Source organism: Pinus tabuliformis, chromosome X (assembly GCF_031772625.1).
Source record: "Pinus tabuliformis cultivar Carrire ecotype Pingquan chromosome X, CPIR1, whole genome shotgun sequence".
NCBI lineage: Eukaryota > Viridiplantae > Streptophyta > Pinopsida > Pinales > Pinaceae > Pinus > Pinus tabuliformis.
Genome location: NC_142308.1, coordinates 587,453,793 through 587,525,881, shown reverse-complemented (window position 1 = coordinate 587,525,881; position 72,089 = coordinate 587,453,793). Strand labels below are relative to the sequence as shown.

Below are 72,089 nucleotides of genomic sequence, written 5' to 3'. Positions count from 1 at the left end.
CACTTTTCAACACTTAGGATCCTGATTTCCTCATGCAGTCCTTCGTCGGCTAACCTCCGAATAGTTGTACCTCTACCCCTTCTTCCTACCTCCATAATTTTTTTCTTCCCTAAGGAAAGAACTTCCCCGGTACCAAAATTTGATGACTCACCCCAAAAGCTGAGGTGGGTGCTTTCATGGCAACTGGCCCACGTGATCCCTTCCCACGCTCGTATGCAACTGGGGTTTTTGGTGAGGTTTTAATGGAGCATTAACTCCGCCACCTTTTCGAGGTTTTCTTGGTCACCGTGTTATGGTTCTATGGTGCGGGTTTTGGTTGTAGCTTGGGTTATTGTTGCTGCTGGTTTCACTCTGCTCCTCTGTGCCCTTACCTAGTTCCTTCCGCCCGATGGTAATGGCTCTCTGCCTCCCACTGTCTGCTGGTTCTGGCCTCGGCTCTGGTTCTATGTTACTGGGTAATGTTAAGATGTTGTATCGACAAGTTTGGTGGCTACTTCTTGCGTGGTTTTTCGAAACAATGCTGGGCTTTGTGGCTGTCCTGGGTATGCAATGATTTCTTTGTAATTTTAGTTGGTTTGTTGCACTTCTGGTTTGTCTCTGATGCATTTGACTGTGTTTATGGTGCGCATTATTGTTAGGTCCTCAACCTAACTTCCTTGGCGACAGTTCGGCTTTAACACAAGGTAACCTCTCTACTCTGATTTCAGGCTCCCTCTTTGCTTTTCTTCTGCTAACAATTCCGCTCCTTGTGAGCAACTGGGGTTTCGTGGCTCTGTGGCTGTGGCTCGAACATTGTTGGTCTTGGTGGTGGTTGGCTCTCTGGCCGTGGGTTATGTTCTCTTGTGACCAACCCTCGTTGCTGGTCCTCTGGTCGTGGGTTGCAGTTTCTGGTGGTTCAGCTCACCTTAAGGGCCATCACTATTTGGTGTGTTGTTGGTCCTGGGTTTGACTATGGAACTTGCTCTCAACTTCAGGTAACTTTCAGGGTACTCATCTTTACCCTTCTCTCGGTTTATTCTCCATATAACTAGTTATGCTACCTCTCTAAGCATTGTCTCTTGACTGTGCAGGTAATTTGCTCCTCTATGGTGGTGGCAAGGGTTTGGTCCTTGACGGTTACTGTTTCTTCGCTCTTCCGTTCTGGTCTCCACTTGAACCAGGTAGGGTCCTTCCTATTTATCTTATATAGTCCTGTAGGTTTTTTTTGTAGAGACGAAGTCTCGTTTTTGTTGGTCCTCAGTTCTGTCTGTCCATCGAAAGTTCTGGGTCATTAGTTGGTCATTGGTGACCGTGGCTCTGCTGAGATTTTGGTTGTGAATTTGAACGCAATTTTTGTACAGTTCGTCTCTGGTTGTTGAGCATGGTCCCATCTCTGTTTGTTTAGTTGGTCCTAGGTCATAGGAACCCTTCTTGGTCTGTAATGAAAATATCTAAGGATTGTTTGGCAATTGTATAATTTTTTTTGGAAGGCACTATGCCTTATGCTCTGAACTTGTGTTGGGTAACAAGATGTTGTCTCTGAACTATAACAAATATTTATGCAATGTATGCATATATATTTATAGAAATGATAAATCTTCTACTTGTAAGAATTTCAATGATTTTCTTTCATGAAGTATCTAAATGAATTCTCTTGCAGTGTTTAGTTGCTTCAATGTGATGCATAGTCTCGTTAACAATCCCTCAATCATGTAGTTAATTTCGTGCACAGTACCAGATTATAGTCATTCACAATAACAAATGTTTAATACCTGAAATTCTTCTCTTTACTGTTTTAAAATATTTTGTCATAGTTTACATTCTCTGGTTTCTATTCTCCTTTGTTGGCAACAACCCTTTGTTCATCTTTTTGATTGTGTATTTAAGATGTTGGAAGCCTCATTCAATCGAGGAAATACCTACAGTTGCAATTTGTAGTTACATTCCCTTTTGTTGTTATTCAAGTATTAATTTATTTAAGACTATTCCCTAATCTATTTACTTTCAAAAAATAAAAAGTAACGACATTGGTTGTGATAGCCTTCTTGAAAAGAAATAACAATAAAAGTAAACTGAAAAGTAAATTTAAAAAAAAAATCTTAAAGCAACATGTCCAGTTGTCACCTCCCTAATTGGATGCTCCTGCATCATGTATCCTCATATTATGATGAAATTCTAGGAATTACTTAATGGGAGCAATGTGGATTACATGCAATTGTAAATCAATTAGTTAACAAAGCCTTTTCATTCAAAGATAAAGGTCCTAATATAGGCTCTAGAATTAGTCAAGTTGGACATGGAAAATGAGTAAATAATAATCTCCTTGTACACGGTATGTAATGATAATGTTAATTCAAATTAGAATAACTTGCATAAATATGCAGTTCAAAAAATCATAACATCATAAAATTGTGATAAAAAACAAGGAGACCGATCGAAAAATTGGAATATCCAAACACAAACAAAATAAGATGTAAAGGAGGAAATAATAACATTAGGTTAATTTTTATGAAACCAACTCACAAAAAGAAAGAAAAGAAATATCAACGCCTTAGAAATCAGCCTCTTCCAGGGGGGAACCTCCTTTACATTACACAAATGAACAATTCTTGGATGATACAAATGACTAAACCTCCTCTTTATATATAGGAACCTAATGAGTCACAATATAATCAAAGCTGACATACCAATGATAATATAAGGGCACAACAATAACAATAGTGGGCTTCTATGGGGCACATTAATAACAATATGGGGACAATAGTGTTATCGGGAAATCTAGTGTCTATGTAGAGCTACTAGTCCCACTAAGGCTAGTAGCTACCTTAGAAACAAACAAACTAAAACCACTTTCGTTTTCCTTTATGAGAAATAGATAAGAGGGTAATAAAGGAGACCAACCTTTGTCTTGCGCTTGGTTCCTTGTTTGATTCCTCTCCCTTCTGATAGATCTCTGCCACTCGGTTCCTTGTCTACCTAGCTTCAAAGAGCACCTATAGAATCAAAGCAGCATAACACTATCCAAGAACATAGATCTATTATCATAAGAAATATAGGACCAGATATATATTGACCACAAAAATGCATATATCATAAATCATACAAGAATGTGGAGGAAAACTTGAATAGCTTTATTAATAATCAAGAATAGCAAAGAGGATTACAACCAATTGTTCTGACCCAGCATCATCCTCTCAGCAAGAAAGCCCTTCTTCACCTCATGAAAAGCTTAGATCACCCAACACTATGATGTTACACCAAGAAACCAGCAGCAATTCCTTCCAAGATACAAAATTCCAGCCCCTGGATCTCTGGGATGAGGGATCCATATATAGATGTTTGCAAGGGGGGTGAGTCAGCTTTTGAGATTTGATTAGTGTCCTCTCTCTGATAGTTCTTGATTCCACTTGGAGATTGATGATCTCTTACTCATCCCTGGGCGAATGCAGAGAGGCAAGTGTCACAGGAGAAGTTTCTGGAAGATTCCATGATCCTCCACCTTGCAGATTGACCCTGCCATTTGTCCACTCTCGCCCATCGCACCCCATAGAAGGGCTTTTCAAGATGCATCGCACCTCCCGTGTGTATTTAGGTGGGATGCAGCGCACTTTGACCATGGAGCAGGTGAGATGGTCCAGTTTTGACCAGTTCTGAGTAGTTTTTCATGGAGAACTTCTGGGAGAAGATGTAATCAATTGAACTTGTTCTTTTAGGGGTTGGAACAACACTTTTAGGGACTTAAGAGCCCTTGGTTTATGGACATTTATGATTGGGGTTGCAATGCCCAAAAATGTCTATAACAGTTGCCCCCTAAAGCATGAGGTCGTTAATCTGTTGATGTCGGGTGAAATGCTTTATCATGAGGATCTGAAGTTTTTTCAAGCTGGAAGGTGACCTGTAATAAGATACAATACAATACATTATCTTCATAATATTTTCATGATCTAGTTGAGGCGGGCATTCCCATGCTCAGCTTTATAAATTCGTTTTCATGTACTTAAGACAGACAATCGTCTGAGTGTAGACTGATGATTCTGGTAGAGCCATCATCCCTTAGGTTGGATGATTATCTGTGCAGTAATGATGTACATTTGATGTCTTTATTTTCCTGAATATATATCGTAGCCCGGATGGATGAAACTAGATCCGGGGTCTTCAATCTCGTTCGATCTTCACTCAAAGTACAAGTCGATCCATGTGAGAGATGTTCTGGAGTCGAACATGGAAAGACATCGTCTGATTACCAGCCAATGATGTAAGCTGTTAACAGGTGCGAGAGGAATCACCGATAATGATGGTGACCCTCAAGGTACTACAATACAATTCACGTGGTGTGAATAAGGGACTTGGCATCGAACACCACGCAAAAACTTTTGGTCGAAGGCCATTGATGTAAACCTGTCGCCAGAAGTGAGAAACTTGCCATTGAGGCATGCAAGTTTCAAAGTATTGAAAGGGTTGTTCCTAGATCGACTTCTTGGATAATGAGCTGATGTCGACAAGAAGTGGTCCGTCATAGGAGGGCCTTAGTGAATCCCACATCAATGACACGGAATGGAGCAAATGATTTTAATGGAGGTGAAAACGATATGGTGATATAAGGTTCAGGGTGGCGGTCATGAACGAATGGAGCGTAAATGTATTGCAGTGGGTGAGACACAGGTGAATTCTCTGAGCGACTTCTCTTGAACATATCGGCGACACTGACATGATGGATTGGTAGCGTTAACCCAAAATATGGATGGTGTGATGGATCCATGGTGATATGACCAGTGAACGGAACAACCCAACTCGACTTGGATGCGGAGTGAAAGTGTCATGTTCAAGAGCGACTTGCTACCAATAAAGTTTCTTCAAGTTTTCTTCCCAATTTTTCCCCAGTCATTGCTGACCAGTACCTCTTTATTTTTGTCAAGCTTGAGGAGGATAACATATGCTTGTTCTATAATTTTCCCTTCGGGCAAACCCATCGCTATGTTTTAACGAGCCTAGCGATAGTGAAACTCGTTCTTGTCTGTATGGACAAGTTTGTCGCTATTCGGTTTTAACGAGTTTAACGACAAGGATAACTCGGTCCTTTTTAATTTTAGAGAGTCTGAAAAAGGGATGTAAAGAAAACTCCAATAATCCTTTTTCGTCATATAATCCCTTGAGTCCGAAAAAGTATAAAACAATACAAAAGGGATGAATTTTCGGTACTTTTAATGAGCCGAACAAAACAAGCGCTCGATCTTTTTGTGTAATGATCCCTCAAGTCCAAAAAGATTAAAATCTAGAGGGATAACACTTCCTGTCACTTTAACGAGCTGGAGAGGCCAATTGCTCGGTAATCTTTTCATATTTTACGAGTCAGTTGAAAAGAGCTTAAAGGAGACTCATTTTTTGAGGAACGAGTGATAAATTCAGGTAGTAGTTGATTCCAAGTAAGGTTTGGAATTTTCCAATCACGACAGTGTCACAAGGATGGCTAACAGGATCACTCTTCGCAGCTGTTCCTCAAAAGGGTAAACAATCACATGGAGGTGAATGATCGGCCAATACAAAGTGGAGGTGATGATGAGAACACGACCAAGGCTTCAAAGGCTGACGATAATACATTTACAATGGTTATTTACCGGAAATTGGTTCATTTTTTAATGAGCTTAAACTCTAGGGGAACATTTTCTCATTGCTTATGTTTATTTTTTAACGAGCTTGAATTCCGCGTTAAAATTGCTCGATATAATGGTCATTGATTATCTTGATTTTACCATTGACAACTTTGTTCTTTCAAAGGTTGTACTGCCTGCTCAATTGCTTCATCAAACTAGTTAGAAACGAACAATATATGTTTGAAAAATGAGTTAAAACACTAATATTTTACTTGAATTACGTGAAAAGTAATTTAAAAGTGCTTTTTACCTCTCATTTTACCATTTCATTTGAACTTTGGTTTGTTGGAGCTTTGGAGGTGCTTTCCCCCTTGATTTTCACTAGCTGATTCCGGGAGATTCTGTGGACGATTCTCGGCGCCGTCTGGACCAGGTAGGAGCTAAACCTGAGCTCTTTAGTTTCATCCTTTCCTTTTTGAATTTTGAGCATGTTTTGCAGTTTTTCTGAGCCTCTGGGGTTTGAAAAACTCGCCCTGGCTCCATCGCACCTCTTCTACATCGAAAGGTGCGATGCATGCTGGCTTGGCCATTGGCCAGTCAGCATGCATCCCACCTAGAACACTGCTGGGGGTGCAATGGGCGCAAAGAGGGCAATTTATGCACAATTTTTCATGGAAATTTTTGCCTGTTTTCACCAAATCAGGATCTTGACTCTTCTCTTATTTGTTTCGGAGATTTATTGGAGCAAAATGCCTATTACATGGCGAGAAAGTGAGCATGAAGAAGAGGACATGCTTGCTTTACATGATCCGGTTACGGTAAATGCACTGCGGAACTGTGGCCTGTTCAAGTTTTTCTGCATCTCTTACATGAGGCAACAAATCAACCTGTTGCAATATTTTCTCGATGCATGGGATCCTACCACCAAGGTGACTGTCGTGGACATCTATTTTTTGACCGGCTTATCGAGGCGGGGTGCCCCTATCTCATTATCAGGTTCGGCCTGTGGGGGTGAATCTGTGAGAGATTACATTTGCAGGTATTGCAGAGAGGGATTTCAGCCGAGTAAGGACTGCAAGATCATTATCCGAGATGTCACTGACAGGTCCCTGAGGACCATTCTATTCACTTTTGCTAGACTGGCTGGTAGTGCGGCACTTCACATGGCCAACAGGTCTTATATGCAGTACGCCTTGGAATGCCTTGAACTAAAGGTGTTCAACTGGTGTGATGCAGTACTCTCTGTGATGAAAGAACAATTGACCGAGGTGAAAAATGGAAGGTTGAAGAACTTTGGATATGGTTCTATCTTGACAGCTTTCACCTTGGAAAAGATCCCGCTGATGCAGCCACAGTATGTTTCACTTGGTTTACCTCTGCCGACTGAGCCACAGATGCAGAGATGGGTCGACCTTATGGCCAGACATGTTGGTCAGTCCCAGGTTTCCTTTTCTGATATCTTTTTCGAGTGGTTCAGATGGTTTTTTCTGAGTATCCATATGCCGATATGGACTTCCGGGGTGATCCGGATTTGGTTTTGCTGGCTGGCGAGCAATGGGGTGTCATCGGTAAATTCTCTGACCATATCTCTGTTTATTGTTTCTCTTTAAAATGTTCTTGTGCTTTCTTCTATCAGGACTAATCAAAACTCATGTGCTCATGCAGATGTTGGACCAGTTTGACCAGTAGTACGCCTGAGAGTGCCGGCTGCCGCTCCAGCAGGAGAGGGTGTGGGAAGGGCTATCCTTCGCGACCTTGATGTGGCCGAGACTCTTTCAGCATTGCAGGATCAGGTCGAAGGCCTCAGTCCTGGTATTTCAGATGTGAGGACTGACGAGCTGCCTCTAAGGTTGCAGCAACATACTACCGACATGCCGAGTCGATGGACTAGGCTTTTACGCATGATTGCATAGGCGATGACTTGTTATCACCAGCATCATTAGACTAGGGTGCCCCCTAGCATTTTGAGTTTTGGGTCATTTGACCAATTTTGTCTTGGTTACAGAACATTATGTGTAAACCATAAACGGCTATATATATATTTTTGATTTTCGGAGCTTTATTTTGGTGACATGATCTTGATGCAAATACTGATGAAATGCTTCTTTTTATAAATGTTGCAAATGTCTATCTAACACATAGTTTGCTAATGAATCTGTTAATGTGTTTAAGTTTCTAGAAATATGCAGATATTGAATAAAATCAAATTGCCTTTCCAAAATCTTGACCCTTAAGAACATGCGATAGATAGCTGGATTTCGGACGGAGTAGATACCATTGAGTTGTAGTATGACGAGCTGTGAGTCTAGCTTGACGACAAGTCGGCTTATGCCATGTGTGATGGCATTAGAGAGAAGTTCTATCAACGTGCTATATTCAACGATGTTATTTGTTGATCGACCAATACATACCCCTCTGAAACTTACTAACTCGCCGCTTGGATCAAAAATGGCCCAAGCTGCAGAAGATAGATTTCGCGAACTACGACTCGCTCTGTCGGCATATCCAACAAAAGATTCCAATAGGTTCGACATCTGCGACGAATGTAAAAAGTGGATTACTTGACCAAAACAATTACTCTTAGCGAAAACAAAAATGTAACAAAAGCATATGGGTTACCACACTGAATTATGCGTAGTAACATTAAGGAACAACTCGTTACGGGGTTGTGCCAGTGGAATCCCGTCATAATCCATTAACTCGTAGGATCCTTTTGCTAATACCCGTTTAACAATATAGGGGCCCATCCACAAAGACTTGAATTTACCTGCTCCCAATTTATCGGACTCCTGGTCGTAAAGTAAGACCAAGTCACCTTCTGAGAAGACACGGGGTTTGACATTTTTTTTGAACTGCGCCTTGACTTGTTTCTTATGGGCTTCGTTAGCCAAAGCGGCATCACGACGGGTTTCATCCAATTGGATTAGTTCCAAGAAATGAGCCTCCTCTTCTGAAGTCCCGGGGAGAAGGTCGACTGCGAGTTTGAGGGACGAGATTTCACACTGAACTGGTAAGATTGCTTCTAGGCCATACACCAGTTGAAAAGGTGTGAACCCGGTTGCATTCCTTACCGATGTTTGGTATGCCCACAAGGCTGAGTACAGGATCAGGTGCCAACTCCTTTTGTGGACTCCAATCATCCTTTGCAGCATCCGCTTCAGGACATTGTTGATTGCTTCAACTTTTCCATTGGTCTGCAGGTAATATGGAGTAGAGCTATCGTGGTACAACCCCAATTTGGCAGCCAATTCAACCATCATGTGATTGCGAAAATGCGATCCATGATCTGTGACTATACACTGTGGAATGCCGAATCTGGTGACTACATGATTGAAAAAGAAAAAGGCAGTTGTTTCACCAGTTTTATCTAATGTAGGCATCGCCTCGGCCCATTTAGTAAAATAGTCTACTGCGACTATGATATACCCATGCCCCCCGGTTGAGGTGGGGTTACATGTCATGAAATCAATGCCCCATTTGGCGAATGGCCCGACAGCAACTATCGGTTGCAGAGGTGCGGGTGGTTTTCTGGTTTTACTATCGAAAATTTGACATGCATGGCAACTCCTGATGGCGGTTATGCAATCTTTGAACATTGTTGGCTAGAAGTATCCTGCTCGTAAAAAATTTTGCGCCGTAGCGTACCCAGATTGATGCCCCCCACAGCGCCTGAATGGCAATCATTCAGGACTTTTTCGGCCTCCTCATGGGAGAGGCACCTCCTTAGAACTGTATGGACACCACGACAATAAAGTGTATCACCGACGATCATGTAGTCTTTTGATTGGTATCGAATACATTTTCGTTTCGAGTGAGAGGTATTAGGCCTATATTTTTGGGTTTGGAGATAGATGATTATATCTCCATACCACGGATTTCTTGAAGATATCAGAAACAAAGATTCATCCACGATGGTTTCTTCGGATGTTTCATCGTTGGATGACGATGGGAGATCGTATAGTAATTCCACGAAAACCAGGGACTTCTTTGATTCAGATTTTACGAATTCCAGATCAAACTCTTGAAGAATTGCTATCCATTTTGAATATTTTCCCCCCAACAACTGTTGCGACAATACATAAGTCATGGGGTTGCAATCTGACAAAATGGTAGTTTTTCGAAAGAGGACATAGTGTCGAAATCTCTGTATTGCTTGAACGGCTACGAGAGCCAGCTTTTGAACATAGGAATACTTGCTTTCTGTATCATTTAAGTTCCTACTCAAATAATATATAGGATTTTCAATTCCGTTGTCTTCTTGAACTAAAACCATTGCGATGGTTGTATCCGCTGCAGCTAGATATAGGTTAAAGTCTTTTTGATTAGGAGCATACATTAATGATGATTTCATTAGGGATTCTTTTAAAGCATCAAAGGAAGCTTGCGCGACCTGATCCCAGACGAAGGGTACTTCTTTTTTCAAAAGACGTGTATAACCTTTAGCAAGTTCAGCGTAATTTGGAATGAACCTCCTCAGAAAGTTTGCTTTCCCTTGGAGTTTCTAAATATGAAGCAAATTTGAAGGTTGAGGCAAATTTATGATTGCTTGAACCTTACATGGGTCGAGACGAATCCCGTCCTTTGAGACTACAAAGCCAAGCAAACGACCAGAACTGACACAGAACACACATTTGTGTGGATTGAGTCGTATCTTATAGTGTCGGCAACGTAGAAATATCGCTCTCAAATGCTGCGGATGATCGGTCCGCTTTCGCGAATGAGCCGGAAGGTCATCGAGATATGGTTGAACGATGTTTTTGATGTCATGGAAGGCATAATTCATTTCCCTCTGAAATGTTGCCCCTGCGTTCTTTAAACCAAAGGGTAATTTGCGATATGCAAATGTGCCCCACGGACAAATAAATGCAGTCTTTGACTGGTCCTATGGGCGGATATTTATTTGATTATACCCGGAGAATCCATCCATAAATGAAAAGATTTCACATCCGGTGCATTCATCAATTATCTAGTCAATAAAGGGTGTAGGGTAGTTGTCTTTTGGACAAGCTTGATTTACACCCCTATAATCGACGCACACTCTAATTGTTCCTTGTTTTTTCATTATAGGAACAATGTTCGATACCCAATCAGTTAGAGGAACCGGGTAAATAAAACCAACATGGAGAAGTTTCTCAACTTCTGCCTTGATGGCAGCGACTTTCTTGGGGTGCACCTGCCGTAGCCGTTGTCGTACCGGTTTGACATCTGGATACATCTTGATTTTGTGTTCCAGTATACTCGAGTCAATGTGTGGAATTTCATCATATGACCAAGCAAAGACATCTCTGAATTCGTGAAAAAGAGTGTTATATATTTCCAGTTCTGAAGGAGAACAACATTTGCCAACATAAATATTCTCTACAACATCTGTTTTGGTCGAGATATTTATGGTAGTCTCTTCAATATTGGAAAAGTTTCGCTCGGAATCCACCGTGTTTACAGTATTTGATAGGAAATCAAAAACTGAAGGATGATGAAGGTCATCAGGAGTATCTTCTTGACAATCCGGAAGATGGGAACGATGGTGGTAATCTTCCCATGGCGCCCCGTCAGTTATCATTGACTAAACAATTCCTTCGGCGGTGTGATGCACCTGCGACCAAGGATCTAAAGGGGTGTCATATTCCTTAGACCTATCTATCCAAACGCTTGATGAGCGTTGATTTGGGTTTGCCTCCCATGCCAAAAACATTGATTGCTACAATATTTCTATTTGGTTTGGAGGCAATACCTGCAGATGATCCATGCTAATATCATTTTCTGAGATCTTTTAAATAGAAGATATCATATTGCAGGCTCCTACCATTGCCACTTTCGCCAGATTGATTGGAGGTGGTAGGGAAAAAGTCCCCATTAATATAGGGTCTTTTAGTAGGCCTACTCCGATATTTTGAAGTGAATGGGGGCTTCCATGGATCATTGGAATTCTTCCCATAACTTGGGAACTATTGGGGAGAAATGTTTGTTGGTCAATGATTGTAATTCCTCCTTGAAAAGGAAATGAAATCTTCCTAAAGTAGGTCGACACAACCGCAGCCATAGCATATATCCATGGTCTTCCCAGTAGGATGTTGTAATCGAGGTTTCTGTCGATTACTTCGACATCTATTTCCACTGTTTCCGCCCCTAGTTCAACTTGCAAGTTACTTAGAATACCTATGGAGTATATGTTCGTCCATCAAATGCTTTTAATGTCATCGAAGATCGTGACAAGGTTGGAGATCCTAAAGTTTTCCAGCAACTCATCGACATAATACATGTAGATGCCCCCTCATCAATAATTGTTCGATGAACAGTTTTGTTGAGGGATTTCACCTAAATGAGGAAAGCTAGTTGAGCTGGTAACTAAGGATCGTATCCTTTGTGATTAAAGGACACAAGATTAGAATCCTTTGGGTCTATCCCACCTATAGCTGATAATAAAGCCTGCTTTTGGGATGGGCAATTTTGCAGTACCTCAAGTGTCGACATAGCGGATGGCGATTAGGCCAGATCTTCCACTATATTATAATGCTGTGCTGCTCTAGCATGAGGATTAAATGTCGACTTGTGTACTACTCCCTTTGGCGGTTTTATTATTAGCTCTGGAATGATGGGTGGTGCAACTTCTGTCGAAGTTGTTGTCGAACTACAAGGTTGATCCTTATCCTTGTTGTTCGACAACTGTGGATTCCCGTAATCTTTATTCCTTGTCGATATCAAAGCATCATTTTGCTGTTTCGAAACCAACAACATCAGCACTTGGGACGGGGAAGAATTTTCACTAGCAACCAGATTTGTTAGTGGATTTGGAAATGGATCAGTCAATACCGCCGAGGTTTTTCAATCCTTGAAGAATCTTCTAAGCTCAGCTTTATATGGAAAATCTCTTGTCCAATGATCCTCATCACATATTAGACATGGACGACTTGGTTTCTTATCTCCAGAAGGGTTTGCGGAAGATTTTTCAGGTGATGATTCCTCCTGTTTCTTCTTCTTCCCTTTGTTTTTCTTCTTGCCTCCTGGTTGCTTGGTTTCTTTGCCTTTATCAGTCGAGACGACATTTACTTCCGAGGTGAGAAGTTCTTCTTTTGCATTTTGACTGGAAATCTTACGGGCCTTTTTAGATGTAGCCTTTGTCGATTTCGTGTTTGTCGTACCAATCATGCCATTGTCGGCATGAGAGCCATTGTTCAATTTAGGAGGAGGAGGGATGGAAAATTCCGGTCTGGGAGCGTCATGGATTTTATCGTAGAGCATGCAAGACTGAGTATAAATCAAGTATAAATATTGCGCACGAGCAATAACTTGCTCTTCAGTGACGACTCCTCCTTTTGCCACATCTTCTGTAATGGAAGGTAATAATGACTTAATAAACCATTCAGCTAAAAGCTGATCAGGAACATACGTTTTTACCATTCTACGACGACGTCGCCACTCATGAATATGATCGGATATGTGAGTGGTCGTTGTTTGCTTGAAATTGGTAAGAAGTTCTGTTCCTGTTTCGTACCTTATCGGTAACTGAAAATGGGTTAAAAAGGTTGTGGCTAGGGCACTGAAGTTGTCAAATGAAGCTCTGGGTAACTTGATATACCATTTTGCTGTCGGACCAGTTAACGTCCTCTGAAAAAGGCGAAGCCTAATCGAATCATTGTTTAGGGTGTTTGATGAACACCACAGATGAAATGTCATCACATGATTCGACGGGTCTTCACCCGGATTTCCATTAAATTTAGGAATATCTGACGGAAGTTTATGCGGAATCGCTGGCCACCAAGGGGCGTAAGCAATTGGATCGTTCGTTAGCCGATTTAGATCTGGTAACTCTAAAGTTTCCACAAAGGGTAACTGTTGATTCAGGTTTGGCGAAGCATACCCAGGATAAGACGGAATTGCCGGAGCAGTCGGTCTTTGCATACCAGCATAATGCATTTGATGCTGGTAACTTTGGTAAGGTTGATGGGCATAACCATTGTAGAATGGTTGATTTTGACCGTTTTGAATATACGGTTGTCCATTATTTGCAAAGATTTGTTGCTCAAATCCTTGGTATACTTGTTGGAATTGCGGTTGTTGGTATTGCACCAGCCATGGTTGCGAAGCCATGTGCTGTTGTCCAATACTGACCATTTGACCAAGATGAGGGGTAATTGTACCCATTTGGGCCTGTGTCATTCCACTAGTTGGCGATTGTGGTTGAGTCGTAGGGACAAGAGGTTGTTGCATTACAACCTGAGAAACCTGAGGTTGGCATACAACAGGCAACGCTTGTACTTGTGACACCGTCACAATAGCCGGCGTTGTTGGTATATTTGACATAGGTAAACATTATTGCATCGAATATACAACTTTTGGTTGTTGAGGCAGTATTGTCACCCAACCGCTAGATGTAATTCTAGCATAACCTGAATTTTGTTGTGAACTCTCGTATGGTTGTCCTCCCGGAGGAGACAATGAAAGGGTATATTGCCCCCCTTACGGCTGTAATCCGGTACTCAAAGGAATTGTTTGTCCTTGAGGACTGGACTGCCCAAATTGACACCCTGAAGGATCAATTTGTTGAGACTCAACATAAGAGTTCCCGGATACTATTCCGGATGAACAAACAGGAACGGACCATACTGTCGAAATAGCCCTTGAGTGGGCCCCTTCTAGTGATTGAGAGCTAGTTGGGACAGATGGTATGCCGACGAACATTGTTGGAGTGACAGCAAGAAGTTCTGTCGTCGCTGTGTCGGATGACACAGTCCTAGATGTTGACGGTTGTTCAGACATTTCTAGTCTATCCAAAAGATTGCCTAGCAATTCTACAGGAGCTTTCGATGACGGTAGACTAATTTCTGATGAAGAAGGATATAGAGTGATCCCGACTCCAAATCGCGATGGAGTACTAGATGGAGGATCCTCCACAATATCTTCTATAGCAATCAGACCAGGTGGAAGAGGTAGACCGTCAAGTCCGTAAAATATTTCTGGTGCCGAAGAAGGTATAGAATCTGCAGCGACAGATGTTTTGGGAATAACACCTTCCGAATCAGTTGTAGATGGAGCTGGTTCAGTAATACAAGTGTTTACCTTCACACTAGGATCAGTTCTACTGTCATTTGGTGGCTGCTGAACTTCTTCTGTAAAGGCAGGGATACCAGAAATGTTTGGAGTAACCAGAGTCTCTGAAGGTGTTGGACCACTTGTTCTAACTTTACCAGGGGATTTGGAACCGGTTAAAGGAGTTCGATTTGTCCGTAATAGTTTCGATTCTGGAGACAAAGATGGTTGACTCATAAGCCTCCGTGAACGACGGGGTTTCAGTTGACTTTCTTCCACGATTGCGGATTACTCGATCAACTAAAAATAAAGGGGAAATATGTTTCCGAATTAAATGAATTTTAGACGGTTTAACACAACTTGTTTTTTCAAATTTTAAGAGCCGAGAAAAAAAATATATGACTCTAGTCGCCTTCGATTTTTAATGAGCCTAAAGTGACAAGTGCTCAGATGGACCTTTTCCTTTAAGGAGTCTGAAAAGGAACGAAAGAGACTTCTGTGGAAATCTAGACAGAGGGATTACCAAACCAATCGCAAAACTGCAGAATAATTTTTACGGTACGGCAGTCAATCTTCCCGAATGCTGTGTTCAGTGCATTGCGATTGATAGGGCAGCAGACACGACTTCCTATGGATAAAGGATAAAGCCTATTGTGGTCTCTCAATATATACTCGACGGTACGTGGGAGCACAAGTCCGTACTAGCACTTATCGTCTCAAAGTGGAGGAATCACCCAACCATCAATGAAAACAACAATTACCAGGCTTTACAACACCGGAATATGTCTCTAGCCTAGACTTCTAAATGTTGTGCGTTAGGTTCCAAAGCGTTTTTAGATTCATTAAATTTATTTTACAGTTGATCTTGCTTAAGAAATTTGCCTTTCAGGTTCACCGCGTGATGTAGATGTACAATTCCTAAAATGCAATCTAAGATGATAAACAATCGTTTAATCTTGTTTTTGCAATGACAATCCTAGCTACTAAGGAAGGAGAGATGATATTCTCTCAACATAGAGTAGAGAGCACACACTATATGCACTGTCCTAAATCAAACCAACAAACAGTATAAATGAAAATGCACATGCATGTATTTGTTTTTAGCCTTCTTAATGTGTGAATGATAAAAATAAAGCTAAGCGCAAATCTGAATTATTTTTCAAAGCGACATTACTAGCAAGTTTCTTTTCAAGACAAAATGAGGACAATGACGACACTTTGCGATTTGGAATTGAAAACTTGCTTTCGAAACTTGAAAAACTACTAATTCAAATCAAATACAAGAGTAACAGTGTAATCGACTATCAAGAACAATCAGATTCTCTTCTATGACTGAAAACGACACTTGCGACACTTTCAAATCAAGAAACGACAGTTCAATTACGCTACTTCTTTGTAAAAGAGAACTGAAAATGGCTCAAAATACATAAAAACATTTACAGTTCTTTGCACAATGGAGGCGGAATAATGGCAAGGAAAGGGGTTTCAACAGAGGTGTACTGACTACAGACAACAAAACTCCTGAATAGAGCTAAAAAGAGTGAACACAGAAACCAAAATCTAAGAGCAAAAGAGGCCTTGTCTGATCAGCGCACCTGTAACACAGGGAAAAAGAGATGCAGCGCACCTACTACACTCGAGAAGTACGATGCATCCAGAATCCAAAGAAGAGATGGTGCGATGGGCCAGGGACGAGACTTCAACCAGGTTCCGGGTCATAGTTTGCAGCTCAGTTCAGGTATTTAGGCCGAGCAAGTGGTAATCAGTAAATCAATCACAGGGGTAGATCTAAGGAGGTTACTAGAGCCACCACAAGGGAAATTAGAGAGCTTGTAAATTGATTGTCAGTTCATAAACAAAACCCGGAGATAGAATGAAGCAACATTGATCTACTTTGCACTTGCATAGCAAATGCAGTTCAAAGGCTAGATGGCTTAACTTCAGGTTCCGTCTGTAAGTTTATAAAGTAAACAAATGTAGATAAACAAACAATTTATTCGCTCCCCAGTGGAGTCACCATTTTGTTATCGGGAAATCTAGTGTCTATGCAGAGCTGCTAGTCCCACTAAGGCTGGTAGCTACCTTAGAAACGAACAAACTAAAAGCACTTTCGTTTTCCTTTATGAGAAATAGATAAGAGGGGAATAAAGGAGACCAACCTCTGTCTTGTGCTTGGTTCCTTGTTTGATTCCTCTCCCTTTTGATAGATCTCTGCCACTCGGTTCCTTGTCTACCCAGCTTCAAAGAGCACCTGTAGAATAAAAGAAGCATAACACTATCCAAGAACATAGATCTATTATCATAAGCAATATAGGACCAGATATATATTGACCACACAAATGCATATATCATCAATCATACAAGAATGTGGAGGAAAACTTGAATATCTTTATTAATAATCAAGAATAGCAAAGAGGATTACAACCAATTGTTCTGACCCAACATCATCATCTCAACAAGAAAGCCCTTCTTCACCTCATGAAAAGCTTAGATCACCCAACACTATGATGTTACACCAAGAAACCAGCAGCACTTCCTTCCAAGATACAAAATTCCAGTCCCTGGATCTCTGGGATGAGGGATCCATATATAGGTGTTTGCAAGTGGGGTGAGTCAGCTTTTGAGATTTGATTAGTGTCCTCTCTCTGATAGTTCTTGATTCCACTTGGAGATTGATGATCTCTTACTCATCCCTGGGCGAATGCAGAGAGGCAAGTGTCACAGGAGAAGTTTCTGGAAGATTCCATGATCCTCCACCTTGCAGATTGACCCTGCCATTTGTCCACTCTCGCCCATCACACCCCATAGAAGGGCTTTTCAAGATGCATCGCACCTCCCGTGTGTATTTAGGTGGGACGCAGTGCACTTTGACCATGGAGCAGGTGAGATGGTTCAGTTTTGACCAGTTCTGAGTAGTTTTTCATGGAGAACTTCTGGGAGAAGATGTAATCAATTGACCTTGTTCTTTTAGGGGTTAGAACAACACTTTTAGGGACTTAAGAGCCCTTGGTTTATGGACATTTATGATTGGGGTTGCAGTGCCCAAAAATGTCTATAACAAATAGGGGCACAATAATAACAATAAGGGTTATACTGACAATAGTAATGGGGGAATCACTAGTATTATAGGGACCGAACATGCCCCTCTCCTTCAAAAATGTGTTGTCCTCAACACTTGAGTAGTTCTGGATGCTTCTATATAAAATTCTCATCCTCCCATGTGGAATCTTTAGCGGGTAAGTTCTTCCACTTGATGAGATACTCTGAAATTGATCGATTTCGTAGCTGTCGAGTTTTTGTTTCTGTGACTGCTTCAGGTACCAATATGATTTTTCCTTCTTCGTCAAGTTCTGGCAATATTGTTTTAACTAGTATCTTGTCACCTATAACCTTATTTAAACATGAAACACGGAGAACGAGGTGCACTCGAGAAGCTGCAGGAAGCTCCAATTTGTATGCCATAGTACCAATATTTTGCAACACCTTGTATGGACCATAATACTTTGGTAATAATTTATTATCCTTCTTAGCTTGCTTGAGGGACATTTGTTTATATGGTTATAGCCATAGGAATACCCAGTCACCTACATCAAAACTTATTTCACTGCGATGTTGATATGCCTATTGTTTCATTCTATTCTGTGCCAAAGTGAGGTTATCCTTTAAGAGTTGGAGAACTTGTTGTTGATGCTCGATGTGATCTTCCACTACTTCAACCTTAGAATTTTCTCTTAAATATGATGTGATGTATGATGGATGATATCCATAAAGTGTCATAAATGGGGTCATTTTTGCTGCAGTATGGAAGGAAGTGTTATACCATGATTCAGCAAGAGGGAACCATTTCACCCATTTTGTCTGTTTATCAGAGACAACGCAACACAAATATCCTTCCAAATATTTGTTTACTATCTCAGTTTTCCCATCAGATTGAGGATGATAAGATGAGTTATGAGCTAACTGAGTACCAAGACAAGAAAATAATTATGTCCAAAAAATTCCAGTGAAAATGGGATCTTTGTCGCTTACAATAATATTTGGGTTTTCAACTTTTGAATTGTTTCCATAAATGCATTAGAAACTGTATTGGCTTTAAATGGATGAGATAATGCACAAAAGTGTGCATAATTGGTAAGTTTGTCAACTACCACCATGATGAAACTCTTTCCTTCTGACTTGGGTAAACCTGTGATAAAATCCATTGAAACCTCCTCCCAACGTTGGCTTGGAATGGATAAAGGTTGTAATAGACCTGGGGTCTTAGTTGTTTCAACTTTATTTTTTTGGAAAACCAAAAATTCCACCACAAACTTTTGAATATCTGATTTAAGGCCATCCCAAAAAAATTCTTTCTTAACCTTGTGGTAAGTTTTAAAAATACTGAGTGCCCTCCTAAGGGAGAAGTGTGCAATTCCATAAGAATCTTTTGTTTGATATGGGAATTCTTACCCAGGTATAAAAGATGTTTGTACCATAACGAATTATTTTTCCAGCTAAATGTATCAGATGCACTGGGATCTTGTTGTAGCTTTTGAATGAGTGCCCACACTTCTTCGTCATTCTTCCATTCATCCCTTGCTTTGTTTATCCAATCTGGTTGGATAATAGAAATGGCACAAATAAATGCTTCCACATCCTCATCCTTTCTTGAGAGTGCATCTGCCACAACATTTTGCTTCCCTTTTTTGTAGATGATTTCAAAGTCATAACCCAACATCTTTGTAACCCATTTTTTCCGCTCTTCTGAAGATAATCTTTGTTCTAAAAAGTATTTAAGAATGTCATGATCCATTTTTATCTTGAAGTGTCTTCCCATTATGTAGGGTCTCCATTTCTTAAGTGCATGTAGTATTGCCAACATTTTATTCTCATAAATAGATTTTTGTAAATACTTTCCTTTTATTTGATGACTTTCAAAAGAAATGGGTCTTTCTTCTTGCATTAAAACAACACCAATTCCATTTCCTTAGGCATCACATTCCACACTAAAGGTTTTTGTGAAGTTCGCCGTAGCTAAGACCATTGCTTGGCACATTGCCTCTTTAAGATGTTCAAAGGCTTTTGTTGCTTCTGGAGTCCATGAAAATGCATCTTTCTTCAATAATGTTGTTAGAAGGTGCTGCTATTCTCCCATAATTCTTAACAAACTTGCGATAATATTCCGTCAACCAGAGAAATCCTCGTAGATGCTTTATGTATGTGGGGATTTTCCATTCCCTAATGAATTTTATTTCGCTAGGGTCTACCTTAATACTATGGGGGATTCACTCAATGAATCTCTAACATAGCACGTGCGTTCATGGCATACTAAACAATACCCTTAATTTGACTACATATTGGAAAATATCTCTAAAAACCACATTATTTAACCCCCTACCAATATGAACCCAATATATATTCCCAATTTAAAACACCCATAATTTCACGAGATATTTTAGGTATCCATTTTTTCATTAACATTTTTTATACGCCTTTATATTTTTTCATTAACTTTGAGCTCCATTTTTTATACCTGTCAAAATAAAAACCCTTTACCCCCTATTATTGGCTCAATATATTATGTCATTTTTTCCTCAATATATATCCCCCAATATGAATGCACATGGTATGGTATTGCTCCCTAGTGAAGCCCCCGTGCTTAAAACCTTCATGAGATACAATATGACCCAGATATTCCACCTCTTGTACTCCAAAGAAACATTTGGAGGTTTTTTCATATAATTGTTTCTCCTCCAATAGTTTGAGCGCCATGTCAACATGTTGAACATGATCCTTCCAAGACTTGCTATAGATTAGTATATCATCAAAAAATACTAACACAAATTTTCTAAGGAAGGGTTTGAAATGGAATTCATCAAACCTTGAAATGTAGAAGGTGCATTGGTAAGGCCAAAAGGAATGACCAAAATTTCATAATGACCCTCATGAGTTCTAAATGTTGTTTTTGGAATGTCTTCGGTCTTCATTCTTATTTGATGATATCTTGAACGAAGATCCAACTTGGTGAAGTAAATTGATCCATGCAATTCATCCAATAATTCATCAATGAGAGGAATGGGAAATTTATCTTTAATAGTGAGCTTGTTGAGCTCCCTATAATCCGGACACATGTGCCATGACCCATCCTTCTTGTGCACCAATACTACTGGAGCAGAGAAAGAACTTTTACTAGGTTGAATTATACCAGCCTCTAGCATTTCTACAACCATACATTCAATTTCTCTCTTTTGGGCATAGGGATATCTGTAAGGCCTGATGTTTGGAGGAACACTTCCTGGAATCAAATGAATAGCATGATCATGATCACGAATAGGTGGGAGGCCTTTGGGAGTCTCAAATACCTTGGAATGATTGTCCAAGCCTTTTTGGAGATCTGGAGAAATAGATGGTTTCAATGTGGGAACCTCTAGCGAACATAATTGTGCAATTACATCTCATTATTCTTTCTTTAGAAGATTTGTCATTCCTTTAGAGCTGATTATCTTTCCCGACTTCCCTATGATACCCCTTAATTCAACTTCCTTTCCTTCCAAAGAATATTTCATGAAAATTTCTTGGAAATTAAAAGCTATTGTACCCAAGGATTGTAGCCATTGGACTCCTAGTACAACATCAGCACCACCCATTGGAATGGAAAACATTAGGCTATTCAATACATATTCTCCAATGGATAGCTTGATATTATGGCACTTTCTAGAGAAATTTATCATTCCTCCACTTGCCACCATCACTTGACACTCTAGTGCTCGATATAGGAAGAAATTCAATTCCTTGGCTATCTTACAATGAATAAAATTATGGGTACTTCCTGAATCAATCAACATTGTTACCTTTTTCTTCTTGATATGTCCTTCTATATTGATAGTTTGAGGAGTGGTAATTCCTGCCAATGCATTACAAGATATGGTCGGATTCATTTCTTCTTTCTCTAGGGTTTTTCCTGGTGTATATCATCTTCTTTTGACATTTCTTGTTCCCTTTATTCTTCCTCTTCACTATATGTAAAATAATTTCTTCTCAGCACACTTATGACCTTTAGTGTATTTGCTATCACAACTCTAACAAAGTCCTTTTGCTCTTTCTCTTTCCAATTTTTGTGGTGTCAACCTTGTAGTTTGTGGAAGGAAAGGGGAAACAACACTTCCATCTTTATAGTTGTGAGTGGTAGGCTTCCTTGTTTCCATAATTTTTCTTTCCATTTTTCTTGCCAACCTGGATGCCTTCTCCAATGAATTAGGTTCCCAAAGGCGAACCTAATGTTGGACATTATCCTTTAAATTCCACATGAACACATCAATCCTATGCTCCTCTAGAATATATTTTACCCTCATATTCAATTTTTGAAAGTCCTCAATGTGCTCCATCATTGAACCCTTTTGTTTGAGATTTATTAATTGGCTAAAAAAGTGTTACTTTTTGTATCCTCATAATGTGCTATCAATTCTTCCGTAAAAATTTCCCAAGTGACAATTTTTTTACGAGAGAAAAGCCATCGATACCACACAAATTGATTTGGTTCCAAATATAAAGTTGCAATACATACCTTTTGTGTGTTTTGCACATTATGGAGATCGAAATATTGCTCCATCTATAGTATCCATGTTACGGGATCCTTTCCATCAAACTTCCTCATATCGATCATTGGAACATGGTGGGTCCTCAATCCACCGTTAGAGTCTTTGAAATCATTATTAACATTTATTTTGTTCTCATCATGAGTTTTCTCTATTACCTTTTCTCCATTAGGAAGCCTTTCTTGTAGCAAATTTGTCAAACCTTCATTCAAACCTTCCATGTCCTTCTTCAAATATTCAATGTTGTCTTTCATACCATCCATCTTAACTTGCACACCATTCATATTAGCTTCCACGCCATTCATCTTAGCTTCCACGCCTTTCTTTAAACCATCAATCTTAGTTTCTGTTACCTTTTGTGAGAGTGAAATTTGTTGCACTTGGTCTCATAATTTTGATATATCATGTTGTATTTCTTCCTCTTCTTCATGAGTCATGCTAGAGATTTTAGGTTTCTTACTAGGTGTTTCCATTTTCTTTCTTCAGGGCATCAATTAATGATAACTATTCTTCACTATGCCCTTTGAATTTCAAACTAATTTTTCAACCCAAACTTATGCAAAATTTTAAAAAGACTACACACATTTTTTTTGCTTTGCAGAATCTCGATATTGAATATGTTGTATCTCTATAATCATAGATCTACAAGGTGTCAAATTGCTTCTTGTAGTAGCCCTCTGAGTCCTCTTTCCAATGCCACTAGTCTGATCAAAATTTCATTCTCCAAGAAAGAGTTATGCCCAATCTCCCAAGATGACCTGATTATATAGTTTTTCAGCAGAGTGAACTTGTACAACGTGCCACATGTCACTGTTTTGACCTTCGAATCTGAAAAAGATACATAAAAAACTACATTCCGTCCTCTTTCTATCAAGTCTTACGAAATTTTAATTGGATGCTCAGAGAGAGAGTTAGGATGATTTTCCCAAGGTCACCTGTTTGGAATGTAATTCGGGAGTCTGCAAAAACCATAACTTCCTCATATCATATCTCCAAAAATATAGTGAGAAAAAATCTGAAATTTGGACCCGATGTTCAAAATGATCTCGGCTCAAATGGCTTTTTTTTAATCTTTTGAAACATTGTAGAAAAAAAGTTATAGCGAAAATTCCATGATGACTTATTTCAAGTAGCGAATGACCTATTTTTTCGCTTTGCAGAATCTCGATATTGAATATGTTGTATCTCTATAATCGAAGATCTACAAGGTCTCAAATTGCTTCTTGCAGTAGCCCTCTGAGTCCTCTTTCAAATGCCACCATTTTGATCAAAATTTCATTCTCCAAGAAAGAGTTATGCCCAATCTCCCAAGATGACCTGATTATATAATTTTTCAGTAGAGTGAACTTGTACAACGTGCCACATGTCACTATTTTGGCCTTCGGATTTGAAAAAGATACATAGAAAACTACATTCCGTCTTCTTTCTATAAAGTCTTACAAAATTTTAATTTGATGCTCAGAGAGAGAGTTAAGATGATTTTCCCAAGGTCACCTGTTTGGAATGTAATTTGGGAGTCTGCAAAAACCCTAACTTCCTCATATCATATCTCCAAAAATATAGCAAGACAAAATCTGAAAGTTGGACCCAATGTTCAGAACAATCTCGGCTCAAATGAGTTTTTTTTATCTTCTGAAACGTCGCAGAAAAAAAAATTTATAGCGAAAATTCCACGATGACCTATTTGGAGTAGCAAAACCCTAGAATCCAATCCTCTGAGACCAAATGTTATGAAACTAGCTCACAAAAAGATAGAAAAGAAAGATCAACACCTTAGAAATCATCCTCTTCAATGGGGAAACCTCCTTTACATTACACAAATGAAAAATTCTTGGATGATACAAATAACTAAACCTCCTTTCTATATATAGGAGTCTAAGGGGTCACAATATAATCAAAGTCGACATTATTAACAATAATAATATAAGGGCACAACAATAACAATAGTGGGATTCTATGGGGCACACTAATAACAATATGGGGACAATAAGGGTATAATAATAACAACAAGGGCTATATTGACAATAGTAATGGGGGAATCACTAGTATTATAGGGACCTAACATTAATCTTGACTTAGTGTTAAAGTAGTTAATATAACCTTGATTTATTGATTGATGGGTTATATGATGGATTTATGATTCCATTGCTTTAGTAAACTATTTTATTTGGAGTGATGAAGCTATTTAAAGGTTTGAAGAATTATATTTTAAGATGCTTCAATTAACCAGTTTTGGTCTAGCTTGGTTGGTTTGGCCATGGATAATATATAACTATCAGGTGTTGGTTTTCATAGTTAAGGTTTTATAAGAAAACTATCCTAAAGCGGGACCCGAGAAGGAAGAGAAAGGATTGTTGATCACATGTAGATTAGTCCACACAATAAACAACAATCATGAAAGCATAACATCATCTATTCAATAATAACCATATCTAACAAAATAGTTCATTAGCCTTAGTATGAAATTAAACCAACATATATCATAAACATAACAAGAATAGTTCTACTACAACCATGATACATGTATGAAGAGATGTTGGCTCATAGACCTTCTAATTATGATTGAAATATACAAAGTACATTGTTACATAGATGAAACACTAGATTTAGTTGTGGAACATGAAGCCACGACTTGCTTCTCCAAAGAATGATCTATCTCCTATGCACTACAAGAAAATCCAAGGCAATACTCCAAGAATCCAAGCCCCTAGCTTAAGTTATGAGGAGCTATTTATAACTATTGACAATGACCTTTGAGCTTCCTCGTGACTCTTCAACTCTTAAAACTTTTCATATTCTATACATGACTGTTATTACATTCCATATGTGGCCTTTCACATTCCGCATGTGTCCCTTGGACTTCATTACATACAAATTATTACAAAAGACGAATTACATATGAGATGGTGGCTATATGAGACAAAACTAATAATAGGACAAAGTCTTATCAAATTGACAAACAATTTGATTCCACATGGAGCTCATTGGTGATGTATGTGTTCCATGCTCTCAACTCTAATGATATGACTTTGACTCGAACTAGAAAGTCCCCTGCATAACACATATTCACCTCTAATGCCTCCATTAATAGAGTCATGGAGCTTGACTTTACATTATTCATATGAACTTTGACTAGTGCGATGACATATTGCAGAATAATGACTTTGGTGATCTCCAAGCCTTCTTGTTCAAATGCTTGCTTGAAATTTTGTTCTCTATACTTCCTTATCTCTTGGAGGATGAATTCCTTGCCTCTGATTTCTTCAAGTGATCCTATTTAGGGCATCCAATGTTTATGTGCTAGAGACTCGAAATTGTTGTGCAGACAATTGTAAGCAGAAATAGTGGTAATCAACTATTCTCTAAGACACATGTAGTTATGATGGTGGAGTCTCGGTTGAACTCTATCTGTCTCATCAACAATCTTGTATTTTCTTTCCAAATGTTGCAGAGCTTGCAGATACTTGATAGCCCATTCCTGAAGTTGGTCAATCACTTTTTTTGCCACTTTTAGTATTTTTACCACTTCTTGTGCTTTCTTCTTAATGCCAATGAGAGGAGCCACCACTTGTTGTAGAAGGTTCATCTCATCATATAATCATTCCATGGTTTCCTCCATTAGCCCTATTTCCTCCCACATGGTGGACTAAAATACTACAGTGTTGAAGTTGTGTGAAGCTAATTGTTGATTATCTATAGCAAGATGTTCCACCTATTTCTTCACAACAACCAATTCTCTTCTTAATCTAGTATTTTAATTCACCAAATATTCAGAGTTGTCTTGTACAACTATAACAAAAGAAAAAAATTCAACCATGATTTCCCTAGGATTCCTTCTGGTATTGGTAGTTTTCACCTTCTCATTAGGTACTGAGATTGGATTTTGAGGATCATTTGGGAAGTATCTGTGCCTCTGCTACACAATCCTCTTCTTGAGTTGATGAAATATGACACTGCACACATCCATGAATCTGTTTGTAGGTGGATATGTGATTCCCATTTCTCCAAATGGAAGATGACCACCGATGAGTGGATGTTCTTCTATAGTACCTGGTTCATCATCCATGGGTTGGATGGTATCCTCTTCCTCCAAATCTTCTTCTATCTCTTGAGTTAATTGTTCTTCTTCTAGTCTCTATGTTACTTCTTCCTCTTAGGATTGCCTTTCTTTTTGTTCATCTATTCTTCTCCTTTCCTCTTCTTCTTCTTTTTGCTTTGTAAACAACTCATCTTGCTTCCTGTTCCTCTACTCCTCTCCTTTCTTGTTCTTATTGAATAGATCATGTGTTCAAAGGATCAAATTTCCATTTCATGTTTCTTTCTCCTGTCGAATCATACTTGATCCTCTTCCTAGGTGCTACACTCTTTTCTTGAGTAATTATATATTCTTCCTCCTACAATTTCATATTTTGAGTTGGTGGATCTTGGGGTGATTTGGTCTCCATCCCTAGATGTGTCTTTCTGACTGCATTGTACGAGTTCTTAACCTTCTCATCTTCTACGATTGACATTGATGAATATCCCTAATTGAAACTGATTCTTTCACAATGCTTCTTGCACACTCTCTTTGGATCATATCCATGAAATTATTTAGTTCCAAAGTGCAAGCGATCTAACTATTATATTTCTGCAATTGCTTCCTTGTGGATCTTCAACACATATAGTATGATCCTCAAAGGGGAGGTGCACAAAGGGACGTTATTCCTCTTGTGAAGAACTCCTAAAAACCCCTTGTGCAACTAATATGCTACTTCTTGCATGATCATTTTATTGGTCACATACCATGACATGAGATGAGGGGAGATCTTAACATCCAAAACAATGAATGTATGCACGCTTAGGCACAGAAAACTAATCTTTGATATCCTGCAGTGACTCTTTCACCTGATTAGTCATGTAAGCAGGATCAATCTTGAATATCATGTGGAATATAATTGTAAAGAAGTGCTCAACCAGTCTATCATATATGCCTCTGAAGCTTGATTATGAAAACACTCTGCAGTGGAAGTAAACTGGAAACTTTTTCTAAGGGGTCCATTTCTAGTACATTCCTGGGAAGGCATATTGTGCACAGATTCCATCTAAACGAAATGAAAACATATAGAATTATGGTTCCTGATTCTACATGACGCTACAACTCAAATGACAATATATCGTCCCAATTGAAGATCTTCCCATGGGTAACCACCATATTGAGCATATATATTCAGTTTTCCTCAAATGCATTAGTGTTCTTCCACCCATGCAACTGACAAAACATGGAAATAAGATACTAATATGCATCTCTCAAAATCCTGGTTGGATAAAATACGGATGGGAGGTGGCTAAATCTACCACGCTCTCGACACCAAGATTTTATTATGTCACTTGTGTCGATATTGGCCTATTTGATGTAGAAGTCATTATTTACATATTATGTAGGCCTAAGCATATTGTAGTAGGTCTACATGTCTTCTTCATAATAGGTGGAGAGATGACCACCACTTTCACTATGAAGCCCAAGATAAGATTCATCCATGTGTGTAATGATCCACACAATCACTTCTGCACAAGGGATGACCTGTAATCTACATGTGGTCATGTGCATCATGGACCAATTAATATTGATATAAGCTTGCAAATGTGTCTTTTATGCCACTCCATGTGACCTGAATAAGCTTATCAATCAAGCACTGTGTGTCTCCATACATGGGAATGGTTGGCTTTGTCACTTCAGCTACTTCCTTAGTGCTTGCTTCTAAGGATTCTTTGGAGGCCACTTTACGTGTAGCGGTAGGCATGGCTCAAACAGATGATCAAAGAGTGACAATACTTGTAGCTCCAACACCTATTTGTGGAAGCATCCTCATGGTGATAAGATTAGCTTTATGAAATCCTAACTATGTGGCAATATCTTAGCAAATCGTATTCAAAGAGCCATCAGATGCAACTGAGAATGTAAATCTATCACTGATAGCACATAACTACATGCATGGGAAAAAAATCTACATGCAAACAAGGAGGGTGCACTTTCAAAGCTCAAAGTGGATTTAAGGGTCATTTAGGGATTTGTAGTGTGCTCATGCGCTCAAGCAAGAAAAGAACAACCTCAAGGGCGAAAGGGTGCACTCCGAAGAGATGAAGGAATGAGTCCTCGGGCCTTCAGGCCTTCATGGTGCACTCATCTTCTCAAAGAGATAGAGAGAGCACACTAGCACAATCCAAAGAGACAAAGGGATGAAGCTTCAGAATTTTGGGCCTTCAAGGTGTGCTCATGCGCTCAAGGGAAAGGAGGGAGATTCTCTTCATGACAAAGGAGTGTGCTCAAGAGGAAAACTTGAATTCTTCTAGGCGTATTTTTCAAAGTTGATTGGGCTTTGGGTTCTAGAAGTGTGCTCTTCCAAACAAAATCTCAAGGACAATACTAGCAGCAATATTTCATGATAGAAATAAGAAGAAGAAAGATCTGCAAGATTTTATGGATGTTTCTGTAATCATGATTGAATATGAAGCGTTAATTAATATGCAAAGTTTCATCCTATGACAACAAATTAACACTTGTAGATGTAAGATTTAACAGAAACACTAGTAAATAAACTAAAAAGAAATGAAATGCCAGTAAGAAAAGAAATATCGACAGTGAAATAATGAAAGGAAATCAAAATATTTGACATGCAACTTACTTGGAAAGAAGGTTGGCGAATAGTTTCTTGATCCAAAGATATGTGCCCAAGAATGATTGTGAGAATGAATGATTAAATTAGTTAATTTTAAAAGAGATTACATGCAAATCAATTTCATGCATCCTCACCACTTATTGATAACTGACTGAGTTAGTTAAGGGAAGTTAAGTGGGCTCCTATTTTCTAGGATTGCACCCACATGCAACAAGGAATCTCATGCATGCATTCAAGAAGGGTGCATGTATTCATACTGAAGGAATGCACTCAAGTAGGGCACACTTTTTCAACTCGAAGGAGTGTGCTTAGGGAGGGTGCACTTCTTCAACTCGAAGGAGTGCACTCAACACAAGAGCAAGTCTTTGTCAACTTGAAGAGTGATTTTGCCTTCAAGGGCACTTTTCTTGCTTTTTTTTCCTTTTGCGTTCTTTTGAGTTATTTTCGAGTTTGTGCATGGTGAAAAGACTAGTTCCTAAGTCAAGAAAATTCATGATCCCACCTAACCATGGGCTAGATAACACAAGCGCTTCTAAGGGTTAGGTGGCGACACTTTGGAAACATTAACTTGGGAGGATGCAACATTAGGATAAAACATAAGAATAACAAAACAAACAACACGAAGACACTAAGGGGCTTGAAATGACAGTTCATGTAGGCTCCAAAATCGACTTAGGCAAAAATTTTGGAGGGTTATTTTCATGGCGACAACACTTGGGGACACACTGGGAGAACCCCAACTTTTCTAAAATGGTTTCATAATTTAGGCATGGAGTCTCAATTCTCCAGGAAATATTGATTCAATAAGGGATCTACCTTAGCTTCCCACTCTTACACGGTTAAAGATACAATCTTCCCTATTCCATTACTCGGCATAACACAACATTAAACAAGCCATATCATTATCCTGTCGATGTAAGTAAGGTTAATATAGCACAACGAGTTAAAACAGACATATTATGAGTTTTACATCTTTGACATTGCTCCACTACTAGTAGGCATGGACATTACCCCGACGGATTTGCTTAAGGAACACAAACGTTGCTTCAATGCTAGGGTACTTAGACAGTACCCTGATAAAGTCCCTTTCTTCACCTCCCTGCACATAAATACTTTCTCTTCTTTCACCCTTTATTTATTTTTGTTTATAAAAATGTGCTTAGGAACTTATTATTTTTAATGGGCGGAAGAGGGATCCTAACTTATTGATATTAGAAGAGGTTTCTCATTCAGAGATAGGTTTAATACCTCTGATGCTTTTTTCACTAAAAATTGTCCCCTTATCTCACTCTACTTAGATAGATAGGTGAGAACATATCATTAATAAACAATATCAAGTGCGGGAATGAGAGTCATAAATAGATGCGAGCATTATGGTTTTCTTATACCTTCCCAGTTGAAGGATTGTATTTTCCATCTGAAAATCATTGACTTGAAATATGTAAACCAAATTAGGGAAGAGGGTGATAGATAAGCCAAAGGTTGTACGTTACCACAACTTTCCTTTCACAAAATATTAGCCACATCATTTTGAAGCTCAATAACTGACTTTATTCAAGGACTACTGAAACTAAAAAAAATAAAGCAAGGAAAGGAAAAGTGAAATAGGAATGCAATGCATCTAACTAAATGCAACCTATCCTATCCTAAACTAAATAGTATAGGGTCGGGTTATGCTAAATGGAACTTCTAATGCAACCATGGAAGCTACTCCTAAGCTTTGGTTCAAAGGATGTGATCGTGTAGAACTAGAGTAAGGTGTAATGCAGTGAACAAGCTAAAAAAACATAAACATTTGCACTAACAAATAGAAATTGAAAGTGAAATCACAATGGTGTAACATACTCGACTTATCTATAAAAGGAAAGACTCCATAACAATAATAACTTCCAGATCCATGACCATACATGACTTGGTTAAAATCATGTAAGACAATGCCATGAGACATGGTCTTGACTGATAATACTCCTCGAGGGAATCTGCAATAGAATCATGGAAACAACCTTTCAGAAAAATTTGACAACAAAAACTAATAAAATTCAAATCCACATCATAAGTAACGTTAACAGGTTGACTACATTCTGTGCTATCGTGTGAGTTGAAATCTTCGATGGATGATGTAGAAGATAGGTTAGAGGGAAAGATATGAGATTCAATAAAATCACTCTTTGTTTCTACATCACAGATTAAATATTTGCTTGAGGTGGGATGTATTGATTGAAGTTCGAGAGTCACATTAAACTTTCTTCCTTGAGGGTTAAGAAAATTTAAGTGATTAAAAAGAGAATCCATTAAGAGAGAGTCAACATTCCATGAGATGACATTAACAACAAGGTTTGGTGAGAGAATCTTAAATTTACCAAAATCACAAATATCATCAAGGCGACAAGAACCTGGCATAACCATTAACATAGGCTGCAGTTTCCTACTCACCTGAATTAACCTTGAATTCTGAGGAAACACAGTGAGTTGCTTATTTAAACAAGATTCATCATTCAAATCATGAGATTCATAAGGGAATTGAGTTTGATCAGATATATTTTCGATATTAAAACAAAAATCCTCAATGATAAGCATGTCATCTTCTTGATCAAAAGGAGATATACGTGAAATAAAATCTTCAATGATCACATCAGAATCCATTTGACACTTTTCCAAATCCGGATCTTCTTGTGGGAACAAATATTCATCCATGATACTTGAACAATTATAACCATATAGTTAAAAAAAAGGAAATCATCAGGGTCATGGTTGTCTAATGATTCCACTTGATTAACAAGTTGAGGATTGACAAGAGGAGTATCAATATTTGAATATCATTGATTGATGGGATCGGAAAAATCATCAAGAGAAATATGTGAAAGGAAAATAAATTCTTTTTCAGAAAATTGATATTTCGATTTACTAATTAGTTCGAGTTGAATACAAAAAACATCAAAAGGAGGGGGACACGAAACAAAAGGCATATTCGGTTATTTATCACGATGTTGAAATTATTTTTTATCGAGAGAACATGATGAATCAAATTCAAACTATTTCCTTGAAATTCGAACTAAGAAAAAAAACTTTTCATCCAAGAATTGCCAATCCACATCCTCATCTAGAAATTCATAACAAAGATGAAGGAACCATTCAACAAAATGTTCAAGTGATTCATTTTATTCCATTCTAAGCTGATCAATTTCATTAAGGACGTCTTGATACTCATATGTTTTAAAAACTCAATGAAGCTCGTTAACCAATTGTTTAAAAGATGAGATAGAAGCAATGGGTAGAGAATAACACCATTACTTCGCATGATCATCCAATGTGAGGGCAAACAACCATGCGAGGATTTCTTCAGAATAAACACCACTTGAAAAACAGAATTGAAAAAAATAAATTATGTAATCAAGGATGGTTGTTGTATCCATACCATTGAATTTCAAATGTGACAAATTATTTAAAAATTCTGCGGGGATTAAAAGATCTAAAGCATCATAAAAACATCTCGAGATTATGATTTGAGATGAAGCCATTAAAGGTAAGAGATTTAAACAGACTTCACAAGCTCATCTTTTCATCTAGCCCTCCTTCTAGCGCCAAAATGTTGATGGTGTTGGATGTCGCCAACATGTAAGGGGATCTCCCCGATGTGAAGTCCCAATTAGACCGCACACCATTTGGTGTAGGGGTCCTGTCTGACTATACAGTCCGACCATTATTGGAAATGTTTCAAAGATATGCCTTGGTTACAATCACACATAAGAGATCGCAACACCTCTTTTGGCAGCAAGTATGTAATATTTGTGAGACACCCAATGTAAGGTGTATGAGGGAACTTCCATTGTTGGTAAAGGAAAATGAGCCTCTGGTTAGAAGTTTAATAGTACTATCCTAAAAGGGGACATGGGAAGGAAGAGAAAGGCTTGTTGATTACCTACAGATTAGTCTGCACAGTAAACACCAATCATGAAATCATAACAACATATATTCAATAATAACCATATCTAAGTAATGAATTGGTTCATTGTCATTAGTATGAAAATAAACGAATATATACCATAAACATAACAAGAATAGTTGTACCACATCCACGATACATGTAACAAGAGATGCTGGCTCATAGAGCTTTTGATTATGAATGAAATATCCCAAGTACATTGTTACATAGATGAAACACTACAAGAGAAGCCAAGGAAAGACTCCAAGAATCCAAGCCCCTAGTTTGAGTTATGAGGAGATATTTATAACGAATGACAATGACCTTTGAGATTCCTTGTGACTCTTCAACTCCTACAATTTTTCATATTCTACACATGAATCTTATTACATTCCATATATGGTTCACATGTGTCCCTTGGACTTCATTACATAAAACGTATTACAAAATACAAATTACATATGAGAGGGTGGCTATATGAGACAAAATGGATAATAGGACAAAGTTTTATCAAATTGACATATCATTTTCTTCCTCATGGAACTCATTGATGATGTATGTGTTCCATGCTGTTAATTTCGTTCAGATGACTTTGGCCTGAACTAGCAAGTTCCCTACATAACACATCTTCACCTCCAGTGCCTCTGTTAATATGGTCTTGGATATTGAATATACATTATTCCATATCCATGAGAGTTTCGTACGAACTTTGATTGGTGTGATGGCATATTGCAGAATAATGTCTTTGGTGATCTCCAAGCCTTCATGTTCTGATGCTTGCTGGATTTGTTATATGTACTACATGGTATCCTAGAGGTTGACTTCCCTACCTCTGATATCTTCAAGTCATCCTATTAAGGGCATCCCATGTTTCTATGCTAGAGACTCGAAACCATTTTTCAGCCGATTGTAAGAGGAAATAATGCTAATAGACTGTTCTGAGAGACACATGTAGTTTTGATGGTGGAGTCTCAGCTGAACACTATCTATATCAGTGGTAATCCTATATTTTCTTTCCAAATGTTGCGGAGCATCCAAATACTTGGCAACCCATTCCTGAAGTTGGTCAATCACTCTGTTTGCCACTTTCAGTAGCTTTACCATTTCTTGTGCTTTCTTCTGAATGCTAATGAGAGGAGCCACCATTTTTTGTAGAAGGATCATCTCATCATATAATTGTGCCATGGTGTCCTCCATTAGACCCAGTTCCTCCTGCATGGATGATTGACATTCTGTGGTGTTGAAGCTGTGTGAAGATATTTGTTGATTCTTTGTCGCAAGGTGTTCCAGTTGTTTCTTCACTGCATCTAGTTCTCTTCTTAATTTAGCATTCACATTCAACAAATATTCAAAGTTTTCCTACACTGTTGTAGAAAAGCAACATTTTCCTCCATAATTTCCCTCAGATTCCTTTTGGTATTGGCAGTTATAATCTTCTTTGTAGATACTGAGACTAGATTTTGAGGATCATTTTGGAAATACTTTTGCCTCTGTTGCACGATCCTCTTCTTGAGATGATAAAATAGGACATTGCACACATCCATGACTCCGTATGCAGGTGGAGGTGTGATTCCAATTACTCTAAATGGAAGATGACCACCCGTGAGTGGAGGTTCTTCTGGAGTACCTGGTTTATCATCCATGGGTTGGATGGTATCCTTTTCCTCCAACTCTTCTTCTATCTCTTGAGTCAACTATTCTTCTTCCAATCTTTGTGCTGCTTCTTCCTCTTTGGACTTTGTTTGATTTTCTTCTTATATTATTGTCCTTACCTCATCTTCTTCCTGTTTCTTCCTAAGAAAGTCATATTTCTTCATCTTCTCCTCTTCTTCTACTTCTCTCCTTTCTTGTTCTACTTGAATAACTCCTATGTTCAAAGGATCAACTTTCCATTTCCTGTTGACTTCTCCTGTCTAATCATGCTTAATCTTCTTCTTATGAGATACAATCTATCCGTTCTTCCTCCTACACTTTCATATTTTGAGTTGAGGGATCCTGGGGTGAACTAGTCTCCATCGCTGGATATGTATTTCTAACGGCATTGTATCAGTTCTTGAACTTATCATGTTCTGCAATAGGCATTGATGAATAACCCCAATTGAAATTGATCCTTTCATAATGCTTCATGTATGCTCTCTTGGGATCATATCCATGAAATTATTTAGTTTCGAAGTGAAAAAAATCTTGCTCTTGTATTTTTACAGTTGCCTCCTTGTGGCTTTTCAACTCATATATTATGATCCTCAAAGGGAAGGTAGGCCAAGAGGATTTCTTCCTCTTGTGAAGAACTATTGAAAACCCATTTTCCAATTGATATGCTACTTCTTGCATGACCACCTTATTGGTAACATACCACAACATGAGATGAGGGGAGGTCTGACATCCAAAAAAGGGAATGTATGTAACCTTAGGCATTGTAAACCATTCTATGATATCCTATAGTGACTCCTTCACCTAATCGGTCATGCAAGGAGGATCAATCCTAGATATAATGTGGAATATAACTATAAAGAAGTGCTAGACGAATCTGTCGTATGTGCCTCTGAAGCTTGATTCTGACAACACTCTGTAGTGGAAGTAAATTGGAAACTTGTTCTAAGGGGTCCAGTTCCAATACATTCCCGGGAAAGCATATTGTGCATAGATTCCATCTAAAAGAAATGAAAACATATAGAATTTTGGTGCCTAATTCGCCCTCAAAGATGATTTTTCCCATCCCACATGAAGATGTGACCCAAATGAAAATATATATGCCCAATTGAAGATCTTACCACAGGTAACCACCATATTGAGCATATATATCTAGTTTTCCTCAAACACCTCCGTTTTCTTATTTCCATGCAACCAAAAACACATGGCAATAATATATTCATATACATATCTGAGAATCCTAGTATGATAAATTACGAATGGGTGGTGGCGAAACTTAGGAGGATATCAACACTAATATTTGATGATTTCACTTACGTCAAGATCAACCCATCTGTTGTAGAAGTCATTATTTTCATATTTTGTGGGCCTAAGCATCTTTTAGTAGGTTTGCATGTCTTCTCCATAATAGGTGATGAGTTGACTACCACTTTCATAGAGAAGCACAAGATAAGAGTCATCCATGTGTGTAATGATCCATTCAATTACTTCCACACAAGGGATGACTAAGAATCTACATGTGATCATGTGCATATTGGACCAATTAATATTGATATAAGCTTGCAAATCCTCCAAGTTCTTAATGAACTTTTTCTACATGAATGTGTCTTTTATGCGACCCCATGTGATCTTAGTAGACTTATTAATGAAGCACTATGTGTTTGCATATATTAGAATGGTTTGATTTGTCACTTCAACTACTACTTCCATAGTGCTTACTTCTGAGGCTTCCTTGGAGGCCACTTTACATGTAGATGGAGGCATGGCTCCAAGAGATGATGAAAGAGTGACAATATTTGTAGATCAAACACTTGTTTGTGGAAGCACACTCATGGTAACAAGATTAGCTTTATGAAATCATAACTATGCAGAAATATCATAGCCAATCATATTCAAAGAGCCATTAGATGTAACTGAGAATGTAAATATATCACTGATAGAACATAACTACATGCATGGGAAAGAATTCTACATACAAACAAGGAAGGTGAACTTTCAGAGCATGAAAGGGGTTCAAGGGTCATTCAGGGCTTTGTAGTGTGCTCATGTTTTCAATGAGATCATCCTCATCTAGTTGACTACTTCCTACAATGGTTTTTAATGTAAAGATTGGGTAGGGAGTTGAATGACAAAATTATTATTCTTCTTCTTCCTCCACCCACATAGGTAAATCATGCTCAACAAGGGGTTGAGGGTTGAGCGGGGGGGTATAATACAAAATTATTTTTGAGGTGCCCATTTTTATTTGTCATGTTCTTAGCTCTATAACTTATATAAGCATTAACAATAGTTAACCAAGGTCTCCCTAAAATGAGAGGATACCCATCAAACTTGGTCTTGGGTTGGAGTGCAAGGAATTTTTTGGGGTACTCCCATGAATGAATGGAGACCATCACAACCTCAATAACACCCTCATGGGCTACTATGGATCTATCTACAAGCTGCAACAACGTGGTGGTTCTCCTCAAGGCTCCTTAGAGTTTGAGCTTCAACATAGTTTCTTTGGTCATGACATTGATTGTAGCCCCAAGGTCAATCAGTGTGTTGGGGACTACAATACTATTAATGTGTACATCCACTATTGGGATACCATAATCTAAATACTTTGGGGAGATGATCTTACCAAGAATTAGATCAGACATATGCCCAACAACGTTGATAGTGGGGGCATCTCTTTTCCTCCTTCCAGGCCTCTTGAAACATTCTTCCCTAATAATATTATTATAGATGCGGACATCTTTGATGCCTTGGAGGACGGGTATTCTAACACATAAGTTCTTAAATTCTCCCATAAGTTCAACATATTCTAGGTTTATCTACTTAGGTTGGACCAACCTTTCAAGATAGGGAGGTATATTGGCTTGAGGGGTACTATCTTCCTTCTCTTCTTCAATATATTTAGATGGAGAAGCTAGGAGAGCATATAGAAGTACCTTCCTATACCTAAGGTTGATTTCTTTAGTCTCCACAACATAGGTAGGATAGGATGTTTCCACATTATAGACCTATTGGGCCTACTTTTTGATTGGGATCAGATTGGGCTGAGCAGACATCTTAGTTTACCTGGGTGGATTATTGTGGGTTAGGTGTGGTTGAGGAAGAGGAGGAGGCATTAAGGAAAGTGAGTGGGTTTCCTGAGGCCTCCATCCTTGTGAAAGGTTTCCCCATTGAGGAGGTTGATATTGATATGTATGGAAGGGTGGATTGGCATGTTGAGGAGGATACTAAAGAGGATAGGACCAAGGGGTAGGCATGGACCAAGGTGAGTTGACTAGAGGATACCAAGGCTTAAAAGGTGCACTATGATTTGGATTGAAAGGAGAGTAGTGCACACTTGACATGCCTTGTTGATATGGAAGAGGGCCTTGTGGTCTTCTCTGATCGACAAAACAAAGATACTCCAAGCCACCATCTGCCCCTTTATATACAACCTTAAGACCTAGAAGAGAGGGTAACTTGTTAGTTGAGTGGTTCTCCTCACAAACAGAGAAGACTTCTATGACACTCTGTTACACAAAATATTGTCACCATGACTATTTGCAGTCAGTATGGGTCTATCATCATTCATATTGTCCTCCTTAGCAAGTCTCAAAACTTAGCTCTTCATGTCAAGCTTTGAAAATGAGAGAAAGTCCTTAAAAGTCAATAAAGCTCTGGTTCTGCACTTTCTCTTACTGTTACTTGCGGTCCCGCACCCCATGGTCATGTTACCTGTGGACCTACCCGCTCTGTCTCTAAAGGAGTGGGTGTGGACCCCTGTGAAAGTCAAAAAGGCGCAAGTTTATTCTTAAAAACTCATTTGTGGTTAATTCTGGATGATTCTAGAAGGAATCTTGACATGGATGGTTCGCTCCTAGGTGGTTCATGCATCCCAAAACTAAAGGATCTAATCCCTTGATGAGAGGAGCTTATCCCTTTGAAGGAGGTCTTTATCCTTTTGAAGGTGGACCTAGTAACTTCTCTCCATTGCACTATAAATTAAGGCATTGGGCTGGTTGCTAGAGAGGTTAGAAGCTGAACATAGGATAAATGTTGTTGGAATTGAGACTTCCTAGTTAAGCTTGCGAGGAGAGATTACATACCTTTTGGCTTCATTGGGAAGAGATTGAAACTTGTCAAAGTAGAGGAGATTCTTGCTGGACCCTAGGAGGAGCTTGTACAACATCAAGGCACTAAGGTTGTAAAGTTCTTCTTTGATTAAAGTTAATACAATCAGATTCATTTTTCTCAACAAATTGTCTTATGTGATTTGTTTCATGAATTCCTTGATCATCATGATAAGTATGCTTTATTATATTGGCTTTTCAGGTGCTATTTAATGTGTGTGCTTGTTTGTGTTTGTAGATTCTTTACAAGGAAGCTCATTTGGATCAACGGAGCGTGGCTTCTACAAACTTGCACTGGACCCAAGGTAGGCCTAAAACACTTGTTTGCCTTTATCTATAAATTGCATATTTAGAGAAAGATAGGATTTGTTTGGTTTTCTTTTCGCTAGATATCATTAGATACTAGGGTCAGTCTTGTCCGCAAGAGCGACTTATCCGACCGACAAAATGGCGACTCCGCTGGGGACTTGAATTTTTTATTTTTCCTTTGCTTTTACTTTGACTTGAGAAATTGTGTTTTTTGTTTCTGTTTTTGGCTTGATGTGTGTGGGATTGGGTAGGTTTAGTAGATCTTGAATTATTTTTTGTTTTTCATACTTTTGGGAGAGGACCGCACCCTCTACTTGTAACACAGTGCGGACATAACCGCACTTTTTCTTTACACACAAAGTGGTACCGCACCTGGGTGAACTGGGGGCCTGCGGACCCTGTCAAAATTTTGAAAAACTTAAGATTTTCTCTTTCAGTCAGCTTAGGATTTGTTAATGTGTTTTTAGCCTCTGCCCAGATCTGCACGTGACTTGTCAGGAACTTTTCTTAGGTTAATTCCATTAGCATTAGGGTTTTAGGTGAAATTCCTAGAAGTTTTGTGTGTCGGGCTTGATTTTCATTTTGGTCTTGTAGTAACTCAGAGCTTAGAAGCCTTAGAAACCTCAGATCACCTTGGTTTTTACTGGCCTTCTTATGAGTCTGACCATTTTGTAAAATCTGCCTTTGTTGAGGAATCCATCTTGTGTTTCTCTTTGCGAAACTTCGAAAGGACTTGTGTTGAAAGTTTTGGATTTCATTTTTAGAAAAGAAAACAAAAATTGGTTGTTTTTTGACTGATTTGTGATTCTGGACAAATTAGTCCTTAGTTTGCTTATAGCTAAGTAAAACATCCTTGAAAAGAAATCTTGTAAGCTTTTACTTCAATAGTTTTTTAGAATTTATAGATCTCAAGATTAGATTTTTCCATTGTTTTGAGTGTTTTATAAAAATTAAAAAAATCTCTTTTGAAAAAGTTTGTTTTAGTAGTATTTGAGTGTTTGAAAGAAAAGGGAAATTTTCGTGAACATAACTAGTTGTCTCGTTTTTTAGTGTATTGGAAAAGATAAAAAGTTCTTCTTTAAATTTGATTGTTAAGAACATATTTGTTTTTACAAGTATTTGCATTCTCAACTCTTTCTTAGCTAGAAATTCATTGAAGGGAAAAGATTGCTTATCATCTTAAGTGCATTTTTTAGTGATTTGGAGTCGAGTCTTCACACCATAAGTTTCATCTCCGCACCTTTTGACTTAAAAAAAAACCAATAAAAATAACGCTTAAAGTAAATCTATCTAGTAATATTTTTATTTCTAGGGCTCTTTATCACCAACATGGCTTAGGCTAGTATCTTGGAGTAGGAAGTAATTAACTCTCCAAAATAGTAAAACAAACAAGTAGCTGTACTCATTGTGTTACAGCTTAATAGAGTGTATGCCATTAGAAATCTAGTGTTATTGAGATTATTTTTGAGAGTCCATCTCTTGGAACGTGAATTTGACTATATTGAATATCAACATATTCCAAGATATTTAAATACATTAGCAGATGCAATTGCTTCTCGAATGTTAAGTAGACATTTGCAATAATCATACAAGTAAATTTAAAAACATTTCGTAACATGTTTTACAAGATAAGCCAGTAATAGTGATATAGTATAGCATAGAAGTGTGTCAAATATACATCGTCTTCGATCATAGGTTGAAAAACACCTTATGATCGGCAAAAATGATAGTACAAAAAGCAAAAAATGTCATATGTGTCTACAACAGGCGATCATCCTATCACTCGTGATGATCACAATAAGAAACCACTGTACGGGCCACCCTACAAAGGAACCTCCTGAAAGGTCTTGGGACCCCAATTACATAGCACTGTAGCCTAAGAGGAATGTCATCTATGCTGGTCTCCGGAATGTCTGCTGTCAAATGCTCTAGATGACTCTCCAATTCGGCCAAGGTCTCTGTAGATTCGTCCTGTGGGGCTGGTGCTGCTACAGCTGGTTGTTTCCTCTCATAGGGCCAGAGAGTGGCTGGTCACCGTGGACCTACATCTGCATTTGAAACTTTTACTATCAATTTTGGTATGAGATAAAAACAAAAAAAAAATAAATTAGAAAATGTTGAAAATGATTTTACCTGAGTCAGCCCATTGCTCTCCTGGTGGAAGATCCATGTATGGGTCACCACGATAATCTACCCCAGCATAAGGAAAGTCTTGAATAGCAAAAACTTGGTTCTCCAACCAATGAAAATACTCAGGAGTGAATCGAACGACTTCTGTTCCCTCCTTAGGATGACGGGCCATAAATGCAACCCAACGCATCAGTTTGGGCTCTCGGGGAAGTCCAGCTCCAACGGTAAGATGCTATGGGACTAACATTGGGACCCTCTCCAGACCAAAGCTCACAACTAAAGCACCATATCCAAAGGTCTTCAGTTGTCTGTTATTTGCTCTAGTCAGTTGGCCTTTTATATTAGCCAACACAGCCTCGCACCAGTTGAAGATGGTGCCTCGAAAGCAGTCTACTGCCATCCGCATTTGGGATCCAGTGGCTATATGTAGTGTTGTGCTTCTGCAGAGCCTGGTAACAGTAAACGCAATCACTTTGAGTTTAGGAAGGGAGATGGTTTTGATATCTATCCCTTTGTCTCTAGTTTGGTCGTTACAGAACTCTAGCCGGAGGCTATCAACAGACTGGCCACCTGGCCTAATCTCGAATAGAGTCAAATGTTCACCTCTCTTTGGCAAACCAGTCAAAAAGTAAATGTCTTCTGGCTCCATTTCGAGCTCGTGGACACGAATAAAGAAACATTGGTCCTTTATGTTCCACCTATCTACCAGCCACTGCAAAAAGTCCACCTGGGCCATCATGCCAGGTATGGCCCGGAATTTGTATAAACCGCATGCCTTCTGTTAGCACCTAAATCTGCCTTAGGCTGAAGGAAGGCAAAATTCAGGGTAACCACAAACCATGCTCAGTCTGGTAGCTAGCCCTACCAGAACAGGAGAGGGTTCTCTCCAAGTCACATAGATAAACGAAACGGTCTGAGATGACTTACAGTGAAATATTGACCTTAGGCTAGTAAGTGAATATGGATACAAGAAAAAAAAAATTATGCATGACTGAGTTTCTGGGATGGTATGGGACCAACGGACATCAATGAGCAGAGAATTTAATACAAAGGCACAGATTACTTCGTGAGGCAAGGCAGGCTGAAAGTCTAGCAATTTAGTTTGAAATAACGCGGAATGGAGGAATTGCTTAGGAGGGTGAAAAGGGCATAAGTACATGAATCCTTTTCAATAGAAGAAGAACACTGAACATGAAATTTTCCCACAGGCATAGAAATAAAATTGAATTATACCTTATCTAACTTAGAAAATTTCACTGGAAATGAACTATGAAACATTACTAAATACATATAAAACATAAGAGACACATTCGCTACACTCACAACCACATGAATCTCATGAAACATAGCCGTTGCCTTTCATTAATCCTCTGTCAAAATATACAATGAAGAACTGAGTTTCTCTCCCACAGTCTCCCAGAAATTACAAGCCAACCAACCCTTTGAAAATAGTTTGCATACAATATATAGAATGTGCCATGAGGAGATAGAATGACCAAGGGTTGGGGAGTTACTCGAATCATTACAAAATGGAGGTGGAAAGCCAACCATTAGCTACAGGTGCAGCGTTACAAACATGACAAATGGCTTGGGTGGCTGTTTACCTTCCTTTACCACTTGGATAGAAGCCAATCTGAAGTGAAAATACTTTAAATGCTACCTTAGGTGCCGAAAAAGTGAAATGTAGATAAGCGGACCCACTTGGAGAAGTCGCGAATTGAAATTTCATGAAACGGGCGTGATTTTGGCCTTTTTCTCTATATGCACCGTGCCAAATTCTATATGCGCCACGCCACTTTGGAGGCTATTTTGAGGTACCTGCAGGAGTCCAAATTGTGCCCAAGTGTGCTTGTTGGAAAGCTTGGCCTGTCTACTTTCCAACTAAAGTTGAATTTTTGAATTTGGTACTCATTTGTCCCTCCAAATCTTCATTCTCCCAAGACTGCTTCCTGTGTGTCAAAATAGGGGCAGAGAGGTCATTTTTTGAGTGTTTTTGACCTCCTGGAGACTCAAATCATGCCCAAATTTCTTGTCCAAGCACCAGTAGTCGTGATTTTTCATGCTAAATCCAAAAATGCAAACCATTTGTCATTTGGAGATCCCAATCGTGGTGTGGTGCACAGGGAGAAAAAACCTGTGTTTTGACCAAAAAATTACCATGTGACCAAAATTTCCCCAAATTTCTTGAAATTTGGGCTGGAGGTTCTCTAAGAGGCACTATGCTGGGCCACAGAAGCTTCAACCAAGATTCAAAGCCGATCTTGCTCTTTTGCCTCTTTTGTGGCTTTGCTCAATTTTGCCTTCAAGCTCCTTATCCAGGCCTTTGCACTCATACCTCACAACCGAAGTACTTCATGATAAATTTCATGAGTGGAGCATACTCATCTTTCAAATATCTGAATGGAAAGACTCTTGTGAGTTGACTCAAGAATCTGGCCTTAATGTAAGGATCATAGTGTTGCCTATCAACCTTCTTCTTCTTATGCCACTGTTCTCCAACATTTGGTATGCCTGTTGCCACTGAGATAGTTTCGAGTGTCAATGTGAAGGTGACCCTGGCCAAGATAGACTGACCTCCATGTATGTGAAGCACAAAAAGACGGGCCAACTCAATATGAACTCTAACATTAGCCACCTTTTGACAAAATTCAAAACATGCTAGGTGCTGGAAACATGACATGGCAAGAGGGCATGCTTGTAATTCAGTGAGGGTAGTGGGCTCATCCCTAACATGTTTTCCACTCTTGTGATGTCTCCTGGGAGCTTTCTCTTTCGAGGATGACTCAATTTGTGTCTCCATCTCATACTCTGATGAATGTTGTGATGCCATGACTGCTGTGTGTATTGTATTTAGGCTGCCCTTTGATGATGGTGTGAAGCTAGGTGTTGTTTGTGATATCTACCACCAAGGGGAACAATGAAAAAAGGGAGTGTTAGGAGGGGGATAATATGATGGGAATAGGGGTCATGGGGAGAATTTTTGTTTAGGGATATATAGGAGGGTTTGGGGATTTGATAGGGTAGGGTTTTGGGGTTTTGATAAGGTAGGGTTTTGGGGTGTATATTTGACAAATAAGAGGAGGGGAAAGAGAATAGGGTTTGGTAGTGTTTTAGGGTAGGGATAATAGGAAAAATGAGAAAGGGAGGATAGGGAAAAATGGAGAGGAGGGAAAATATGAGAGGTGAAAGAGGAGCCTTGGCATCAACACCACAATTTGGCGACCCTAGCAACAATGGCTTTGGTGTTTTTAGGTGGTAGGGTTTAAGAGTTTTTGTGCAACCATAAGCCACCATGAACTATCATCATATTAACATAAAAATGGGTGAAACACTGAGAGATTGACCCCACCTGGAAAATTCAATGGATTTAAGGCAATTGGTTGTAAATTCTGAGCAAAATCAGCCTTGGTAGCTCTATGCGCCGCGCCTTCCATGTGCGCCGCGCCAGTGTAAATTTACACTGGAAATTTTCTCCCAGTGCGTCGCGCTCTCTATGTGTGTCGCGCCCTTTTCCAGGTGACTTTTGGAGGCCTTCCCAGTGTCCAAATTGGGCGAAAGATAGCTCTTTGGAAATTTATTTGAGTCTACTTTCCAACCCAACTGGAATTTTTCAATTTGGAGTTTATTTTCCCTGTCAAAAATCAAATCTCCCAAGACTGGTCAAAATGTGCCAAATGAGGCTGCCTAAAGGCAGAGTGCTGTTACAGTCAACTTTTGAATGCCTTCCTCAACTCAAAATTGAGCTCATGATAGCTCATTGGAAAGCTCTTTGTGTCTAGTTATCATTTGGCTCATCAAGCAAGTCATTTGGCCAACCGAGCTAGGAGAAAACTTGATTTTCCCAAGGTCACTTTAGAGGTGCATCAATTCTCCCAAGGCGATTGTATTTTTGACATTTTTCCAAAAACATGACACCTGTGTAAAAAGTGAAGGATTATTTTCTTCCTTGGCATGTTTTGGACAAAAACCTCTCTCAGTTTTCCCAAATTCATCTTTTACTACTCAGAAACATCATTGGAGTAGAACCTATCCCGATGTGTGGAACAAGAGATTTGTCGAAATGAAGCGAAATGAAGGGGATAAGCAGCTTCTAAATTCTTGGGAAAATTTTTGGAAGTAGGGAGGGATGTTAAGAAGCAGAGGAAAGTGGAATTTCAAAGATTGAGTGAGGGGAAGGGGTCCAAAAAGGCAAAACACAGGTCCAACCTAGAAAATTGCCAGGTTGTAGCAAGAAACTAGGGTTTGTGCAAAAATGAGGAATTTGGGGGATCTCAGTGATGGGAAGTGTTTGATAAGGTAATTTAAGGATAGGGGAAGGTTTATGAACATCTGGATACAATTTTTTCCGATGATTTGACCGTCCAAGAGAAATTGCCTTCAAAACCCTAGGAGAGGGAAATGACCTTACCTAGGCGCAACTGAAGCATGAACAAGGTGTAAAATGACCCAGTGGAACTTGACATGATAATGAAAACCCTCTAAATGATGGTACACTCAGATGAACGGTGACATGGACTGACATTTGTACAACTTTGACCATAGTAAAAGCAAACCCTAGACCTAGTACCTAGTGACCAAATTTTGTTTGAAGACTCACTGAAATGATAAAATTTGACCTTGACACCTTAAAATCACTTTGTAAGAGCATGTTTGATCTCTGCCGGAGGACTGAAAAGACCGACTCTAACATTGGCTCCAATGGGGGATGGTAGCTCCTTGGAGGTGCCAAGAACAACAGATCTCTGGAAGAGCTAGACAGTGCCTTCGTCCATTGGGCTATGGAGTCATTATTTTGACAAACAACACAAGACTTCGACTCATTTATTGACTGAAACTTGACTAAAACTGACTCAATGCAAACTGACATGACTGAAAAAACTTGACTCTAACAAAAGGAAACGACTCATGACTGACTTAACTAAAACAAGAACTCACAAAACTTTTTCAATGGCAGCAGTCCATCAAGATCTGAGGGTTCCAAATCATGATGACAGCCACCTGTGTACTAATGCAATATGTACAATCATGTGTAATGTGTCTTCCAATGTAACCAATCAAGCAGATGCCTTGCTGACTGATTCTCCTGATCAGATCTCCTGGTCAACAGTAGATACTTGTAACTGGGCATCCAAAAACATAATTGACCATGATCCCCTTCATCAATGAATACTGCAATAATCACCTTCACTACTGATTGCAACAAATCTGCCATTGGATGCTGAAAAACATGAAGTCTTTCCTCCTGCTGAAAAAACAAGGTATCTTTTTCTCTTGATTCTGGTCTTTCTTCATAAATAAGAGTATTCTCCTGGTCTTCAAAAATTTCTGAACAAATAGGTGAGCATATTTCCTCTTCAAATAACATTTCAAAACATGAGACATATGAGGAAGAGTCTGAAAAGGAATCCTGAATGGTCTGGTCTGCTGAAGTCTGAATATATTGTAGGTCATCTTCATATGATATGACAGCCAGATTGTCTTTGCATTCATCAATCATGAGAAAAGAAACCTCAAATGATTCTTGAAACCCAACACAATCATTTATATCATCTACCATAAATTCACCTAGAGCTTTTTCACTTACTTGAACAAAGATCTCATCTCGTTGTTCATAGAGGGAATGAGCTACCTCCTCATGAAGGTCTAGTTCTGGTGAGATAAGGTCAGTTAGGTCTGTACCTCTATTTTCTCCATTTGAGGCAGCCTCAACCATGCAACTCTCTTTTTCCTCCTCACCATCTGTCTCTTGATCTGATTTATCATCCCCATTATCTGAGATTGGAACATCATTTTCTTACATATCATCTTTTATTTCCACCAGATATGAAACAAAACTTCTTCTTTCATCATTTCCAGCCATATGGAAATCTTCAGCCTGCTGATCTATAAAGCTGCCCACAGGACTGTCGTCCTTTTCAGAAGAGGAAAAATTTCCACCATCACCTTCTTGACCGGGTGCACACTGCAGATCTGTGTTAACTTGAGCTGGAACATGACTGTTCAAGAGTTGATCTATTTCATCTTCAGACAAAGGAGATATGGCTTTTCATTTTCTCTTGCACGAACAATGATTTTCTTCAATATTTTCAAGTGGAGGAGTGTACAAATTTTCCTCAGACTGCTGATCCATTTCATGTAATTCCTATTGACTGTCAAGATGCAAAATTCCTTCATCTTCCACCATACTACAATCTTGATCCTGCTGCAAATTTTCATGATCATCTTCATGCTGCTGAAATGGGTTTTCACACAGGGCTTCCATGATCTCGTCATCCATGAAATTATCATCCTCATAATATTTTTCAAGGCTTCCAATGAAACCATCAGCGTATTTGCAACAGTCATGAACTAAATTTAATGCTGGATAAGAGTCTTCATACTTCTCAACGAACATGGCATGAAAATCCTTTAAACAGTAAATACAAGCAGGCGACAAACTTTCATACCAAGATTGGGCTTCACCTTCTAGAGTGGCCAGGAATATCTTCATCAAGCAATCTTCAGGAAAATCAACCTTCAACTTGCGAATATGCATGTGAAATTGAACTAGATGTAAAGAAGCGTCCTTCTTACCATCATCTTTAAACGTAGGCAGATTCCTTGACCAATCTACCTTCGGAATTTTATTTGGAAAACCTGGGATATGATCTCGGCTCATGGGAACGTGTCTTCTTGCAACCCACTCCATTTTGAAAATCTCAAAGCTACTGATCTCTCTGCAGTGGAGTCACCATGAAGGATTGATTGCTGGATTCTTCAGTGAATGGAGTCGTCAGGTGAATGATTTCAGCCTTCTTATGTCTGATCGTTGTTCACCATCAACAATCAGCTCTGAACTTGAGATATGTACCAGGGCAAAACAATCTACAAGCAAACCATTTTCATCCCCAGTATGGACGCCACTATGTTAGCACCTAAATCTTCCTTAGGCTGAAGGAAGGAAAAATTCAGGGTAACCACAAACCACGCTCAGTCTAGTAGCAAGCCCTACCAGAACAGGAGAGGGCTCTCTCCGAGTCACGCTCAGTGAATAGATAAACAAAACGGTCTGAGATGACTTAGAGTGAAATATTGATCTTAGGCTAGTAAGTGAATATGGATACAAGAAACAATTTTTTATGAGTGATTGAGTTTCTGGGATGGTATGGGACCAATGGATAGCAATGAGCAGATAATTTAATACAAAGGCACAGATTACTTTGTGAGGCAAGGCAGACTGAAAGTCTAGCAATTTAGTTTGAAATAACGCGGAATGGAGGAATTGCTTAGGAGGGTGAAAAGGGCATAAGTACATGAATCCTTTTCAACAGAAGAAGAACACTGAACATGAAATTTTCCCACAGGCAGAGCAATAAAATTGAATTCTACCTTATCTAACTTAGAAAAATTCACTGGAAATGAATATGAAATGAACTATGAAACATTATGAAATACATATGAAACATAAGAGACACATTCGCTACACTCACAACCACATGAATCTCATGAAACAGAGTCGCTGCCTTTCATTAATCCTCTGTCAAAATATACAATGAAGAACTGAGTTTCTCTCCCACAGTCTCCCAGAAATTACAAGCCAACCAACCCTTTGCAAATAGTTTGCATACAATATATAGAATGTGCCATGAAGAGATAGAATGACCAAGGGTTGGGGAGTTACTCGAATCATTAAAAATGGAGGTGGAAAGCCAACCATTAGCTACAGGTGTAGCGTTACAAACATGACAAATGGCTTGGGTGGTTGTTTGCCTTCCTTTGCCACTTGGATAGAAGCCAATCTGAAGTGAAAATACTTTAAATGCCGCCTTAGGTGCCGAAAAAGTGAAATGTAGATGAGCGGGCCCACTTGGAGAAGTCGCGAATCGAAATTTCGCGAAACGGGCGCGATTTTGGCCTTTTTCTCTATATGCGCCATGCCACTTTGGAGGCTATTTTGAGGTACCTGTAGGAGTCCAAATTGTACCCAAGTGTGCTTGTTGGAAAGCCTAGCCTGTCTACTTTCCAACCCAAGTGGAATTTCTGAATTTGGTGCTCATTTTTCCCTCCAAATATTCATTCTCCCAAGACTCATTCCTGTGTGTCAAAATAGGGGCAGAGAGGTCATTTTTTGAGTGTTTTTGACCTCCTGGAGACTCAAATCATGCCCAAATTTCTTGTCCAAGCACCAGTAGTCGTGATTTTGCATGCTGAATCCAAAAATGCAACCATTTTTCATTTGGAGATCCAAATCCTACGCGCTCCGCCACACAGGGAGAAAAAACCTATGTTTTGACCAAAAAATTACCATGTGACCAAAATTTCCCCAAATTTCTTGAAATTTGGGCTGGAGGTTCTCTAAGAGGCACTATGTTGGGCCACAGAAGATTCAGCCAAGATTCGAAGCCGATCTTGCTCTTTTGCCTCTTTTGTTGCTTTGCTCAATTTTGCCTTCAAGCTCCTTATCCGGGCCTTTGCACTCATACCTCACAACTGAAGTACTTCATGATCAATTTCATGAGTGGAGCATACTCATCTTTCAAATATCTGAATGGAAAGACTCTTGTGAGCTGACTCAAGAATCTGGCCTTAATGTAAGGCTCATAGTGTTTCCTATCCACCTTCTTCTTCTTATGCCACTGTTCTCCAACATTTGGTATGCCTGTTGCCACTGAGATAGTTTCGGGTGTCAATGTGAAGGTGACCCCGGCCAAGATAGACTGACCTCCATGTAGGTGAAGCACAAAAAGACGGGCCAACTCATGATGAACTCTAACATTAGCCACCCTTTGACAAAATTCAAAACATGCTAGGTGCTGGAAACATGACATGGCAAGAGGGCATGCTTGTAATTCAGTGAGGGTAGTGGGCTCATCCCTAACATGTTTGCCACTCTTGTGATGTCTCCTGGGAGCCTGCTCTTCTGAGGATGAGTCACTTTGTGTCTCCATCTCATACTCTGATGAATGTTGTGATGCCATGACTACTGTGTGTACTGTATTTAGGCTGCCCTTTGATGATGGTGTGAAGCTAGGTGTTGTTTGTGATATTTGCCACCAAGTGGAACACTGAAAAAAGGGAGTGTTAGGAGGGGGATAATATGATGGGAATAGGGGTCATGGGGAGAAGTTTTGTTTAGGGATATATAGGAGGGTTTGGGGATTTGATAGGGTAGGGTTTTGGGGTTTTGATAAGGTAGGGTTTTGGGGTGTATATTTGACAAATAAGAGGAGGGGAAAGAGAATAGGGTTTGGTAGTGTTTTAGGGTAGGGATAATAGGAAAAATGAGAAAGGGAGGATAGGGAAAAATGGAGAGGAGGGAAAATATGAGAGCTGAAAGAGGAGCCTTGGCATCAACACCACAATTTTGCAACCCTAGCAACAATGGCTTTGGTGTTTTTAGGTGGTAGGGTTTAAGGGTTTTTGTGCAACCATAAGCCGCCATGAACTATCATCATACTAACATAAAAATGGGTGAAACACTGAGAGATTGACCCCACTTGGAAAATTCAAGGGATTGAAGGCAATTGGTTGCAAATCCTGAGAAAAATCAGCCTTGGTAGCTCTATGTGCCGCGCCTTCCATGTGCGCCACGCTAGTGTAAATTTACACTGGAAATTTTCTCCCAGTGCACCGCGCTCTCTATGTGCATCGCGCCCTTTTCCAGGTGACTTTTGGAGGCCTTCCCGGTGTTCAAATTGGGCAAAAGATAGCTCTTTGGAAAGGTATTTGAGTCTACTTTTCAACTCAACCAGAATTTTTCAATTTGGAGTTCATTTTCCCTATCAAAAATCAAATCTCCCAACACTGGTCAAAATGTGCCAAATGAGGCTGCCTAAAGGCAGAGTGCTGTTACAGTCAACTTTTGAATGCCTTTCTCAACTCCAAATTGAGCGCGTGATAGCTCATTGGAAAGATATTTGTGTCTATTTATTATTTGGCTCATCAAGCGAGTCATTTGGCCAACTGATCTAGGAGAAAACATGATTTTCCCAAGGTCACTTCATAGGTGCATCAATTCTCCTGAGGCGATTGTATTTTTGACATTTCTCCAAAACCATGACACCTGTGTAAAAAGTGAAGGAGGTTTTTCTTCCTTGGAATGTTTTGGACAAAAAACTCTCTCATTTTTCCCAAATTCATATTTTACTGCTCAGAAACATCATTGGAGTAGAACCTATCCTGATGTGTGGAACAAGAGATTTGTCGAAATGAAGCGAAATGAAGGGGATAAGCGGCTTCTAAATTCTTGGGAAAATTTTTGGAAGTAGGGAGGGATGTTAAGAAGCAGGGGAAAGTGGAATTTCAAATATTGAGTGAGGGGAAGGGGTCCAAAAAGGCAAAACACAGGTCCAACCTAGAAAATTGCCAAGTTGTAGCAAGAAACTAGGGTTTGTGCGAAAATGAGGAATTTGGGGGATCTCAGTGATGGGAAGTGTTTGATAAGGTACTTTAAGGATAGGGGAAGGTGTATGAACATCAGGATACAAGTTTTGCCGATGATTTGACCGTCCAAGAGAAATTGCCTTCAAAACCCTAGGAGAGGGAAATGACCTTACCTAGGCGCAACTGAAGCATGAACAAGGTGTAAAATGACCCAGTGGAACTTGACATGATAATGAAAACCCTCTGAATGATGGTACACTCAGCTGAACGGTGACATGGACTGACATTTGGACAACTTTGACCAGAGTAAAAGCAAACCCTAGACCTAGTACCTAGTGACCAAATTTTGCTTGAAGACTCACTGAAATGATAAAATTTGACCTTGACACCTTAAAATCACTTTGTAAGAGCATGTTTAATCTTTGCCAGAGGATTGACAAGACCGACTCTAACAACTTCAATGCATCAATCGAAGGTTCATGATTAATCGCGGCGAGATCCACATCCTTGTGCTCCCGTTCCCGCCAATCAAGCATGATGTATACCCTACATTCAATAAAAAGGCGGATTAGAATATCTAAAATCAAAATTTTTGGGTGGAATTTGAAAAATTTAGGTTTAAAAACCTTTGCTGCGGGGACCACACCCTCTCTGTTAGAGACAATGCGTGGGTCCGCACTTTGCCTTCACGGCAGGTGCGGACCCCTGACTTTTTTCCTTTTACGAAAAAGTCGGGGTCCGCGGGTTTCCTATGCTATGCCTGTGAACCCCCGCGCACGGGTTTTCAACCTAGAAATTTCCTAAAAAACAAAATAAAGCCCTAAAAACAATTTTAAAATGGATGAAATGAAAGAGTATGATGATGTGGATTACCTGGAGGAGACGGCGTTCGATTCCAACAGACGGATTTTCCGCAATCTTCACGGGAAGTTTCTGACCAAAAGCTCTCTTTTCTCACTTTGAAGTCAAACGGTAAAAATGAATTTACAAAAGCCCTTTTTATAAGCTTTTTTGAATAAATGAGTTTTTAATTTGTTTATTTTTCAATTTAAAGAGGTAACTTTTGAATCATTTTTATCTATTTTAAACAGGTATGAGTAATGTTTGAGTTTTTGTGCAGGATAATGGATTTTTCAGGCAAAATTGGTCATTTTCGACAAAAAACATTAGAGTCACCTTTAAGCTCTTTTCTGACTCCTAAAACATGAAAAGATTGCTGAGTTTTTCTTTTTAAGCTCGTTAAAACGGAACTAAAAAGACGGTCCACTTACAGCTCTTTTCTGACCGTAAAAAACATGAAAAGATTGCCGGATTTTTGTCGTTTCAAATTCGATATTGGTTATAAAACGACGTGTCATTGATCGCTTTTTTACTTTTTCGGATCAGAGGCACTAATTATGAAAAGTACTCCTTGGTCATAATGATCAAGCGGTTCTCTCAAGTATTATTTTATACTTTTTCGGGCTTGGGAGACACAAATTTATGAAAAAGGACAACCATGGAGTTTTCTTAAGTTTTTTCAGACTCTCTAAAATTGAAAAACGTTGAGTTTCTCCTATACTGGACTTGTTAAAATTTAACAGTAAAGGACCTGTTCAATTACAAACAGGAACGGACCACTCCTTCTTAGGGTTCGAATTTAAACTAAGTTGGAATCATCTGAAGGATGAGCTTATAATCAAGCAAATGTTATCCTCCTCAAGCTTGTCAAAAATAAAGAGGTACTTGCCAGAAATGGTGGGGGAAAAGAGAGAAAAATGAGCCTGTTTGTCATACTTTGTAACCACTCTTGAACATGACACTTTTTATTCACCTGGGTTGGGAAATCCTTTGCCTAACAGTTGATCAAACCATATTAAAAGTCTTCAGCCGGTTTTTGGGTATTAACTTTGGGTCAATTGTCACCAAACCATTTGTTGTGTCGTTATGTGTTTAAGAGGTCAGTGCAAATAAACCATTCATCTGCAAAATATCTGTCATCCATCTTGACCATCCCTGAGTCAGTCCTTGCAACTAAATTTCTTCAAACTTGATCTATGATTTCGTGTTGTGGTTTTGCCTACAACGGATCGCTTTATATCGACTTCATCTCATTACCTAGAAAGATGATCTAGAAATCGTCAGTATCTTGGGATCTGCATGCCTCAATGGCAGGTTTCTCGCCTTCGACAATAGGTTGCATCATTGACCTTCGATCAAAGGATTTCGTGACATGTTCGACATCAACACATCTATTCACATCTCATGGATTGTACTAAGTACTTTGAGAGCCATTGACATTACTGGTGGTTTCTCTCACACTTGTTAATAGTTTACATCATTGACTGATAATCAAGTGGTTTCTACCATGTTTGACTTCGACACGTTCATTCGCATGGATAGAATCGTACTATTTTGGGAAGTAGAAATCAAGACCCTGCATCTAGTTTCCACCATCCAGGCTGCGAGGAATTTTGTATTCATTATACAGTAGACTATTCATAAGCAGATGGCTGCGTCCATACTGTGTCTACATGTGTCTATACTTGTGATGTATTACAAGATCATTCCTATATCAGAGCAGTAGTTAGTTTTATAGTCAGCTTTGGTCTGAGTATGGGAATGCCTACCTCAGCGATGATATGATCTCATATATATATTTTGCATTGAATGTTTTTACAGGTTCCAACCGGGCTCTCCAAAAGATGATCCTCGAAATGATAAAGTACTTCACTCTTCTTAGATGATAAATGAAATCCTCATCTACTACAGACTTCGCACTTTAGGGGGCAATCTCTTACACAAAATATTGTCACCATGACTATTTGCAGTCAGTATGGGTCTATCATCATTCATACTGTCCTCCTTAGCAAGTCTCAAACCTTAGCTCTTCATGTCAAGCTTTGAAAATGAGATAAAGTCCTTAAAAGTCGATAAAGCTCTGGTTCCGCACTTTCTATTACTGTTACCTGCGGTCCCACACCCCATGGTCATGTTACCTGCGGACCTGCCCGCTCTGTCTCTAAAGGAGTGGATGCGGACCCCTGTGAAAGTCAAAAAGGCGCAAGTTTATTCTTAAAAACTCACTTGTGGTTATTTCTGGATGATTCTAGAAGGAATCTTGATGTGGATGGTTCACTCCTAGGTGGTTCATGCATCCCAAAACTAAAGGAGCTAATCCCTTGATGAGAGGAGATTATCCCTTTGAAGGAAGGCTTTATCCCTTTGAAGGTGGACCTAGTAACTTCCCTCCATTGCACTATAAATTAAGGCATTGGGATGGTTGCTAGAGAGGTTAGAAGCTGAAATTTTTTTAGGGTAAATGCTGTTGGAATTGAGACTTCCTAGTTAAGCTTGAGAGGAGAGATTACATACCTTTTGGCTTCATTGGGAAGAGAGTGAAACTTGTCAAAGTAGAGGAGATTCTTGCTAGACCCTAGGAGGAGCTTGTACAACATCAAGGCACTAAGGTTGTAAAGTTCTTCTTTGATTAAAGTTAATACAATCAGATTCATTTTTCTCAACAAATTGTCTTATGTGATTTGTTTCATGAATTCCTTGATCATCATGATAAGTATGCTTTATTATATTGGCTTTTCAGGTGCTATTTAATGTGTGTGCTTGTTTGTGTTTGCAGATTCTTTACAAGGAAGCTCATTTGGATCAATGGAGCATGGCTTCTACAAACTTGCACTGGACCCAAGGTAGGCCTAAAACACTTGTTTGCCTTTATCTATAAATTGCATATTTAGAGAAAGATAGGATTTGTTTGGTTTTCTTGTCGCTAGATATCATTAGATACTAGGGTGGTCGGTATTTTCTGCAAGAACGACTTATCCGGCCAACACACTCAGTTGACACTCATTTCTAGGGTGCATCTTTATGCATATATGGAAAAAGATAGCTAGTGCCCTTTCTACATCCTCTTGTTTCTTCTTAATATGCATAGTGTCCATTTGTAAGGTGAAGGTATGCAACATTTCACTCTTGAAATATTCTAGCATGTTCCCTATTTCATATTTGATAGCTAAGGTAGAGGGAGAATAATTTACCAGACCTTGACTAGACCTACCTCTCTTCCTTGCATGCCTAGAATGATTCTTAAATATTGTCTTGATGTCATCATAATTCAAATGGTAAATGCCTCCACTAGACAACATATTAAGGGTCTCTAATAAGTCCTCCTTGGTCCCTCAGAGTAGTACAATCTTCAGTGATTATGGGTCAAGGGTGAAGTTAGCTCTTCTATAGTTGAGTTGAAACCTTTCTTCATAGTCCTCTAAGGATTCATTTGGTCCTAGGGTCATCTTGGAGATCTCCTCTTTGGTGTCCCTTTTTGTACAATAATCCCTGTATTTTTTATTAAAATCTTGTTGCATTTGAGCCCAAGTGGTGATGTTGCATCCTTCCAAGCTCATGAGTTAGTGCAAGGCTACATACTTAAGAGTGGAAGGGAACAACTAGCTTCTGCTCATAAGAAGTGTAATCATAGGTTCTACAAACCACATAAAACTCAAACTTGAATGTATCAAGGTCCTCAGAAGTTACGCCATGGAAGTGTGGGAGAGAAGTGGGGCTTATGTTCTTCATTCTCTAATCCCCATTAGTTTCTATGATAGGGAAGAGCTCAGGCTTCCCGTTTTCAACCATCTTTTGGGTAGGTGATGTAGGTTCTTCCTCCCCTATGGGTTCTTCAAAGATCTTTGGCTGCTCACCTAAAGGGTTCTCCAATTCCTCTATGGTCAGAGTAGGAGTTTCATGGTCACCAAAGAAGAGTGAGGGTTGACTACTTGTAGGAGTGGGGGATTTTGGTAGAAATTTTCCTAGGTTATCCCTAACCCTATGAGGCATGAAATAAATGCATTATTTTTGTGTTTTTTTATTCTTTTTTTTTTTATCTTCCTAGACAAACAAGAACTAATGCAATTTATTATTATTATTTATTTATTTTTTCAGGAAATAAAATGAAAGCGACTCAAATCAGAATCAACATCTACTTTGAAACATCCCGAACAACGATGCCAAAAAGTGATGAGATTTGGTATTACAACAAGAGTTTTGAAACTCCCAAGGCTACCAACTTTAAATTATCAATCCGATATTCGTACAAACTTAAGAGGTGACAATGCTATATTCTACTCAAGTTGCTATGAGGCAGTGGATCAAACCAAAGAGTACAAAGACCATTTTGCAATCTGAATCTAAATTTTACAAGAAGGAAATTCGAATCTACTTGGAAGGAATGTAAATGTTAAATAAAAGGAAATGCTAATCTAATTGCAAGAAATGTAAATGTTGCAAAAAATGAAACTCTGATATAATTGGAAGGAATGAGAATGCTTGAAATGGAAACCATAATCTATTGTAGAAAATAAACCTAATCTAGCTGCATAAAGTAAAAAACATGAAGTCAATCCTAAACTATTGCATTCAAAGTAGATTCTACGCTAATGATATAACTCAATAAATTCTCTAAGAATTGGAAATGTAATCTATCACTATGCTATTAAATCCATGAACTCAATTACTAACCCTAATTACATAAATAAATTACAGGGATCAAAAGAAAGGTCCTAAGTGGTCTCTAATCTTCCTCAATATTGGTTTCAAGGCCTAGGATAAATTGTAAAGGGATACAAGGAAAAAATTAAGCTTAAAGGACAAATTTGGTTAAGTTTTGAGGGTTTCTACGTGGTGCCACAAGATGTTATGGGATTGCTACAAGATGCTACAAGTTTGATCTATTTTGCTACATGATTGAATCCGAGAGTATTCTGAGGGCTTAAAAGGTTATCTGAAGGTGAGGAATGGTAGTGGGAGGTGGGAGGTGGGAGAAGGTTATGGAAGTCATTTCCAAGCCTAATACTCCTCAAAAGCCCATCTTGCATAAGGAGGGAATGCAAATAGTGATCTCTAACAATTTGTTCTGGATTTTATATATGCAAACTGCTTGAAGAAGTTGATGAGGATGGAAATAGGGTACTGATGGTAAGGTTAGAAGTGCAAATGAGAGTGATCTACCCTGCAAACCAATAGTATGACCTGGGCACCACAAAGATTACTTAACTTGCAAAACATATAAAGCATGCTAACAATACTAATTGCAAAAAATTAAACTAGAAAGGAAAGGATGAGTTGAATTTTATTCAAGATCTAACTACTGCATCAAAAAGGAAACCTATGTTTATGTGCTTGCCAATACAAGGCCTACAATCACACTTTATAAGAGAGATTATTAACAATTATGTAAAGGAAACCTTTTAATATCAAAAAAACTTGCAAGAAAGGAAATAATACTAAACTAAGTACAGAAAGGAAAGGTGTATAACAAAAATGCACAAAGGAGAGATGCTAGAGGGGTTGGGTTGGGCCCTAACCCAAGGGTACTAATCCCTCTAAAACAAAATCATACATAAGGCAACAAAATATTTCTCATTGATCTCAAAAAAGTGCTCAAGTACATGATATGTAAACGAAAATGACAAGTACAAACTCCTATCTCTAGCAGTCACTATGCTCCTCTAAAAATTCGAATCCTTCTGAGCTCTTGAGCTCCTTTTTTTATACAAACCGAGTGAGGGGGAAGCCTCCTTAGAAGGAGGGATACTTCCATCCAAAATACCTATAAAAGTGGAAGTAGCCTCCTGAGATCCTTGTAGCTATTTAATAAAGTAATTATCCAATAGGCAGTCGAGCTGGTTGGTGAGTTAATGCAGAGAACAAGCCTCCTACATTTCCTCCAGTTGTCTCCAATGTACTTTTGCACATTAAATGAACCGTTTTCCTGCACATTAATCATGTTAGGGCATAATATGATAAACATTCCTTAATCTCCCTAATAAACACATTATAGTAAAAAATGTGTCATCAAATGCAAGGAGAGAGGTAATTGTATGTTGAAGGATGGCTTGACGGACCTTGATTTATAACTATTAATGAGGCCCATCAATTTTCCTACATTTCATCCATTATTGTGGTTCAATGGTGGTCATAAAACTGAGATTACTTTGAGAAAGGGATGAAATGAGGTCACCCAAGCTTCTAGATGATACATGAAGTTCCCATGGAGTGGTAACTTGTTATGATATCAATGATCCATATATTAGGGGGTAGTAACCAAATGGTCTAAATGCAAAGAGAAGAGAGAAAACATACAAATCCACCATGAAACTAATCACAAGAACATTGATGAAAAGGCATGAACCAAATATATCATAAAATATGAAGAGATAGAGAGAGAAAAAAAAAATATTCCATCAAAAAGAACCATTACATATAATGAGGTCAATTTAAAGACCTCTCATTCTTAATCTTCACTCTCTTCTTGTTTCCTTTTTATCAAATGTCTTATTAACAAAAACAAACTTTGATAAGATTTAAATTTGTCAATTACACATTAGTAAATTTCTTTTTTATAAAATATCTATTAAATTCCACCACCTTATTAGTCCCTGCCATCTGGCATCCGGCAGGGACTATAGTAACCGTTCGGAGCCTAGTTAGCATTAATTTGCAAACTTTTCGTATGTTATTTGCATTTATATTGTAAAGTTTGGAGTTGACTTGAGTTGACTTTACCTTCGCCATCTTATTTGGCCTCTTCCCGAGGCGGAAGAGGCCCGACCATAGCCTAAATTGCTATTTAGGCACAATGAACAGGGCCTGACCGTTAGCGGTTTGCTCTTAATGCTAAGATTAATTGGCTAATGTTTAATGTTATTTCGTATGATATCCGAACGGCATACATATGGTAAGGTTTGTTAGTCCCTGTTGTGCAGGTGTCCGCCATGTGGTAAAGGGTTGCATGGCGGGAGGTGTCCGCCTACCGGCTCAGCAGAGGCCCCAATATCAACACCTCTGTGCGCAAAACCCCTCAACAGTTTCATTCTTCTGGTTTTTCTCAGAGCCTCGACAGGGTCCTTGTTCTAGCGAAGGCGGGGGGCCGGAGCACCACTAGAGTCGAAAGCAAAGGTATCACCCGCATTTCACCTAGCCTCCGTTGATCCAATTGATTCAGGTGCATCAGCAGAGGCCCCAATATCAACACCTCTGTGCTCAAAACCCCGTTCTGGTTTTTCTCAGAGCCTCGACAGGGTCTGTTCTGTTCATCTTCGTCCGTGGCCACAGCTATGAAGCCCATCACAGCTTCTGCACAGATCCTTGTGAAATCTCCTGCGTGTCTCGTTTCTTCGATGAGACCTTGAGGTGTTTGGGTGTGGTGAATAGTTACGTAAATACCTACGTGCCACAGCTCACTTCAAATACTTTCTGTGAAAGAATTACCTCTTCTTCGACGATAGGTTCAACCGAAGGAATCGAAAATGGAGGGAACGGGCTCTTCTACTTTGAGCGAGGCCTACAATGAAAGTTCGCCCATCTCTTGAAAAGCTCCCTACTTCACGGTATCAGGTACTTCAATCACATCTAGAAATTTCAGTTTCTGTTTGACTTAAATTAGTACCGCCATAGTTCGTTATGGTCGTCTATAAGCGTATGGGCAAAGATGAGTTACAAAACGCCGTTATTTTCATAGAAATAAAAGAAAATTGAAATTTCGAAATCTATTCTAAATCTCAAAACCTAGACTGCCTCACATTTTTCAACTGTCTTCAGCGCAATTCTTTCGAAGGTTTTGGGAACGACGAACCAGATATTCCCGAAAGCAGGTCTGAATGATCACAGCAGCATCCTGGGGAGACAACTCCTTCTGCTGTGGCTGTTGCTGCTACTGCTGCTCCCACCGCCTTCTTCAAGTGGAATGACTCGGATCTTAGCATCTGAAGACTTGTTATCATTGATAACAGTATATTTTTCAACTCGAATGGTTTTGAACTCCCCCTGCCGCGCTCCAGGAATTGTTATTGTGATGGGATCGGTGACTTTATTCTTAGATTCTTCCCATTTGTATGAAATCTTGCCCTTCACACCATTATCCCCCTTCCATTCTTGCTTTAAGGACTTCTTCACAGTACATGCACATGGCAGTGGCTTTGCTTTTTCAGGTTTAGTTTCCTTCTTGGCCTTCAAATCCTTGAGCTTTTCCACACTCATCTCCATCGCTGTCATTCGATCAGCCAGGTCCTTCACGAATTCATCCCTGCGGAACTGAGCTTTCTCTACTATTCTTTGAATAGCGAATGAATCCCCACGTACTCCTGTGATCTGTCGAAACCTGCGAATGGTAAGGTGAAGGGCTCCTTCTCTATGGCCTTCTTCACATTCGAATTGAAATCGCAGAGCCATTTCTTTCTGATGGCAAAGAAATCATCCTCCAATGGAAAAGGATTCCACTCTAGGTCTAGGTCTGCAACCATCGATTTTTCAAATATGCGTTTGTGGGTTTCTTCAATCCAGGAAGAGGATGGACTTGAGTAGTAGTATTCCACCCAGCTACAGTGCCCGGGTTTCAGGTTTCAATCTCCCTGATCACAGCTGTTAACCTGATGCCACCTTAGGTGGCCTGCTGTATAGCTTGCATGTGTTATGCTAGGGAGATAGGTGTTAGGCACTTGGCCGTCATGTAGGGCCCACAAGGTGGATAAAAGTTTCGACTTTCATTTTTATTTTTATTGACATCGGTTGATTTTCTTATTTTTATTTAAATTTGAAATTTGATGTTGCATTGTCGTTTCTTAGTTGAGAGCTGGTACAGTTGAGAGCTTACTTTTGTTGGACAAGCGGAGGAGGATCCGGCCATAATATTGAGATACATGTAAGTATATTTTCTTGTTTTTGCCAGGTTGGGTTAAAATTCCTGTATTAAATTCTGTCATTTCGTTGATTATGTTTTGCTGCATGTTCGTTTGGTGGGTTTCTTGGGTGGCCTCCGACATATGTGGTAAGTATTGATTTTCTCAGGTCCACCTGTAAACTTTTAAAATGGCGGGTGCTTCTAAAAATCGCAGAAAGCATATGGGTTTCCATGGTTCGGTTTCCCTCTGTAGTTTCCGAGCATAGAATTTTGGGGCTAGTAAAGTGTCTGAAATGAAGTTTTCATCGGTTGTCCTCAGAGGCTTGGAATAGTAAATGCATTGATCTGCGGGGTAAACTTTCTGACAATTTTCTACCTCTGACCTTATAATGCTGCAAATTTTAAATAAGCAATAAAGGTGTTCAATTTTTCTTATATAGAACAGACTTAAACTATTATTCGGTGGAATCAAAAGACAGTATTGTGTTTGAGATGAATAAACTAGATGAGGGAGAAAGGTTATTTGAAGCCTTGTCTCTCTTAATTATCTGTAGAGGATCTTAGGGTAACTGTAGCATTTTTGTCTGAAATTGTATAACCCTATAAGGATAGCAATCCTATCAAGGTTGGGAGACAGACTAGTCAATTATCATGGAAAACCTGCTTTCTTGCTGTACTTTACAGCAACCTGTTTGATCTTTTCACATTATGATTAATTGTGCCCAAACATTCAAGGTACGCAATATTTTCCCATTTCTGTTTGTGCTGAATTGATCCAGTTTGTGAATTGTGTTTTCTTTTCTATGACATTAAAATGACCTATCGTATTTACATGACCAGTTCTGTTAGGGCAATATTTTGGCCAATCTATACCAGTGATAAAAAAGCGACACCATTTGTTTTCCTCTGTTCCGGATATTTACATCCTCAGATATACTTAGTCTTATTAAAAATTCCTCTAAAATTTTATTAAGAATTCCTCTGACCCACTTTTCAGTACTTTGACATTGACATACTTTGGTCTTGATTTTAAATGTGACCAATATCAAACACAATGCATGCGACTTCCTGACTGGTCCTCTGAAAAATAAAAACCTTGTTAGAAGACACCTTGCCATTGCTTGAAGTTCTTCATTATGCAGGAAACTGAATGTAGTAATTAATTTTTATATATGTAGAAACTGAAATATCAAAGGTGAAACTTGCTGAGGGAAATTGACTTATGATTGTTCGACTCTACACAGGCAAGGTGTCCAGTGGCCTTGTTCGAGGCAGCTCGAGGCAGTGCTTCTTGGCAGAACAGTCGAACTGTGGGGGAACTTCACATGAAACCACTCGGTGGCGCTGTACTTCATTTTCAACTCAATGATTTGCTTGTGAGTTTTAATTCGAGATCAAATATCTGATTTGGTTCTAAAACTAGTGTACTAGTTTTCTTGTTTTGCTCGCATTCCTTGACTGTGCTCTCTAGGTGCTTCTTTTCATTAGCCATTTTTATGAGTTATTTCTGCCATTTTGCACTTCTGAGAAGTATATCTACAGAGCCAGTAGACACTGACTATGTGGAAATTTGCATCATACTGGGATTTTGATATTTTCTAATTCTAGCAGCATAGGAAGCCTTTCCATTCCTCTGGATAATGCTTTACAAAATTAGAGTTTGCCCCTAGTGACCAGGTTCACTCAAAGTGCTACATTGTTCCTATTGATGGTTTCTAATATCTTGGTTTCGTAAATCTTCTTTTTATTATCTAATTCTTAAGTTTTGTTATCTTGATTCGCAATTGCAACTTTGTGTTTGTGGTCCATTAATTTTCATGTCGCCAGTACTATTAGCCTTATTTTTACTCTCTAATATTATGTTCTACAAAACTTTCTGCTGGTTCAGTTTCTGGCATGTCCTCTATCTTTGCCTTCCATGGAGCTAAATATGTTATAGACCTAAATGTTATAGGCTATGCCTTTTTTAATCTCTTACATCCTAAAGATAAAACAGGTGTCTGGCCACTTTTGGAATCACTCACAGTCTTGCTGTGCTGTAGAATCTCTTTTATTTGAAAGTACGTTGTCCATATAAAACAAAATCTTGAGGCTTATGGTTCGTCAACATTTAATTGCAAATACTTATTTCCTAAATGATTCTGACTTAAAATTTGAGAATGACTGTAGGATGGTCAAGTCCTTTTTGAGCATACAGTGCGCAAGCCAGATGCAATTAGTGTTCCTGTAGAGAGATTCTTTGTAATTCGCCAAGAGGTAGATACTACCTTTTTCAAGGTTTTCTTCTAATGTTTCTAACATACACATAATGCTCCATGTAAAATCTGTGATATCAACATTTGGATGCTTAGTCTGGACTCTGGAATGCTTTCATTTATGATAACGGTTGCACTCATTGATTTGCAGAATGAAAGTTTTCGTGGCTTTGGTTTTAGAGATAAAGATGCAGCAGATGAGATGAAAGAGCGTATACAGAAATCTGTGAAACCATTTACTATTCAGTGTGTGAGTCAACTGCTTCACAAATTGAGGGAAGTTCTCAAAAGAAATCAGTACTGAATTGCGAAAGCGTGCCAAAACGCTCTTCAGCCAAGAGTAAATCTCTTTCTAGAGGTAATTGCACTGTAAAAGAGATATTTTGATTTAATATATGATTTGATGATCATTTTTTCATCAAAAATTTTGGCATCCCTGCTTCTTATGAGTGACCCTGAAGTTTTGTCTTCTTTCGACTTTCATGGAACATGATTTCTAATTCTCCTGTTTTTCAATGTAAGCTATGGTGCATATGTTAAGTGTTGTAAATGTAATTTAAGGACATAGATTTGGCTGATTCTTTTAATTGTTCATTTCATGCCTATGTTAAACTAGCTCCAGAAGAGTCCTCTTCTCAACAACCTCCAGTTGGAACCACTGTGTTTAGTTCATCATCGACAAAGTCTCATTCATCTACAAAGTGGCAGAGATTCAAAAAGGGCTTAAAAGTTCTCTCCCATATATTTGGTAAATAACTTGACTATCCATCATTCCAAGGTAGATAGGCACAGGCAAGCCATATTATTTCAAATAGGCATTTCCCCCTTTTATTTGCATGTGAAATGCATGCACTTATCAACTTTCTTGGAGTTTTTAATTTGCTGCAGTTTCCACGGATCATGAAATGGAGATTGGATATCCTACAGATGTTAGACATGTAGCTCACATTGGCTGGGATGGGCCATCTGTTAATGGTCCAAGCTGGGTATGACTTTCAAAACCAAAATATGATCAGATGGTACAGAAATAGAACATTTTCAAACAATATAGCCAAACACTGAACTGTTGGATATATTTTTAAATCTGTGCTTTTTCTCTTATTTTTGTTGGAGGTTGCAGATGGATGAACTGAGGCCAGCTCCTGACTTCTCATTAGCTCCTCTCAGTGATTTTGGCCAGCCACAGGGCCCGGGTTGGATCTATGATGCTGCATATGAGAACAGCACGCTAGGTCATATGGGCCTGGTTTCTTAGCATTGCTGCTCATATGAGAATGCCGTAGATTTTGCAGAATATCAAGTGCTCAAGCAGGACTCTTTGCATAATAGGGTGAAAAACTCGGCTTTGACTGTCATTTCTTCCGTTTTGAGTCCGTCCTAAAAACCTTACGTGCCATAAACTCTAGTTAGCCTTTAGAGTATTTTCATTAGTCGGCCATTAGAAATCAATGCCTCTAGGATTTGCACATTCAGGCCAGAGAACAGCACGCTAGTCATATGCCTTGAGATGCTGCAAATGATCTCTGCATTCGTGCGCCACGCTAAGTCAACTTGATGCAGGGACTCGCTGCGTCGCAGCTCTCCTTGTTTTATATACAAACAACCCATATATCATTAATAACTACAATTTTTTTTTACAATGAAATTTACACTTTCCATTAAAAATAAACAATATTCTTATATTATCCTCTATGAATATAAAAACACAGGACAAATCATTCCTAACTCCCATATAAATATTTAATATATTAAAACTATACCTTTCTACCCTAGAAACTAAGATAATATTTAGTTCATAAAAACACCATACTATACCCATATACATTAAAATTCACCATTTCTATGTCCTAAAATAAAGATCAGCTAAAAATATCTTCACGAAGTATTGGGTAAGAAACCATTTTTAAAGCTTTAAAAAAGTTTTATTGTAAAATAATTAATATATATATATATATATATAATTTTAAATTTTATTTATTTGATTTTGAATAACCAAATTTAAAATAAATTTCTATTAATATAATCTTTTTTATATTTTATTTTTAATTATAGAATAAGAAATATTTTTATTTATTATATCTTATAATATTTTGAAATTTTTTAAACAACCGTAGAAATTTTTAAATTATATAACATATTTAAATAATTAAAATAACTATAGTGGATTGTTAGAAATTAATTAATGGAGTAATGAAATATAGAAAATATTGTAAAAATATAAATACAGAAATACATAGAACAAGAGAGACACAGATATACGTGGTTCATCTAATTTGGGCTACGTTCACAAAGAAACAACTAGTCTTTCCTTTTATATTATCCAACAGAATGAAGAGATATAACCTACAATAGATCCGATGTAATTTCCTCTTTGCTCTCACACAACGTCCTCTCCCTTTATCACTCAAAATAATAATACACAACCGCAATACAATTCCCTCATAAACTGAGGGTTGCCTTCAAGGGAAAAAAACCCTAAATTAAACACAACTTCTATCGTCAAATAATCTGCCTAATGAACAACCGAGATTGATTATGAGATTACAATATTTTATAAGGTAAATTTTCATCTATTTTTAGCTTAAGGGCATTGCCCCCGCATCCAAACCAAGGGGGTGGCTCTAAACATGTAGCCCCTGCCCCCCCCGCCCCCCATTAGACCCCCTAGGCAACAATAGTGGGGGGGGGACCCCCCCACACCCCCATCAATGATTGGGATCCAAACGCGACTGAAACAAGACCACTGAATCAAGAAAATAATCAGGCTCCATATCCAACAATCTCCCACTTGGAGACTGATTATATCAACTCCATCGTCGCTTCACTTGATGGACAATGGTTCCACTTTGGACCTAGTTGTTTCTCATATTCATCATCATACTTGAAGTCCAATTGAAACTCAACAACAACTCATTTTCTCCCTGGTTACAACCTTTATCAATATATTTGTAGGATTCTGACTAGTGTGCATCTTTTTCCACTTCAACTATCCATCCTCCAAAATTCACTGTACGAAATGATACCTGAGTTGTACATGTTTAGTCTTAGAATGAAAGGTTGAATTTTTTGCAAGATGAATGACACTCTGGTTGTCACTATATAATCTTCTCATCTCCTGCTTCTTGCCCAACTCATCCATAAAACTGTGTAACCAAATCATTTCTTTACTTGCCTCTATAACAACAACATACTATATTTCTGTTGTTGAAAATGCAACAGTGTTTTGTAATTTTGAAACCCAACTAACAATTGTTCCACCTACAAGAGACACATACCATGTGATGCTACTCATGTTATCTCTGTCACTTGCCATATCTGCATCAATATATCCCTGTAGAGCAATGTTTGAACCTCCAATACTCAAATACTTCATAATCCACTTCACTGCCATCCAATTCTCCTTTTCAGATTGTTCATATACCTACTTACAACTCCCACTGCATTTGTAACATCAAGTCTTGTGCAAACCATTGCATAGATTAAGATTCCAAAAACTGATGCATATGGAACTTTATACATATAATCCATCTCTTCCTGGGTCTTGGGACACATCTCCTTTCTTAGTTTGAAATATCTAGACAAAGGTGTACTAACTGGTTTTTCATTCTGCATATTAAATCTTTCCAACACCTTTTCTATGTATCACTCTGAGATAATGTTAATTTACGATTTTTCCTATCTCTAGTTATTCTCATACAAAGGATTTGTTTTGCAACACCCAAATCCTTCATTGCAAATGAATTTGCCAATTTTCCTTTGAGCACATTTATTTCTTACATGTTAGACCTTGCAACAAGCATGTCATCTACATACAATAATAATATAATATAGCTGGTATCATTTTGCCTTTCAAAATAAACACAATGGTCAGAGTGGCATCTAGTATAACCTTGTTCAGACATAAACCTGTCAAATTTTATATACCACTGCCTTGGAGCGTGTTTTAAGCCATAAAAACTCTTCTTCAATTTGCACACTAATTTCTCCTTCCCTTTGACCTCATATCCTTGTGGATGTTACATATATATTTCTTGTTCCAAATCCCCATGGAGAAAGGTTGTATTTACATCTAACTGCTCAAGATGCAAATCTTTTGCTACCACTAGACTTAAAATAGTTCTGATTGAAGTCATTTTAACAACATGAGAAAAAACTTCATCAAAGTCTGTACCTTTCTTTTGTACAAATACCTTCACCAAAAGTCTAGCCTTATACCTCTATTTACCTCCATCTTTTTCCTTCAAATTGTAAACCCATTTATTCTGCAATGCTATTTTACCATCAAGCGACTTGATTAAGTCCCAAGTCTGGTTCTACATCAAGGAGTCCATCTCGTCTTCCATGGCTTGCTCCCACTTCTTCCTGGTTTCTAGCTGCATTTCTTCTTCATATATTTCCAGTTCACCAGAATCAACCAACAATCATAATATAATGAAGGAGAGTATTGTTCACAGGGTCTACTTATCCTAGTAGATCTTCTAACACCAGTTTTGGGTGTTTGATGTAGCAGTTGTTGTTGTGGCTGCTGATCATTCTGATTTTCAAGCACCTTTACTTTTTCTGTGATCTCATCCATTACTATGTATTCTTTGTTTTCCTTTCCCTGTTTCTTTCCCTGCATCTAATCATTATGCAAGACCTTTTCATTGAATATGACATTTCTTCTCCTAATGATTTTGTGATTTTCATAATCATATAAGTGATAACCAAATTCATTTACACCATATCCAATAAAGGTAGATTTCTTTGATTTTTCCTGAAGCTTTGTTCTATTTCCTTTATTGATGTGGACAAAGGCTTCACAACCAAAAGTCTTTAAAAATGAGTAGTTTAACTATTTACATGTCCATGCCTCCTTTGAAATACCACCATCCAAGGAACTTGAAGTCCCTCGATTTATTAGATAAACAACAGTATCTACAGCATCTGCCCAAAATTGTAAGGGCAATCCTACATGCAATCTCATGCACCTTGCACACTCCATGATTATCCTATTCATCATTTCTGACATAGAATTTTCAAGTGGTGTTCCTAGAACTATCTTCCCTCTGTGAATTCCATGATCTGAATAGTAGTTATCAAACTCTTTGCTGTAGTATTCACCTCCATTGTCTGATCTGGGACATTTCAACTTCTTTCCTATCTCATTCTTATCCAAATCTTTCCATTTCTTGAAAGTATCAAATATATCATATTTATTTCGAATCCAATAAATCCAAGTTTTCATAGTTTCACCATCAATAAAAGTAACATAATAGCGAAATCCACCAAGATATGATACATGAGAAAGTCCCCATACATATGTATGCACAAGCTCTAATTTTACGCTCTTCTCTTCCTTCCCAATTCTGATAAACTTGACACTCTTCTATTTTCCATAATCACAATTTTCACAAATATCCAAATCAACATGCTTTAGACCTCGCAACAAATTTCTTGAGTGAAGAATCTGCATCCCCTTCTCACTCATGTTCTCGAGCCTATGATTCCAGAATGTTGTATCTGCTCCTGTGGATGTTAAAGCTTTAAGAAAATTAGAAATACTATTGCATAAATACAATGTACCAACCTTTTCTCCTTTTGCTATTACCAAGGCTCCTTTAGTGACCTTCTAATTTTTGTCTGTAAAAGTAGTTACACAACCTTCACCTCCCAATTTACCATGTTGAAATTAGATTTTTCTTCAAATCTAGAACATGCCTTACCTCCTTTAATAGCCGTTGGTTTCCATTTTGTTGTTTCATAAAAACCTTCCCCATTCCAATGATTTTATAGGGTTTATCATCACCAAGGTGAACCTGTCCAAATCTCTTTGAACATAGTCACGAAAATGTTTCCTATCAGGTGTGGCATGGAATGAGGCCCCTGAATCTACCACCCAGACATTAATAATATTCTCTCTAATGAGAGAATCAAAGAATATTGCAACACATCACCTGCCACATTCAATCATGATTGTTATCTTGTTTCCTGTCTCCTTCTTTTCCCTTACTAGATTTACCATATTTCGTTAGGTGTCCTTTCTTCCCACATTTCCAGCACATTATCCCTGATCTAGATTTGGATCTACCTTGTCTTAACTTACTGCAATTTCTTGGGCTCCTTCCTCTTTCCATTTTTTCCCCTAGTCTCTGCAGTCAAAGCATTCCCCGTGTCTCACTAGAGATTTTCACCGTATTTACTCGCTAAGGATGGCACCAACAACATAATCAAACTTTAAAGTGCTAGATCCAGAGACAAAGTTACTAATAGCCATAACCAAGCCATTCCAAGTTTCTAGAAATGACCACAAAAATAACAAATCCCTAAATTCATCATCAAAATTTACCCCTACATAACTTAACTCAATGGTAATCATGTTAAATTCATTTAAATGATCAACAATACATCCACCTTCTGACATCTTCCTATTAAATAAATGCTTCATAAGAAATACCTTATTTGAGGTCGAGGGTTTTTCATATAGTTTGGAAAATTTTATCATTAAACTTTCTGATGTCATTTCCTTTGAAATGTTGAATGCCACCAACGTTGTCAGACACAACCATATTGTTCTTAGTACCTTTCTGTCTAGAATCTCTCATTCTACATCCGTCATACTCATCAACTTCTTTTATTTTCTGCTCAGTGGTAGGTACAAATATTTCTGATATAGATAATCTTCCATCTACATCTTCCACAATTGGTAGTTTTGGTTGTTAAATTTATTGACGTAGGAACCAAGACCCTTCTCTCCTGGGAGTTTATCAGCCAAATACACCTTCAACTCTAATACTAGTTGCTAGAAATTAATTAACGAAGCAATGAATTACAAAAAATATTGCAGAAACACAAATATAGAAATGCATAGAACAAGAGAGACATTGATATGTGTGGTTCACCCAATTTGGGACACGTCCACGGAGAAATAACTAGTCCTTCCTTTTATATTATTCAACAAAATGAAGAGATACAACCTACAACAGATCTGTTTTAATTTCCTCTTCACTCTCACATAGTCTCCTCTTCCTTTCTCACTCAAAATAATAATACACAACCGCAATAGAATTCCGTCATATAAATTGATGGTTTCCTTCTAAGAAAAAAACCCCTAAATTAAACATAATTTCTACCATCAGATCATCCGCCTAATGAAGGACCCAGATTGACTACGAAACTACAATATTTTACAAGGCAAATTTCCATCTATTTTTAGCTTTGGCGGCACTACCCTTGAACCCCCTCTAGGGGGGACCTCCAAACATGCAGTCCCCCCCCCCTTGGACTCCCCAAGAAGCAATAGAGGGGGGGCAAGCCCCCCCACACCCCCTCGTCGAGGATTGGGATCCAAACGTGGCTGAAACAAGACCTTTGAATCATAAAGATAATTATGCTCCACATCTGTTACAGGGAAAAGTGTCTATATAGAACTACTCTATCCCACTAAGGTGTGACAGCTGCCTTAGAAACAAACAGAGAAAAGCTACTTTTGTTTTTCCTTTATGAATTATAGATAGAGAGGAACAGAAAGACCAACCTTTGTCTTGCGCTAATCTCCTGATTTGATCCCTCTCTTCTTTGATAGTCCTCAGCTACCTGCTCCCTTGCACACCCAGCTTCACAAAGTACCTGTAAGATCACAGAAGCATAGCACTATACAAAGACATGGATCTATAATCATAAACAATCTAGGATCAGATGTAAATTGACCATACAAATGTAACAAGCATCAATGACACAAAAGCATGGAGGAAAACTCAAATAGCTTTTATTGATAAACAAGAAAAGAGCCGAGAGGAGTTACAACCAGTTGGTCTGACCCAGCATCAACCTCCCAGCAAAGAAGCCCCTCTTCACCTCAAACAAAGCTTATATCACCCAACAATCTGATGTTTGTCTCTAGAAACCAACAACAATTCCTTACAATATGCAAAATTCCAGCCTCCGAATCTCTGGGATGAGGGATCCATATATAGATAACTGTAAGGGGGATGAGTCAGCTTGTGATTTGATTAGTGTCTTCTCTCTGATAGTTCTTGCTTCCACTTGGAGACTGATGGCCTCTTACTCATCCTTGGTCGAATTCAGTGAGGCAAGTGTCACAGGGGAAGATTCTGGAAGCTTCCATTGCCTCTCCACCTCGTGGAATGACACTGCCATTTGTCATTTCTCGCCCATCGCACCCCACAAAAGGGACTTTTGAAATGCAACGCACCCTCACAGTGTATTTGGGTGAGATGCAACACACCTAGCCAGTGGAGCAGCTGCAATGATCCTGTTTTGACCAATTCTGAGCAATTTCTCATGGAGAACTTCTGGGAGAAGCTGTAATTTGTTTACCTTGTTCCTTTAGGGGTTAGAACAACACTTTTAGGGACTTAGGAGCCCTTGGTTTATGGACATTTCATGCTTGGGGTTGTAGGGCCCAAAAATGTCTATAACAGTTGCCCCCTAAAGCATGAGGCCGTTAATCTTTTGATGTTGAGTGAAATGCTTTATTATGAGGATCCGAAGTTCTTTCAATGCTGGGAGGAGACCTGTAATAAGATAAAATACAATACATTATCTTCATACTATTTTCATGATCTAGCTGAGGTGGGCATTCCCATGCCCAGCTTTATAAATTCATTTTCATGTACATAGGACAGACAATCGTCTGAGTGTAGACTGATGATTCTGATAGAGCCATCATCCTTTTGATAGGATGATTATCTGTGCAGCAATGATGTACATTTGATGTCTTTATTTTCCCTGAATATATATCGCAGCCCGAATGGATGAAACTAGATCCGGGGTCTTCAATCTCATCCGATCTTCACTCAAAGTACAAGTCGATCCATGTGAGAAATGTTCTGAAGTCGAACATGGAAAGACATAGC

General features: G+C 38.7%; 1 protein-coding gene and 1 pseudogene across 1 annotated transcript; one reads left to right on the top strand and one right to left on the bottom strand.

Moving 5' to 3' along the window:
* Nucleotides 1-59,884: 59,884 nt before the first annotated feature.
* On the bottom strand, nt 59,885-60,698 carry LOC149141388 (uncharacterized; annotated as a pseudogene).
* A 466-nt stretch (nt 60,699-61,164) lies between these two features.
* Nucleotides 61,165-64,785, top strand: LOC149141387 (uncharacterized). The gene is made up of 8 exons (XM_089451229.1): nt 61,165-61,215; nt 62,221-62,352; nt 63,146-63,232; nt 63,383-63,443; nt 63,479-63,589; nt 63,848-63,979; nt 64,120-64,217; nt 64,352-64,785. The coding sequence occupies exons 1-8, from the start codon at nt 61,165-61,167 to the stop codon at nt 64,484-64,486; spliced, it is 807 nt and encodes a 268-aa protein (XP_089307355.1). The 3' UTR covers nt 64,487-64,785.
* Nucleotides 64,786-72,089: the final 7,304 nt, after the last annotated feature.

Bases quoted from the DNA above. Each gene is read 5' to 3' on its own strand.
- LOC149141387 (XM_089451229.1), top strand. From the start codon at position 61,165: ATGGCGGGTGCTTCTAAAAATCGCAGAAAGCATATGGGTTTCCATGGT. The intron at 63,444-63,478 runs GTATACAGAAAT...TTTACTATTCAG, and splicing joins AGCAGATGAGATGAAAGAGC to TGTGTGAGTCAACTGCTTCA. The intron at 63,590-63,847 runs GTAATTGCACTG...ATGTTAAACTAG, and splicing joins GAGTAAATCTCTTTCTAGAG to CTCCAGAAGAGTCCTCTTCT.